At 40.9% G+C, this 72,089-nt stretch overlaps 1 protein-coding gene and 1 long non-coding RNA gene across 3 annotated transcripts; one reads left to right on the top strand and one right to left on the bottom strand.

Annotated features, from left to right (window-relative positions):
• The first annotated feature begins 16,852 nt into the window (after nt 1–16,852).
• On the top strand, nt 16,853–21,731 carry LOC113875098. Its single transcript, XR_003506156.1, has 3 exons — nt 16,853–17,509; nt 18,029–18,125; nt 21,428–21,731. It is a non-coding gene; the product is annotated as an uncharacterized LOC113875098 (long non-coding RNA).
• TMEM192 (transmembrane protein 192) lies at nt 19,876–50,474 on the bottom strand. Of its 2 annotated transcripts, XM_027513529.1 has the most exons (6): nt 50,367–50,473; nt 41,513–41,659; nt 36,661–36,925; nt 30,081–30,215; nt 22,673–22,775; nt 19,876–22,356 (listed from the first exon to the last, which is right to left on the bottom strand). In XM_027513529.1, the coding sequence occupies exons 1-6, from the start codon at nt 50,373–50,375 to the stop codon at nt 22,218–22,220; spliced, it is 798 nt and encodes a 265-aa protein (XP_027369330.1). In that variant the 5' UTR covers nt 50,376–50,473; the 3' UTR covers nt 19,876–22,217. The 2 variants fall into 2 exon arrangements, with proteins under 2 accessions (XP_027369330.1, XP_027369331.1); XM_027513530.1 differs by lacking the exon at nt 30,081–30,215 and having other exon boundaries at nt 50,367–50,474.
• Between the last annotated feature and the right edge of the window lie 21,615 nt (nt 50,475–72,089).

The raw sequence follows: 72,089 nt of genomic DNA, 5'->3' as shown, positions 1-72,089 counted from the left end.
ACAGCTGTCAGAGTGCCAGGAATTGATTTGTGGGTACATCAAACTCGAGTTAAGAGATGGCACCCTGACCAAGACTAAGTGATGTCATTTTATGTCTTTACTTTCTATACTCTGTACTTTTCAAATGGGCCTGATAATCTAGGTGAGCCTACTTCTGCTGACTCCAAAAGTCCTGAGTTGTTGGGGTCCTTTAATGGACTGGAACCTGGTGGTCTGGAGTCAACCGATAAGAAAGTAAAGGAGAGAGAAAGAGGCTAATATTCCTTGGTTTACGCAGAAAGCCAATAAAGCCCCTGCACGAGGCTTGCTCTGTTTATGAAGGCCACAGGTGCCCTCTCAATGGGGTGAAGTCACAGAGCACCTTCTCGAGAGGGTCTTAGAAGCCCGGGCAGGAAAGTGAACCCAGAGGACCTCTGCACTCCAAAGAAATAGCCTGAGAGAGAGAGAAAGAAAGCAAGACACGGGGACTAAAGCTCTGATGGAGCAAAGGTGTTTTATTCAACATTGTGTAAATATTTATACTGTCTTACAAGATAGCTATTTTCAGCAGAGATAAAATCAAAACTTAAAGGTTATCAAGGAAACATGAGGTCATCCATATAAAAGAGAGAGGGTTGTAAATAATGACTTTTACCATATGGTTCATAAAAAGGAAGAGGGTACTTATCACCATATAGAAAAACTAACGAAGGAAATGCCTGGATTCCTCAGCCCCCAGGAGAGGCTTGCCTCTTCTCTTAATTCCTGAATATTCAGGAATTAAGGAACAGAATTCCTGACAGATCCAAAACAGCACACAGGAAGCCTCCTGTTAAATGCTTCCAGACACTGAGTCTCCCATTTGATCCTTAAGACAATGCCTTCCTGTCATGGGCTCACTCCTTCGCTGCATTCTACAATCAGTCTAACTGCTGGTCTGCAAAGCGCTCCCCTCTTCATCAGTGGAAGGCTTCCCGTGGTCGATATCTCCACTTCAAGGAAAAGACTTTCTCCAAGTCTGCAAATACTTTTGACAACAATGATATGTGGTGCCTCTTCTTCATCTGATGACATCTAACAACCCTAAAATAGACTGGTGCAACACTTTGTACTTTAACTACGGACATAACATGACTTTTAATTTTGATTATACTGAAAGGTTGTTGTTGAATCATGCAAAGACACCAGTATTCTTAGCCCCGGAGGAGAATTCAATCCGGGGCCAGAGACAAGGCTTGATCGCTCAGAGCTTTTGTGTAATAAAGTTATATTAAAGTATAAAGGAGATAGAGAAAGCTTCTGACATAGGCATCAGAAGGGGGCAGAAAGAGCACCCCCCTGCTAGTCTTCAGCTGGATGTTATATAGTCACTAGCAGTCTATTAATGAAAGAAAGGGATATCTTAAAATTCAGAATGGCACCAGGCCCCTCACCCATAATATGCATTTTGGGATAATCTTGGCACCAAATGGTTTATCCTGGGCCATAAAATGATTAACTTGAATCTTGAAGAAGGGCAGACCACCATACAAATAGTTTCATTTACATAGATTAGGGGAACAATATCTGAGTATAACATACTGGTTTGTCAAGTAGGTTCTGAGCCAAGAGCCAGAACCGACTTGAAGACAGAGTTTGGGGTAAACACATAGTACATTAGCATAGCTTAAGACAAACATTTCCATAAGAAAAAGGCATTGGTTATCTCTACCAGTAATGCTGAAGAAGCTGAAGTTGAATGGTTCTATGAAGACCTACAAGACCTTTTAGAACTAATACCCAAAAAAGATGTCCTTTTCATTATAGGGGACTGGAATGCAAAAGTAGGAAGTCAAGAAACACCTGGAGTAACAGGCAAATTTGGCCTTGGAATACAGAATGAAGCAGGGCAAAGACTAATAGAGTTTGGCCAAGAAAATGCACTGGTCATAACAAACACCCTCTTCCAACAACACAAGAGAAGACTGTATACATGCACATCACCAGATGGTCAACACCGAAATCAGATTTATTATATTCTTTGCAGCCAAAGATGGAGAAGCTCTATACAGTCAGCAAAAAAAAGACCAGGAGCTGACTGTGACTCAGACCATGAACTCCTTATGGCCAAATTCAGACTGAAATTGAAGAAAGTAGGGAAAACCACTAGACCATTCAGGTATGACCTAAATCAAATCCCTTATAATTATACAGTGGAAGTGAGAAATAGATTTAAGGGCCTAGATCTGATAGACAGAGTGCCTGATGAACTATGGAATGAGGTTCATGACATTGTACAGGAGACAGGGATCAAGACCATTCCCATAGAAAAGAAATGCAAAAAAGCAAAATGGCTGTCTGGGGAGGCCTTACAAATAGCTGTGAAAAAAAGAGAAGCGAAAACCAAAGGAGCAAAGGAAAGATATAAACATCTGAATGCAGAATTCCAAAGAATAGCAAGAAGAGATAAGAAAGCCTTCTTCAGCTATCAATGCAAAGAAATAGAGGAAAACAACAGAATGGGAAAGACTAGGGATCTCTTAAAGAAAATCAGAGATAGCAAGGGAACATTTCATGCAAAGATGAGCTCGATAACAGACAGAAATGGTATGGACCTAACTAACAGAAGCAGAAGATATTAAGAAGAGATGGCAAGAATACAGAGAAGAACTGTACAAAAAAGATCTTCACGACCCAGATCATCACGATGCTGTGATCACTGACGTAGAGCCAGACATCCTGGAATGTGAAGTCAAGTGGGCCTTAGAAAGCATCACTACGAACAAAGCTAGTGGAGGTGATGGAATTCCAGTTGAGCTATTCCAAATCCTGAAAGATGATGCTGTGAAAGTGCTACACTCAATATGCCAGCAAATTTGGAAAACTCAGCAGTGGCCATAGGACTGGAAAAGGTCAGTTTTCATTCCAATCCCAAAGAAAGGCAATGCCAAACAATGCTCAAACTACCACACAATTGCACTCATCTCACACGCAAGTAAAGTAATGCTCAAAATTCTCCAAGCCAGGCTTCAGCAATATATGAACCGTGAACTTCCTGATGTTCAAGCTGGTTTTAGAAAAGGCAGAGGAACCAGAGATCAAATTGCCAACATCCGCTGGATCATAGAAAAAGCAAGAGTTCCAGAAAAACATCTATTTCTGCTTTATTGACTATGCCAAAGCCTTTGACTGTGTGGATCACAATAAACAGTGGAAAATTCTGAAAGAGATGGGAATACCAGACCACCTGATTTGCCTCTTGAGAAATTTGTATGCAGGTGAGGAAGCAACAGTTAGAACTGGACATGGAACAACAGACTGGTTCCAAATAGGAAAAGGAGCTCGTCAAGGCTGTATATTGTCACCCTGTTTATTTAACTTCTATGCAGAGTACATCATGAGAAATGCTGGACTGGAAGAAACACAAGCTGGAATCAAGATTGCTGGGAGAAATATCAATAACCTCAGATATGCAGATGACACCACCCTTATGGCAGAAAGTGAAGAGGAACTCAAAAGTCTCTTGATGAAAGTGAAAGTATAGAGTGAAAAAGTTGGCTTAAAGCTCAACATTCAGAAAACGAAGATCATGGCATCTGGTCCCACCACTTCATGGGAAATAGATGGGGAAACAGGGGAAACAGTGTCAGACTTTATATTTCTGGGCTCCAAAATCACTGCAGCTGGTGACTGCAGCCATGAAATTAAAAGACGCTTACTCCTTGGAAGGAAAGTTATGACCAACCTAGATAGCATATTCAAAAGCACAGACATTACTTTGCCAACAAAGATCCATCTAGTCAAGGCTATGGTTTTTCCTGTGGTCATGTATGGATGTGAGAATTGGACTGTGAAGAAGGCTGAGCGCCAAAGAATTGATGCTTTTGAACTGTGGTGTTGGAGAAGACTCTTGAGAGTCCCTTGGACTGCAAGGAGATCCAACCAGTCCATTCTGAAGGAGACCGGCCCTGGGATTTCTTTGGAAGGAATGATGCTAAAGCTGAAAATCCAGTACTTTGGCCACCTCATGAGAAGAGTTGACTCATTGGAAAAGACTCTGATTTTGGGAGGGATTGGGGGCAGGAGGAGAAGGGGACGACAGAGGATGAGAAGGGTGGATGGCATCACTGACTCAGTGGACGTGAGTCTGAGTGAACTCCAGGATTTGGTGATGGACAGGGAGGCCTGGCGTGCTGCGATTCATGTGGTCGCCAAGAGTCGGACACGACTGAGCGACTGATCTGATCTGATCTGATCTGATCTCTAAGTTTGAGAAGTTAACTTCAGGCAAAACCAGGTGTCATTATGGCAACACAGTATTTTAAGAGAAACCTCCTTTTAAATTTGTATAGAGAAGGAAAAATTATCGCTAGTTTGTTTCCTCCTGCCGCTTAAGAGGGTTAAAAATGTCTTGACACTTGCAGGCTATTTCCTCTGTTTGGAGACCCCTGGCCTTCCTGCTTGTTACCCTCTCAGTATATTGTCTCGGTTTAATGACTATTTCGCTCTACATAAGGCAAATAGGTCTAGATCTAATGGTTTTTTACCTGACGTTTATCAAATATGGGATGAGGTTATATGGCTAACTCCCGCAAAAGGACATCTAATATCTAGTGCCCCTATATGCTGGGGACATCCCCCAAAGTTAGCCAACAACTTAATTACCATGATTGAAAACAATTGGGATTTTTGCCTTAGGAAATATGCAACGTAATCATTCCTGTGTTTTCCAACCCCAGTTCAGGTCCTCCCTTTCTGGCCAGGAACTAATTGGGACTGGATATCTCAGTCACACTGGCTTGCTCCAAACAGTACTTATTAGATATGTAGCTCTTACCTATGGACATGGCTTCCCCCTGGTTGGATAGAGAGATGCACCCTGGGTCTAGCATTTACTCACAGCTTTATATTTTCAGAGCTTCCAGAAAAGCCTGCTAATTTACCACACCTTAAAACTTGGTGGGCAAGTTCTATATTTCACTGGTATGATTATTTGGCTGCAGTGTTTGTTCTGTCTTTGGGAAATACAGATATTATGCTACAAGTAGATGCTTTAACTAATTTTACTCAACAGGTATTACAAAGAGTCTCAAAAAGCTATTTCAGCTCTTAATGCTGAAAAAGCATAAATTAAAAAGGTGGTTTTACAAAACAGATTGGCTTTAGATATTCTGACAGCTGCGCAAGGAGGAACTTGTGCCATTATTCATACCTAATGCTGTACATATATATCTGATATGAGCACTAATGTTACTCATTTTACTAAACACATGAACAAAATGATTGGGGTCATGGATACTCCTGAAGCCTCAATTGCCTCACTTTGGGAGACGTTAAATAGTTCCCCATGGTGGAAAACTATCTTAATTACAATAATTCTGATTGTTTTGTTTTTGCTGTTTGCTCCCTGCATCTGTAACTGTGTAACTGGATTTGTTTCTAGTTGCATAAAAACTTTTAAGTTACAAATCGTTACTCAAACCCCTGCTACTGCTGCAGCTTCTTCCAACTACTATTTGGGGCCCCTGGATCAGAAATCCTCGTATAAGGGTTAGGAGAATATGTTGCCTCACCAATTTAGGGACAATGCCCCTTGTCAGCTCGGAAGCAGTTATGGAACGAGAACGATGCCCCTTTTCCCTAGGCAACATATTCTCTTAAAAGAAAAGGGGGTAATAAGAGGATAATAGGCAGGAAGGCCAGGGGTCTCCAAATGGAGGAAATAGGCTGCAAGTGTCAGACATTTTTAATCTCTCTTAAGCGGCAGGAAGAAACAAACTAGAGATATTTTTTCCTTCTCTTTACAAATTTAAAAGGAGGTTTCTCTTAAAATACTGTGTTGCCATAATGACACCTGGTTTCACCTGAAGTTAACTATTCTCAAACCTTGAGTTAACCTATGCATTTTTCTTATGGAAATGTTTGTCTTAAGCTGTGTTAATGTACTATGCATTTACCCCAAACTCTGTCTTCAAATCGGTTCCGCCTAATGGCTCAGAACCTACTTGACAAACCAGTATGTTATACTCAGATATTGTTTCCCTAATATATGTAAACGAAACTAATTGTATGATAATCTGCCCTTCTACAAGATTCAAGTCAATTGTTTTATGGCCCGGGATGAATCATCTGCTGCCAAGATTTTCCCAGAATGCATCTTATAGATGGTGCCATCCTGAGTTTTAAGACATTCCTTTCTTTCATTAACAGACTGCTAGTGACTATACAACATTCAGCTGAAGACTAGCAGAAGGGTACTCTTTCTCCCCCTTCTGATGCCTATGTCAGAAGCTTTCTCTATCTCCTTTATATTTTAATATAACTTTATTACACAAAAGTTCTGAGCGATCAAGCCTCGTCTCTGGCCCCGGATTGAATTCTTCTCCTCCAGAGGCCAAGAATTCTGGCGTCTTTTCATTCAGCAACAACCTTTCACCTTTCTGTGGCAGTCATTCTTTTTCTGTTAGAGAATTATGCTCTTAGTTTGTGTAAGGGAAATTATCCACCCCGCCCCAACCCCATATGTCTTCTCTCCTCTTACACATCAAACAATTCTGCGATGTCAGCTGGGAATCCCACAATTTGTGATTCTGAAACCATTTACCTGGAGATATAACATCAGCTCCCACAGGTTTAGGGTTTCAATCGCACAAAGCTGCTGCCCCCAATCCCATTCCGACACACTTGGGGAACCATCACAAGTCTAGGTTGACACTTGTGCTTCCCAAAACACACTCTTTAGTTTCCTTTAATTTCCTAGAGCAGTTCATAGAGCACAGGAAAACACTTTATTTACTATTAATACATTTCCAGTTTACTCTAATAGGAATAACTTGGGAACAGACAGATGGAAAGAATGCATAGGCATGATGCGTGGAAAGGGGCACAGAGCTCCCTTCTACCCATTTCTGGGCACAGCACCCCCTCCAACCTCCATGTGCTCCCCAGAAACACCTGGGCCCCATCTTTTGAGGTTTTATGGAGACACAAATGAGTAAATCATTGGCCACTGGTGACTGCTGCTGCTACTGCTGCTAAGTCAATTCGGTCGTGTCCAACTCTGTGCAGCCCATCAGGGTCCCCGTCCCTGGGATTCTCCAGGCAAGAACACTGGAATGGGTTGCCATTTCCTTCTCCAATGCATGAAAGTGAAAAGTGAAAGTGAAGTCGCTCAGTCATGTCCGACTCTTAGCAACCCCATGGACTGGAGCCTACTAGGCTCCTCTGTCCATGGGATTTTCCAGGCAAGAGTACTGGAGTGGGGTGCCATTGCCTTCTCCGACTGGTGACTGAGTCAACCACAATCCTCTCTGTCTCCCTGAAGGCTAGTAAAGAAGGGACTGTAAGTTCCAGTCCTCTGATCACTTGGTTGCTTTCTGAAGCATCAAAACCCAATCCTTAGGGTCTTTCCAAGAGTCACCTTTGGAACATCAGCTCAACTGCAGTTGAAAGGGGTTGTTATCCTTCCACTTCAATACCTTTGGATCTATTCAAGAAATGATGACAACAGACCAAATATTATAACAAGATGTTCCCATTGGTCTTGTCAAAATAGGAAATTTCAAGGGTTTTAGACGTGAGAGGGTCAATTTCTAGGTAGGTTGATAAGAAGTCTGGGGTCCCCAAGGAGGAAACAGGGGTCTGGGGCTGTCAAAGAGGAGAAAAGGACAAACTGTTTCTACATTCCTTAGTCTTAGTCACATAAAACATTTTTTTTTTCTTTCTCTAAGCCCAGAGCTGATGATTACACAACAAAACAACTCAGCTTAAACTCTGCACTAAGGATTATATTATATTATATTATATTATATTATATTATATTAACTTATATGCAGAGTACATCATGAGAAACTCTGGACTGGAAGAAGCACAAGCTGGAATTAAGATTGCCAGGAGAAATACCAATAACCTCAGATATGCAGATAACGTCACCCTTATGGCAGAAAGTGAAGAGGAACTAAAAAGCCTCTTGATGAACGTGAAAGAAGAGAGTGAAAATGTTGGCTTAAAGCTCAACATTCAGAAAACGAAGATCATGGCATCTGGGCCCATCACTTCATGGGAAATAGATGGAGAAACACTGGAAACAGTGTCAGACTATTTTTTTGGGCTCCAAAATCACTGCAGATGGTGACTGCAGCCATGAAATTAAAAGACGCTTACTCCTTGAAAGGAAGGTTATGACCAACTTGGATAGCATATTCAAAATCAGAGACATTACTTTGCCAACAAAGGTCCGTCTAGTCAAGGCTATGGTTTTTCCAGTGGTCATGTATGGATGTGAGAGTTGGACTGTGAAGATAGCTGAACGCCAAAGAATTGATGCTTTTGAACTGGGGTGTTGGAGAAGACTCTTGAGAGTCCCTTGGACTGCAAGGAGGTCCAACCAGTCTATTCTAAAGGAGATCAGTTCTGGGTGTTCATTGGAAGGACTGATACCAAAGCTGAAACTCCTATACTTTGGCCACATCATGCGAAGAGTTGACTCATTGGAAAAGACTCTGATGCTGGGAGGGATTGGGGGCAGGAGGAGAAGGGGACGACAGAGGATAAGACGGCTAGATGGCATCACCAACTCGATGGACATGAGTTTGAGTCGACTCCGGGAGTTGGTGATGGACAGGGAGGCCTGGCGTGCTGCAATTCATGGGGTTGCAAAGCGTGGGACATGGACACAACTGAGCGACTGAACTGAACTGAAGGATTATATAACAACAATGTATCCTGCTTAATGATATGCTTTTCCTTCTTGAGAACCTTCTAACTAATCCTGTTATCTTAAAATGTATATTATGGGAGTGGGTCTGGTAAGATCTTTCTATTGCTAGTTCTAATCCTGTCATTCTAAAATGTAAATTGTGGGAGTGGGTCTAGTAAGACCTTTCAGACAGTTTTTTGATTTATTGTAATAACTAATTAAAATGCATATGAAAAGTATATAAAAGTATAAAAGCACCCTCTGTCCCCCTTCTGATGTCTGTGTCAGAAGCTTTCTCTGTCCCTTTTTATACTTTAATAAAACTCTGCTACACAAAAGCTCTTGAGTGATCAAGACTGGCTCCTGGTCCCAAGGCAAAGTCTTCAGAGGTCACAAATCCAGCTTCGTTCACAGTGAGCTGTCAGATGTTCTGTGCCAAATATATACTCCTTAATAACAACTCAAATTCTTAGCCTGTGACTTTAATTGTAGATAATTTTTACCCAGTTTCTTATTTGTCCTAAATCTTTTGTCATGATTGCTTTACAACAGTTTTTTCCCAAGGGAAAATTTTAATTTCTATGCAGTTAAATATATCAGGCTTTTCACTTATGGCTTCTATGCCAATCCTAAAAGTCTTAGACTTCACCTCTCTGAAATGATTGTAAAAATACAACCATTGTTTATTTCTAATATTTTAATAGTTTCATTTTAAAACATTAATCTTTGAATTAGCTGGATTTAGAAGCTATGAATTTTAAGATAGAGATAATAACCTAAGCTTTTTCTTTGGTGCCTTACCCAGTGGTTTTAATATCATTTAGTGATTGAGCTAACTTTTCTGTGGTGATTTTAAGTGTCACTTTTATATACTAAAGGACTTCCCTGGTGGCTTAGACAGTAAAGCGTCTGTCTACAATGAGGGAGACCCGGGTTCGATCCCTGGGTTGGGAAGATCCCCTGGAGAAGGAAATGGCAATCCACTCCAGGACTATTGCCTGGAAAATCCCTTGGACAGAGGAGCCTAGTAGTCTACAGTCCATGGGTCGCAAAGAGTCGGACACGACTGAGTGACTTCACTTTCACTTTTCTTTTCTTTATATACTAAATTCCCATACACACTTTGGGCTATTTCTTTATTTCCTATTCCCTTTCTTTGATATGATTGTTAATGGAAAATATTTAACTGTTGCTGTTATTATAATAATGAGTCCAGTTTTCTATAGCATTAGTCCTCTCATAGATTGCCTGGACAAAAGTAGACACGTTTATGGTGTCAAGACTCTGAGGACATGCCATGCCTTTTCAAGTCTTCTTTTGTAACTTTTAGTAATGTTCTTAAGTTTTCTTCAAAAGGATTTGGATTATTTAATCTTTTTTCATTGTTATTACAGATGAGGCCTGTTCTTGAATTATATGTTCTAACTGGTACTTATCTGTATAAAGCAATGAATTTTTATGTATTAAGTTTCCAGCCATCTTACTGCATGCTCCTATTTCTATTGTTTTCCAGGAATTCCAAAAGCATATTTATATACTCACATGTGGCAAAAACATTATAAAATTATTTTTGTGGTTGTCCAGCCATGGTAATTCTTTTCTGTCTCATCAAAGTGAATATTGATTAGAAATTATTATGGGGGAAAAAAAGACAACCATTCAAAGAGAGGGTGTGAACTAGGCAAGATGCATGAACCAAGTACCTATTATGGTCCTGTGAAAATGTCCTTCCTTAATTTATTTTTATCTATATTTTTTAATAACAGTTTTTCTAGTAGGATTTTTGGAGTTTTCCTGGTATTCAATCCTATTATTCAATCCTAAAAGATGATGTTAAACTGCTGCACTAAGATCAGATCAGTCGCTCAGTCATGTCCGACTCTTTGCGACCACATGAATCGCAGCACGCCAGGCCTCCCTGTCCATCACCAACTCCCAGAGTTCACTGAGACTCACATCCATCGAGTCAGTGATGCCATCCAGCCATCTCATCCTCTGTCGTCCCCTTCTCCTCCTGCCCCCAATCCCTCCCAGCATCAGAGTCTTTTCCAGTGAGTCAACTCTTCACATGAGGTGGCCAAAGTACTGGAGTTTCAGCTTTAGCATCATTCCTTCCAAAGAAATCCCAGGGCTGATCTCCTTCAGAATGGACTGGTTGGATCTCCTTGCAGTCCAAGGGACTCTCAAGAGTCTTCTCCAACACCACAGTTAAAAGCATCAATTCTTCGGCACTCAGCCTTCTTCACAGTCCAACTCTCACATCCATACATGACCACTGGAAAAACCATAGCCTTGACTAGACGAAACTTTGTTGGCAAAGTAATGTCTCTGCTTTTGAATATACTATCTAGGTTGGTCATAACTTCCTTCGAAGGAGTAAGCACTCAATATGCCAGCAAATTTGGAAAACTCAGCAGTGGCCACAGAACTAAAAAAGGTCAGTTTTCACTCCAAAACCAAAGAAAGGCAATGCCAAAGAATGTTCAAACTACTGCACAATTGCACGCATCTAAAACGCCAGCAAAGTAATGCTCAAAATTCTCCAAGTTAGGTTTCAACAGTGCGTGAACCAAGAACTTCCAGATGTTCAAGCTGGATTAAGAAAAGACAGTGGAACCAGAGATCAAATTGCCAACATCCACTGGATCATAGAAAAAGCAAGAGAGTTCCAGAAAACCATCTACTTCTGCTTCATTGACTAGGCCAAAGCCTTTGACTGTGTGGATCACAACAAACTGTGGAAAATTCGTAAAGAGATGGGAATACAAGACCACCTAACCTGCCTCCTGAGAAATCTATATGCTGGTCAAGAAGCAACAGTTAGAACTGGACATGGAACAATGGACTGGTTCCAATTTGGGAAAGGAGTACATCAGCACTGTATATTGTCATCTTGTGTTGGGGGCCAGAGTGAGGCACTCGGCCCGTGGCAAAGGTCATGAGGAAGGAGGCTCGACATACGCAAAGGCGGGATCAAGCCTCAGGGGTCCCCCTGGAAATCCTCGAGCATCTACCCCCATAACCAGAGCCTGCCTGCTTTACTACTTTGTGTTCCCACCTACACCTCTGACTTTACGGGGGGCTGTCCCCCACCACCTCTTTCGGAGAAGGAGTTAACCTAGAGCTCCAGTTAATAAAAACTCCTGGGCGTGACAACAGTGTTTTAACCTACAAATTCCTCTGAAGGTTCTCTAGCCTGCCTGACAGGCTTGTCCAGCCACATGTGATTGCTCACAGCCTCCCAACCATGAGAGGTACAAGATGCTTTAAACCTTCTAAAAACAGGTTCCTTAGAAAAGTTAGAAAACTATTAGTATAAGTATGATGGGCTGATTAGAAATTGTATTGGTGAAGGGTTTTTCATTTGTTGAGCCAATGTTTGTTGCTAAGTCTCCACATCCCCTGCCCTTACACACATTAATGAATATATAGAAGAAATAAGTATTAACCTTTGATATTAATCATGTTAGATCTTAGGCTAAGTAAATTCTTTCCTTAACTAAAACCCACTACACCCTCACCCTATAGGAATGTAACTTTATTTAGGTGGCATCTGTTTTAAGAATAATCACCCCTGGAGAAATAAGTGTCCTGGTTGACTGACTGCTGTCACAAGGAGAGGGTCATAAATTGTCAGCAGGCCCCCTGGCCAGAAGATGATGTAACACCCCTAAGACCTCTGTATACATTTGTATGAAGCACCTGACTTTGATAAAAGTCAGGACTGCTGACCCCACGTGACTTTTGTATAACATCTCAGTGTATAAAAGTAGATCATGGGAAATAAAGAATTGGGATCAGTTTCTCAAAAGACTGGTCTCCCCATGTTGCTCTCTCTCTGTCACTCTGGCTGAGTCTCCATCTGGAGCGTGGAACCCACCATGCTTACTACTTATGCCTGGGCTTCTAAGATCCGACCGGGGAGGCCTCAGTGTCTCCTCTCCTTTGGAAGAACGGAAGGACGCCTGCGGCCTATGTAAGTGGTGCAAGCTTCTTGTCTTGAAGTTTTATTGGTCTCCCGCATAAACCAAGCTACTCAGCCTCTTTTCTCCACTGAATTTTCCTACTGAGCTATCCTCATTCTATTACTTTTTACATCTCTAATTAATACCTAATTGAAGCTATTGTATCCCGATCCTCACCAACGCCGTCCCTGCTTCAAATTCCCTGGATCAGCCAGGGCTGGACCCCGGCAATCTTGCTTATTTAACTTACATTCAGAGTACATCATGCAAAATGCCAGACTGGATGAATGCAAGCTAGATTCAAGACTGCAGGGAGAAATATCAACAACCTTAGATATGCAGATGACACCACCCTTATGGTAGAAAGTGAAGAGGAACTAAAGAGCCTCTTGATGAAGATGAAAGAGGAGAGTGAAAAAATTAAAACTCAACATTCAAAAAACTAAGATCATGGTGTCCAGTCCCATCATTTCATGGCAAATAGATGGGGAAACAGTGGAAACAGTGAGAGACTTTATTTGGGGGGGCTCCAAAATCACTGCAGATGGTGACTGCAGCCATACAAGCAAAAGATGCTTGCTCCTTGGAAGAAAAGCTATGACCAACCTAGACAGCATATTAAGAAGCAGAGACATTACTTTGCTAATGAAGATCCATCTAGTCAAAGCTATGGTTTTTCCAGTAGTCATGCATGGATGTGAGAATTGAACCATAAGTAAAACTGAGCACCAAAGAATTGATGCTTTTGAACTGTGGTGTTTGAGAAGGCTCTTGAGAGTCCCTTGGACTACAAGGAGATAAAACCAGTCCATCCTAAAGGAAATCAGTCCTGAATATTCATTGGAAGAACTGATGCTGAAGCTGAAACTCCAATACTTTGGCCATCTGATGTGAGGAACTGACTCATTGGAAAAGACTGTGACACTTCGAAAGATTGAAGGCAGAAGAAAAGGGGACAATGGAGGATGAGGTGGTTGGATGGCATCACCGACTCAATGGACATGAATTTGAGCAAGATCCAGGAGTTTGTGATGGACAGGAAAGACTGGCATGCTGCAGTTGATGCGGCCGCAAAGAGTCAGACACGACTGAGCAACTGAACTGAACTGAATCATATAATCTGGAAGTAATGGTAATTTTCATTATTTTTTCCATCTATAAAGACCCATATACTTTTTTTCATCTGAATATTTTGCTGGAACCTCCAGAATGATAATGTGTGGACATTTTTGTCTTAATTCTAATGTTAATGGGAACATCTGATGTTTTCTACTACCCTTGTCTGTTTTCTGTTGCCTTCTTTTCAAAATGAAAATGTTAAATGAGCATATTTGACTCTTACATTGTACATATTTTCCCCACATATTCTAAATTTTATATATGGCACCAGACATCTTCTATATCAGTGTATATGTGTACATATATATATATGTATATGTGTGTATATATATATACATATATAACATTATGTGTATATATACTTAATCCCCTGAAACTATTTCAGTGTATTGTGAAATTTTTCACTCTTATAACAATTACTGCCATGATTTTACATGTCTTTGTGCATTTTGTGAATAATGTAGCAAAATGGTTGTTTTTTTTTTTTTTTTACTTTTAAATCTTTGTTACATGTTAAATTAATATGTTACATTCCAGTCAGGGGAGAGAAAAATAATCAAGTAAATTACATAATATGGAAGGTGGGAAGTGCAATGGGAGAAAAACAAACAAGATGTAGGGGAAGAAAAATCTTCTCTCCTTCCCTCTTTGTTTCTTTGACTGGTTTAATAATATAATGGCTATAAAGCCATTAGATGAACAGGAGAAAAAAATTTAATTTTGTACACATGGGAGCCCCATAAAAACATGACTTGTAAAGAAGTGACCAAGCAGTTAGCTACTCTTTTTAAAGAAACATTTACATTTATAAATAAAATCTCTATTTGTAAGGGTATCTCCGTCTCTGTGCCAGGATGAGGCAGATAGTTCTACATCTTATAATCTGACCAATGGAGAACGCAAAGACCTAAATCTACATAACAATCATACTCTCATTAACTGTGCCTTTTCTGTAGCCTCCAATAACTGGCTACCTCACCCTTCAACATGTTCTTTGGTCCTTTGCTAGAGGTATTTAAGGTGGTGGCTTGGGGCTTCCCTTGTGGCTCAGCTGGTAAAGCATCTGTCTGCATGCGGAGACCTGGGTTCGATCTCTGGATTGGGAAGATCCCCTGGAGAAGGGAGAGGCTACCCACGCCAGTATTCTGGCCTGGAGAATTTCATGGAGTCCATGGGGTTGCAAAGAGTCTGACATGACTGAGTGACTTTCACTCTGTGTCACTCTTGGGCTGTTTTGGGATATTATTCAGTATTCCTGAGTATCTCCCATGTACACAGAAGGTATACATGCTGATAAAGTTTGGGTTATTTTGGTCTCCTGTTTACTATCTTTTATTACAGTGGGTTCCCAGGAAAGAACCTAATAGGGCAGAGGGAAAATTATTTTTTCTTCCCCTAAACAAGGTTTGTTTATTTAGAGCCTTCTTGGGTCTAAATTCCATCTGGTGATAAATATGACTTCTGCTCTCCTGGTGTTACCAGATCAATCCTGGGTTTGCTTGCCCACCATGCTGCAAAGCCAATCTAATGACACCAGGTTGTAGTGAAGAAAGTATAGCATTTATTTCAGGTCCAAGTAAGAAGAATGGGCAGCTCATGCTCAAAAGACCTCCAGATGGCTTTCAGGGAAGGGTGTTTAAAGGTAACAATTGGGATGAGGGTTGCAGGGTACATGGCTTTCTTCTGATTGTTTAGTAGTCAGGTAACCAGGTGGTTTCAAGACTCTTAATTATCAGCCTTCTGGTTCCAACCAGCCTTGGGCTACATACTCATCCTTAGCTTGTAGTTATCATTCTACATGTGGGTGCGGTCTTAGTTCCTAAACAAAAACTCGAAGATATGCATCAGATTGCTATGTATGTCACTTGGGGAGGAACCAGGACTCTTTTTATCTATGCACTATTATTTCTTGGGGCTTCCCTGGTGGCTCAAACAGCCAATAATCTGCCTGCAATGCAGGACACCCTGGTTTGATCCCTGGGTCAGGAAGATCCTCTGGAGAAGGAAATGGCAACCCTCTCCAGTACTGCCTGGGAAATCCCATGGACAGAGGAAGCTGTTGGGCTACAATGCATGGGTCACAGAGTCGGACACAACTGAGTGACTAACACTGATGATGATGATTGTTTCTTGACTGCTTTTCATGTCTGTATTCCCTCTCTCCACTAACAGTAACTTCTTGTGCCTGCTCTTTGGAACTCAGGGAAGGCCTAGGAGACTAAAGCCTTTTTTTCTATACAAACAAGAAACAGGGGACACAGTGGGTCTTTTGAATCCAGGAGGGCCATACAGGATCCTACTCTTTCACTGCTGAGGGGATGGTACCTTTCACATGGCAGTTTTATCTCCTGCTTTCACAGGGACAAAGGAGAATAAGAGCTTATTTCTTTTTTTTTTTTTTAAGTGACTCTTTTATGAGTGGTGGGTTCTCTTGTGGGTTCTTTTCTGCAGGGGTTCTTTTTTTGCTGGGCCATGCGGCATGTGGGATCTTAGTTCCCCAACCAGGGTTCAAACCCATGCCCCCTGTAGTGGAAGGCAGAGTATAAACTACTCAACTGACCACCTGGTCAGTCCCAAGAGTTTACTTTTTTGTAAGTGGTTGTTTCTCAATAACTTTAGTTTAAAATAACCAATATGCCAAACTGACAATTTCGAGGAGACATATATTCGGAACCCCTACAACATAAGGGAGATGGGCTGAGTGTGAGCGGGAGGCCTCAATAAACAAGAGACATGTGAACACAGACTTGAAGGAGGTAAAGTTCCATAGGAGTTGATCTTTCCAGACAGAGGGAACTGGGGCGCAAAGTCCTTAGTTGGGGATGTGTCTCACAGTCCAGAAACAACATGACCAGAGCAGAGAAAGTGAAGGAAAAGCTGAGGTGGGTGGGAGCTGATTTTCTAGAGCCCTGGATGTCACTGCCAGGGACTTGGATTTTTATTGAACATTTAGGACTCCCCTGGTGGTTCAGCAGTAAAGAATCGGCCTGCAATTCAGGATACCTGGGTTGGATCTGTGGGTCAGGAAGATCCCCTGGAGAAGGGCATGGCAACCCACTCTAGTATTCTTGCCTGGAGAATCCCCTGGACAGAGGAGCCTTGCAGGCTACAGTCGATAGGGTCACAAAAAGTCAGACAGGAATGAAGCAACTAAGCAGCAGGGAAACATCAGAGTTGCATGGTATATGTGTACTTTAGCATGACCTCTTTGGCTCTTACACTAAATGTTGATGTTTGGGGTGGGGGAACAGCATTGGTTAGAAGCTGAAACACCATGTAAAGAGACTATTTCAACAATCCATGTGAAGGTGATGGATTCTGGCTCTATTTTAAAGGAAAAGCAAGGTTTGCTGATAGATTCTGTGTGCATGTGAGAGGAAGAGGAGCTACCCTGGTGGAGATAAAGAAGGCTGTGTTGGAAGGCTTAGTTTTGCAAAATGCCTTTCAGGCATTGCAGTCAGGATCTAGAGGAACAGCTGGGTATATGCATCTGGAGGTCAGGGAGGACACATCTGGAAGTGGCCAGCTTGTACACTTTGCTATAGCCATGAAGTCAGCAAGAACAAGAACTGATGGAGACGAAAGAGGACCAGGAGACACTAACATCAAGAAAAGTAGCCTGCAAAGGAGATAGGACAGGAGACCAGTGAAAAGGAAAATTAGGAGGTTGCAGTGTCCTGGAAGCCAGAGTAAAGAAAATCAAGTGAGGAGAGAGTGGGGAACTGAGAGGACCACGGCAGGCAGGCCGAGGAGGTATACTCAGTCCCAGGTAAGAGATACCCTACCTTTTGTCTTGATAAGAAGTTCCAGTAGAGTAGCTGGGTAAAAAAGCTGGGTCAGAACAGAAAGAATGGGAGGGGACAATTTAGAGACATGTTTACTATAGTCTTCTTTAGGAAACCTAGGAAATGTCTTGAGATTTTTGTGATTTGTGGTTGTCGTATATTTGAGGTTTGTTTCCTCAAGAATTCAAGAGGCTGCCAGATGGGAGTTTTGTATTCAAGGCTCACAAGAGCATTTCAGATCAGGCTGTAAGACCACTAAATACTGGTGTCTTCTGTAAAAAGTATGAAGCAGACATAAAGTTCATTTTCTCTGCCATTCAGTTTTCTGAATGTTTATAGGATACTGAAGCTAAATTCTTTCCATAAGTCATACTAACATTAAAATCTCCATGAGGCCTGATTTACAGAAAAAGAATTGTATTCCTCAAACCAGATACTGGCTTGTTTGTCTATGCATTCACTTTTACCCTCCCTCTATCTTACTCCTCCCAACCCCACCCCAGAATGTAGGTTCCATGACAACAGAAACCATCTCTGTCTGACTGACCCCTGTTGCGAACACCTACAACACATCCTGGTGCGCATTAGCTCCCACAGAATGTAAGTATGAAATGAAATGAAATGCCTGTGTACAGACATTACAGAATCACAAGTCCGTGTGCCCAATACACAGTAAGACCCATCAATACTAAAACATTAGAGTTTGGAACACAGAAAGGTTTATCACACATTCATACAGGGAAATTGGTGGCTCATGTCCTAAGAATCCCAAAATTACTGAAAGCTTTTAGAAAGCCCCTTTAAAAACAAAAGGTGAGGGAATGTTGTGGTGAGTTGTTGCAAACTTCTTGGTGTCAGAATCTTTGTGGTCAGGTCATGGTTCGGTAACGATTTTCCTGTTTATCTCTACCAAATGAATGTTATTCGTTTATTATTAACAGAACAATGTTACTCTGTCCTGACAAGAAAGGGCAAAGTCCCAAGGTACAACTTTCACCCTCCAGGTCCCAGTCCTGGCTAAGAGGAGGCAAAGCTCAGCTACAGCTCCTCAGGGCCAGGTTCCCCACACTCTGCCCACCTGTCACCCCTGAGGGAGCCGGGCATCCAACCCAACTGGCCCTCAGTCTCCTCAGGCTGCCCAAGTAGGTGAGACCAGGTCTCACAGACTGTGACCCAGACAAACAGACACTGCTATTAGGTCACAGACGGGTTCACTGCTGCCTCAAGGCCTGGGCCTCGGCGTGGAGGGGCTGAGTGAGGGCTCTGGAGCCCTGCAGGACAGAGTGTCCAGCCTGGTCCCTGGGCCCGCCAGCTCACCCATTGGCCCAAGGCTGAGTAAGCTGGAGGGCCTCCAGGAAAAGGCCTGAATCTGCCTCTTACCTCACTCTCCACCTTATGACCACCACACCACTGACCCTGGCTGAATCACTTCCCTAAGGTCCCTTATTGACAGTTCCTTGTGGACAGGGCCCCTGCTGACCAGTAGCTGGGCAGGGCAACTAACAGCCCCTCATTGATGCTTGCTTGTGGGCAGGGCCTACTGAGGTAGCAACCAACAGCTGAGCGAGATCTGTTGCCTTGTAACAGGGTATGGAATAATAAGGCACAGCAATGGCTGCCTGCTAAGGGCTGTGCTCATCCTGCTGTTACATGGAGACATTTTTGGTTGTCACAACTAGAGGTTGCTACAGGCATCCCAGTAGTCATACTGCTAAACATCCTATGTGCACAAAACAGTCCCTGAAACAAAGATTATACAACTTAAAATGTCCATAGCACCAAGGATGGAGAACCCTGTCTTAGAGAATAAAGGAAAAAGAATTAACTCAATTCATATAAGACCTCTGTTTGAATCTCTGGATGAAGACAAAGGCCTCCAGCAGAAGCCTCTGTGTGTGTGTATTCATATATATTTGGCCTTGCTGTGCAGCTTGTGGGATCTTCATTCCCTGATCAGGGATTAAACCTGGGCCCTCAGTAGTGAAAGCACAGAGCCCTAATCATTGGACCTCCAGGGAATTCCCAAGTCTGAGTATATTAAAATTCCCTCAAGATACTCCTAGCTTTCACCCAATATACTTTAGGGGTCTATTTGTGTCAGTCCCACCAAGGCTGCAGGGACAGAATCCAGCCTGTAGTTGAAGAGTACATGGCAAAAGTACCCCAAACAAAGTAGAAAATATTCCCAACAAATATAAACTGAAGACTATCCTGATATAGAAAGGAAGATCGTGTTTGTTATGAAAAAGAATATCCTAGGAGAATAATAAGCAAAAGACTTATACATGTACATCACAAAAGATTTGTAAAAGGACAAAGAATGAAAAAAAAAAAGTCAGCCTCATTAATATTCAAAGAAATGCAGTAAGTCATGATGCTACTGTCATCTGAAATACAATTTTCAAATTAACAATATAGAAATACATCACAGATATAAACATACACACGCATGATAAAATGTTACTCCACCTGCCTTTGTTCATTCAGCACCATGTACTCTGCCACCCATTTTCCCATTCCACCCTGACAGTCTGATCCTCCTGAAACTAAAACCAAGTGCCACTTCCTTGCTTAGAACTCTTCAGTGGGACCCATTCCAGTGCAGGCCCCTTGGCCTACAGGGTCAGGATCGCCAGAATCTCGGTTATTCCTCCTCCCAGTCCTGCCTCACACTTTGGGCTCAAGTTATACACAGCACGTATGGTCATCAGTAGCTGTCGTACTTCTTGTTTGCTCATGAATTTCCCTGGAATTCCTAAAGCTTTGTCCTCCCCACTCCCTGCCAGAGAACCCTCTGACTTGGAGCCCCTATGGTATCTTGGGGTTTCTGCCATCATCTCACATAGCACAGAACCTGGAAATCCTAGTCCTCTTCTTAGAGTGTAAGTTTTAAACTAGGACTGTCTCACTAATTTTTGTATCCATGGTGCTAGCACAGTGTCCCTGGTGCATAGAATGATTAATATTTAAACTGTTTTGTTCATTCTTTTTAAAATTTCTTTTATTGTTTGAAATGTTCAGCATTCTGTTTAGAAAAGCATGTTGGTGATTATACAGATATCCCATCAGAACTTGAGTTCTAACTTTTAAACTATACTTTTCTCTGTAAACCAAAGTTCATCTCATAACCTTAGAAACTGATGACAGATACAAATTGAATTTTAAAAATAAATGAGCATTAATCACCTACCATCAGTGCTTTCCTTAAGGAAAACAGCTAAAGGCAAAAGCTCTCCAGGGCACAGAGACAAATTTCCACAGAACGCAATGGCTTTGAGACATACTAAAAGGAAGGGAAAAAGAGAAAAAGGGAAGAAGAGAAAATCAGGAAACCTGGATACAATTTTAACTTTAAAAATACAATTTTGGCTTTAGTTTGTGAATGCTGTCATTTTGGGGGACTCAATGGGGTTGACTGCAGGTGACAAGCAATCAATCACCTGTCCTCAGCAGAAAATCCTGAGAGTGCTCTGAAAGCACTGTATCTGAAGGAAACAGACATTTGCCGTTTCATAAGTATGGTATGATCCACCGAAGACATTCCTTGTCAAACAGTTATGTATTAGCTCAAAGATTTTTAAATCAAATATTCATTATTCAGCTAAATACAAAAAAGATTTTTAGCAGCATACTAATGACAAATATCTCCTCTCTCATGTTAACCATTCAACCAAGAGGTTTGCTGAGGCAGCATGGAAAGGTGCCAAAAGCAAACTGACAAATGAAAAAGGCAAAGTAGGAAAAATGGAGCAAAAAAAATGCCATTTACACATAAAAATGCTTCATTTTATCTGAAGAATTAGATATGTTTAATATCTGTATATAAACAGTTGATACATTTTTTCCCATCATAATTTTTAAGTATAATCCAAGACTAAAAAAAAGTTCTTTTTTTCTTTCAGACAAACTTAAAGCCACAGAAGACTCCTTTTAAATCAGTGAACTTATTGATTCAATGACAATTGGTCAATATTGAAACAGCAATCTCTCGAAGAAGGGTCAGAGTAAAGAAAGAGAAAGCCTAAAGTCTTCTCCATTTCAGCTGCTGCCAATCGCAGGCCCTGCTGCTGCCACACGCAGCAGTGCTTGGCCTAACACCGGTCCAAGTAAACTTCAAATCTTACTTCTGGAGGAAGGAAAACTGTAAGGTTTGGAAGGTAAATAACCTAGTGGAAAATTCTTTATAAAAACTATAAGGGCCAAGGATATCCAATACCACAGAAGCATATAAAATACATAGGCTCCATGGAAAAAACCAGTAACCATAAGAAATGATGACTTCTCTCACCTGTACAAAAGTGGGAAAAACTCATTTGATCAAAACCCCATTTTAAGTAGGTTGTCATGTCAGACTTTCTTTACAAAAAGACAAATTATCACCAGGTTTCAAAGAGTATGGAAGAAGTGTTGGCCAAGGAGATGTTTAAACTACACTTTGACCTAGGATAAACCAAGTGGTTAAATAATTTCAAAATGTGCAAAAGATATATTTTCCATGAGTTATCAAGGCTCTTCAAAGTGCCTTTCAAATGATCCATGAGTCCTACTTATTAAACAGTCACACAGGTGAGAATCAGATTCAGGTTTCCAACAGAAACTGTAGAATGTTACTTGGCAAAGCTGCAATCTCCTGTGACACCTTGTCAGGGAGTTGATCAGTCTTAAGTGACTCTGGTTCCTCTGGAATTGCTGTCAAATCCCACTTGGCTGTGAGCCGAGGTCAGAGGACGAGAAGGCCAGCAGCCGCTGACTGAGGAGTGCGTTGTGCCGCTTCAAGTACACTATGATGTCTCCCTGCTTCTCCACAAGTTCCTCCAGGCTCGAGAGAGGCCTGCATAGAACCAAGGTGGCCATGGTTACACATGTTCACCAACAGTCTCTTTGCTAACGGAGCCCTACTACTTTTCAGTAAAACATATTACATTTGTTATTTTTCTTAGACATCATAAGCCAAAGCAATATCCTCAAATGAGATTCTTTCTTTAGATGTAGTTTCACCACAGCTGAGAGGAAAGAAACAAATCAAACACAGTTGTAAACATATTCTAACACATGCAGAGTCCTAAACTCCAAGCATCAGAATGGTCTCTAGATTTTTAGATGAAAAAACTTAGTTCCCTTTCTCTACTCCTTCACTCTGCACATACCTGAATCCAGTCTCCGAGGTAATATTGTTGGAGTAAGCATAGATTTTTTCTTCCTCAAGTACATCAGGCTGTGGCTTGGCTTTATTAAATTTTTGAATTTTCACTAAAATAAGAAAGTCATTGTCAGGTTATCCAATCACAAAAAATTTTCTAATTCCATTTATTCAAATTACATTAGGAATTGCCTATTCTTTTCAAATAAAATGTAAAAAAAAAAAAGTACTTCATAAAGTGAATAAACAAAAATAGGAAAAATTGACTAAAAGGGAATGGAAATGCTGATGCAGACAGGCAGGAGTAGAATCAGGAAACAGCCATCAGTGGTCACTGCCAGGAAGTGAAGACACCTATATAGAGGAGCCAAAGTTTGATGACTTGGAGGCCAGTGATGAACTTGAAGTCCTAATCCCAACATGACTGTCCTTGGAGACAGTACCTTTGGTGAAGTAATCAAGGTAAAAACAAATGGCATTGTTGATCTGATACATGAAGAGACACCAGGGATGCACTTACACAGAGCCAAGGCCACATGAGAACACAGTGGGAGGGCAGCCACCTACATCCCAAGGGAGAGGCCTCAGGAAAGTCATCCTTGCCCCCACTAATCTCAGATGTCCAGTCTCCAGAACTGAATAACTAAGTTTGTGTGTCTTAGTCATCCAGTTCTGGAAGCCCCAGAAGACTAATGCCACTGGCAGAGGTCAGGTGCAAAGACAAGGCTGCTGCTCCAACCTCAGATCTGCCTACACACCTGCATGTCTGAATAACAGCCACTGTCCAGGCACCTACTCCAATTGTGTAACAACCCTGGGACATGGCTGGAATGAGTACTCCCACCAGAGATGGTACAAGGAGACAGAGGCTGAGGCAGGTCTCTGTGATAGGCAGTGACTGCCCTTGAGAATTATTTCTGCAGCTCAAAATGGGTGGAGTATTCAGCATGTGGGAGAGGAAGTGAGTTAGGCCCTGGCACAATTTTTATGTATTTATTTTTTAATTTTATTTTATTTTTAAACTTTACATAATTGTATTAGTTTTGCCAAATATCAAAATGAATCCGCCACAGGTATACATGTGTTCCCCATCCTGAACCCTCCTCCCTCCTCCCTCCCCATACCATCCCTCTGGGTCGTCCCAGTGCACTAGGCCCAAGCATCCAGTATCGTGCATCGAACCTGGACTGGCAACTCGTTTCTTACATGATATTTTACATGTTTCAATGTCATTCTCCCAAATCTTCCCACCCTCTCCCTCTCCCACAGAGTCCATAAGACTGTTCTATACATCAGTGTCTCTTTTGCTGTCTCGTACACCGGGTTATTGTTACCATCTTTCTAAATTCCATATATATGCATTAGTATACTGTATTTATGTTTTCCCTTCTGGCTTACTTCACTCTGTATAATAGGCTCCAGTTTCATCCACCTCATTAGAACTGATTCAAATGTATTCTTTTTAATGGCTGAGTAATACTCCATTGTGTATATGTACCACAGCTTTCTTATCCGTTCATCTGCTGATGGACATCTAGGTTGCTTCCATGTCTTGGCTATTATAAACAGTGCTGCGATGAACATTGGGGTACACGTGTCTCTTTCCCTTCTGGTTTCCTCAGTGTGTATGCCCAGCAGTGGGATTGCTGGATCATAAGGCAGTTCTATTTCCAGTTTTTTAAGGAATCTCCACACTGTTCTCCATAGTGGCTGTACTAGTTTGCATTCCCACCAACAGTGTGAGAGGGTTCCCTTATCTCCACACCCTCTCCAGCATTTATTATTTGTAGACTTTTGGATCACAGCCATTCTGACTGGTGTGAAATGGTACCTCATAGTGGTTTTGATTGGCATTTCTCTGATAATGAGTGATGTTGAGCATCTTTTCATGTGTTTGTTAGCCATCTGTATGTCTTCTTTGGAGAAATGTCTATTTAGTTCTTTGGCCCATTTTTTGATTGGGTCGTTTATTTTTCTGGAGTTGAGCTGTAGGAGTTGCTTGTGTATTTTTGAGATTAGTTGTTTGTCAGTTGCTTCATTTGCTATTATTTTCTCCCATTCTGAAGGCTGTCTTTTCACCTTGCTAATAGTTTTCTTTGATGTGCAGAAGCTTTTAAGGTTAATTAGGTCCCATTTGTTTATTTTTGATTTTATTTCCAATATTCTGGGAGGTGGGTCATACAGGATCCTGTTGTGATGTATGTCAGAGAGTGTTTTGCCTACGTTCTCCTCTAGGAGTTTTATAGTTTCTGGTCTTACGTTTAGATCTTTAATCCATTTTGAGTTTATTTTTGTGTATGGTGTTAGAAAGTGGTCTAGTTTCATTCTTTTACAAGTGGTTGACCAGATTTCCCAGCACCACTTGTTAAAGAGATTGTCTTTAATCCATTGTATATTCTTGCCTCCTTTGTCAAAGATAAGGTGTCCATATGTGTGTGGATTTATCTCTGGGCTTTCTATTTTATTCCATTGATCTATATTTCTGTCTTTGCTGGCACAATTTTTAAAAACTCCACAGGATTCTTTCCTTTCCTGTAATAACCCTTGAGATATAATTTACATACGATGCAGTTCACATGTAATTCCTTTAATGTGTACAATTCAATGGTTCAATACATTCAAAGAGTTGTGCAACTATCTCCACAATCAATTTTAGAACATCTTACCACCCCAAAAAGAAGCTTGGGTTCCTTGAGCAGTCATTCTTCATGTAGCCCAGCCTCTAGGACTAGACAACACTTACACATTCTCTTTCTCTATAGATGTGCCTGTTCTGGTCATTTCAAGTATTATAGAATCATATAACATTTATGGCTGTTTTTTCCTGTGGGCATAATGCTTTCAAGGTTCATTCACACTGTACGTGTCAGTGCTTCATTCCATGTACTCCTTTTTTTTGAGCCTGAACACTATCCTCTGTATAGACAGACTATCTTTTGTTGGTCTAGTCATCACTTTATGCTTTTGGGTTGTTTCTATTCTGTGTGTGTGTGTGTGTGTGTGTGTTAGTTGCTCAGTGGTATCTGACTCTTTGCGACCCCAGGGGCTGTAGCCTGCCAGGTTCTTCTGTCCATCAAATACTCCAGGCAAGAATACTGGAGTAGGTTGTCATTCCCTTCTCCAAAGGATCTTCCCAATCCATACTATAAATAATGCCACTTGGAACACAAAGTGTAGAAGTAGGCAGATACCCAGAAGTGCATGTACTGAGTCATATGTTCAATCTGTCATGGAACCACCAGGACCCACAGATGATTTTCATGTGACTCTCAGCTGAGAACAAGGCAAAAGAAGTTTAAGCAATGAAGTTAAAGAGAAATGTGGGAAGGTTAGGAGATATGCAGAGGGTTCACCAGAAAGGACCAGAAGGAAGTGAGATGCCAAAAGAATGAAGTGAGGGAATGTAACAAGAAGCCCTTGACTTTCAGGAGACGGTCAAGAGAATTAAGAAATGAGAAGCCTCTCACACAAAAACAGACACATAGATCAATGCAGCAGGATAGAGAGCCCAGAAATAAACCTACACACTTATGGTCAATTAATCTATGACAAAGGAGGCAAGCAAATACAATGGAGAAAAGAAAGTTTGAACTTCAATAAGAGGGGCTGGGAAAACTGGACAGCTACATGTAAAAAATAAAATTAGAACACTCTCTAACACCATATGCAAAAATAAACTTAAATGGATTAAAGATCTAAATGTAAGGCTGGAGACTATAAAACTCCTAGAGGAAAACATAGGTAATATACCCTGACATAAATCGCAGAGATTTTTTTTGGATCTATCTCTTACAGTAAAGCAAAAATAAACAAATGGAACATAATTAAACTTAAAAGCTTTTGCACAGCAAAGGAAATGATAAATAAAACAAAAAGAAAACCTAAAGAATGGGAGAAAATATTTCCAAACCAAACCATGACACCAACAGGGATTAATTTCCAAAATATAAAAATAGTTCATACAGTTCAATATATATATATATATATATATATATAAAACCCCAAACAAAAATGGGCAAAACTCCTAGATAGACATGTCTCCAAGAAGACATAAAAATGATCAAGACATGAAAAGATACTTAGCATCACTAATTAGAGAAATGAAAATCAAAACTATAATGAAGTATTGCCTCACACCAATCAGAACAGCCATCATCAAAAAGTCTACAAATAATAAATGCTGGAGAGGGTGTGGAGAAAAGGGAACCCTCCCACACTGTTGGTGGGAATGTAAATTGGTGCAGCCACTATGGGAAACAGTATGCTGCTGCTGCTGCTGCTAAATCGCTTCAGTCTTGTCTGACCCTGTGCGACCCCAGAGACAGCAGCCCACCTGGCTCCCCCGTCCCTGGGATTCTCCAGGCACAAACACCGTAGTGGGTTGCCATTTCCTTCTCCAACGCATGAAAGTGAAAAGTGAAAGTGAAGTCGCTCAGTCGTGTCTGACTTCTAGCGACCCCATGAACTGCAGCCCACCAGGCTCCTCCGTCCATGGGATTTTCCAGACAAGAGTACTGGAGTGGGGTGCCATTGCCTTCTCCAATGGGAAACAGTATGGAAGTTTATTAAAAAACTAAAAACAGTTACCATATGATCCAACAATCCCATTCCTGAGCATATATCTGGAAGAAAAACATGGTTTGAAAGGGTACATCCACCTCAATGTTCATTGCAGCACTGTTTACAATAGACGAGATATGGAAGCAACCTACATGTTCACTGATGGAGGAATGGAGAAAGATGTGATACATATATACAATGGAATACTGCTGCTGCTGCTGCTAAGTCGCATCAGTCGTGTCCAACTCTGTGCGACCCCATAGATGGCAGCCCACCAGGCTCCTCCATCCCTGGGATTCTCCAGGCAAGAATACTGGAGTGGGTTGCCATTTCCTTCTCCAGTGGAATACTAGTCAGTCATTAAACAGAATGAAATAATGCCATTTGCGGCAACATGGATGGATCTACTGATTATCATACTGAGTGAAATAAGTCAGAGAAAGACAAATATATGATATCACTTATATATGGAAACTAAAATATGATGCAAATGAACTTATTTACAAAACAGAAATAGACTCACAGACACAGAAAACAAACTAGGATTTCCGAAGGGGAAATGAGGTGCAGAGGGAGGGATAAATTAGGAGTTTGGAATTAACAGATATACACTACATACATAAAATAGATAAACAATGAAGACTTACTATATGGCATAAGGAACTATATGCAATATCTTATAATAACTTATAATGGAAGAGAATCTTAAAAAGAATATATGTATCTGAATCACTTTGCTGTACACCTGAAACTAACACCACATTGTGAATCACCTACACCTCAATGAAAAAAAAAGATATGAATAGCCCCTTGGCTTCCAATGCCATAAGCACAGCACCCTCATCCAAGAGCAGATAGGGACTGAGCATTGGGCTCCACCATGAAGGCTGGGAGTGTTCAGCAATAAAGATGAGGCCACCAAGGGGGCAGGCAGGATCCCAGGAAGCCAGGGTCCCAGGGGAAGTAAAGAATACATCTCGAGGAGGGAGCAAACCACCATGTCCAGTGCCACTCTGGAGATGAAGGATGAGACCTGACTGTCCCAGGAGGTTTGCTTCTGAATCGGAGTTATGTTCATATGGCATTTCCTTATAATGTTGTCTTCCACATAATAACTCCTAGATAAATGAAGAAACTTGGAACAAGTTTAAGTTTCTTGAATTTGGGAACAGAAATAACACTTAACAGGGTATTAAAATAAAAGTTAAGAGGCAGAAATAAAACACTTAGCTCGACAATATAAAAATGTCCAACAATCAGACTCATCTTTGCAGGGTTTTTTTTTTCTGAAGATGTTCCACTTTTTAAATTGAAGTACAGTTGATTTACAATGTTGTGATAGTTTCTGCTGTTTGTGGTTTTTAAAATAAGCTGCATGCAGTCAGCATTTTACAGATCGCAGGCCAGGCGACACCATGAGTGCAATCTACATAGAACAAGAAATCTTCCACTCTTTCTTTCTGCTACAATAAGCCCAGGAGAGCTCTCACTAAACTGCAGGACATGGGACATGGGCCTGCTGCCCTTATACTCCTTTCCTCCTGAGCTGAAGCCAGAACATCAGGGCTGCTAGAAGACTGGTAACGGAGTAGCATTTTTTGAAGCTTGGATTGTTTTTAAACAAATGGTGAGCTAATCAAATCACAAAGCTTGTAAGTTTCACGTTCCTAATTTTTTTCTACAGAGGCAGTCCAGTGCTCAATGAAAAAGTCCATCTGTATTTCTAGAGATTAACTACTTTACTACAGACAAGTCAGTCCACTTTAGGTTAGAATTAGTGTATCAAAGAATCACGTCATTAAGAGTTACTACCCACATTACCAAAACTAGGTATCTTTTAAATCTTTTTAATATAGGGAGGAAAAATGCATGTATTAGGAGATTAACCTTAAATATTTTGTGATACACTTCAATGTATCATAACAAAAGCAATATTTGCCCTAGAAGTCTCAATCAGAGGCACAAAATAGTAAAATGGAACACAAGTTTTGGTCGATGTGACTTTTCCTTCATAACTGAAGAAATTATCTCTTTCAAATGGGACAGATAGGGGTATTTTATTGTCACAAAACAACTGTTGATCAACACTACCAAATTAGCTGTATTACAGATTTTGGTGCATGTCAATATTGCAACAGGCATGAAATCTTGATTTCTTCCAGCTTTGGATTTTTTTTCTCTTCAAGAATCCTTCCACCTATTTTCCATGTTAACATACTTGAAGCTTATTTAATTTTACCACTCAGACTTTTGAGAGACAGCTATACAGAGCAATCCTCAGACAATTCTAAATTTAGAAAGAAGTAGGTTTTTAAATGGTTTATCAAAAACAAGTTTGGTTTAAATGCAGTTTTCATGTACTAACTTATTTACTTTCATTTTTTATTACGATTTTCACCCCACCAGCACGTGGGATCTTAATTTCTGGATGAGGGATAGAACCCATGCCTCTGCAGTGGGAGTTACAGAGTCTTGACCAACATGACCACCAGACAAGTCCTACATTTTGTTATTTTCTAATTTAAAGCCAGACTTACACCTCAGTTGCCTTTGAGGATGCAGAATTTATGGATTTTTTTTTATCATTTTTTTTTTAATGAAAAGCCTTCATTCTATTTAATAAGAATTTGTTGATGACACAAATTTAGAAATATGACTCACTGGTATGTACCTAGTGGTTTGAAATCAGAGGAGTTTGGATGTGGTCAGCAATGAGAGACATGGGTACTCAATAGGGTCTCAGCCACGTAGAAAAGCTTTCCTGCCAGAAAGGTAAACGGGCTGAGCTTCAGGTGGGGATGCGACCTGCAGTTAAAGACCTTTCTCAGTATTAACAGGCTCCTTGTCATGCTCACCTGTGTACACAAGCAGGCATGTCAGGGAACAGATCAGCTCCAGGGCCAGGGTGGCCAAAATGAGGTCCAGGTACCACGTGCTGGGCTCAGGGAAGGAGTGCTGCAGGCAGAGCAGGAGGAGGAGTGCCGTGCTGCCTGTGGGGAGATGTGCACAGGTCGGGGCACAGCCGGGGTCCAAGCGCCCCGGCCACCACCACAGCAGGGGCACCACAAGGGCATGCAACCCCAGTTATTCAGCAAGAAGGAAGTTAGAGGATGGAAATCAAACACAAATAACAACACTGCCAAAAGTAAATGATGCCCATAACACAAATAGAGAAGAATCTGGACTTTCTTAAAACTCAAGGAGTAAGTTTCTACAAAGACCCAGTGGCCTGTTCTGGTCATGCACCACAGTCAAGGGCAGGGTGAGGGTCCAGAAAAACCCAGGACACGCTGCTGACCTTGGACAGATGATCCACCACCTCTACTTACTGTGACATATGGGATGACGGTACCTTCCTCACAGAGCTGCTGTGAGGAGTAAATGAGTTTGTGTGTGAAAAACACTTAGAATGATGCCTAGCCTGTAAGTATTCAATAAATATGAGCTGTTTCCCCCTGCTCAGATATCCATTAATTATTTTTGAAGATCATTTTAACTTCATCCTATACTTTTATTTTGAAGACTGTCAAAGAAAAGTTTGGGCTTCCCAGGTGGCTCAGTGGTAAAGAATCTGCCTGCCAATTCAGGAGCTGGAGGAGTTGTAGGTTTGATCTTCAAGTTGGGAAGATCCCCTGGTAAAGGAACTGGCAACCCACTCCAGTATTCTTGTCTGGAGGATTCTGTGGACAGAGGAGCCTGGAAGGCTTCAGTCCATGGGGTCACAAAGAGTTGGATGTGACTGAGCATGCACATGCATCAAATAAAAGTTTAGGGGCAGAAATCATTCCTAGTGTTTTATCTTAGAATTTCCTAAAACTAACACACTTATCTAAATCTGATCATGGCTGGGGAGATGCTTATTTGACCTACCTTCTATTTCTTGGTACAATGGGATGATTTTGAGCCATGATTTTAAATAACCTATCAGAAGTCCCTCTACACAAAGCAACAGTCTAGCACAAATCCCTAAGGTCTTTCCTTACACTCACAAATGTCAGTGTCCTAGCGTGTTGACCAAGAGCTCAATTTATAAATTAGCTTTATATACAAGGAAAATTTAACTTTACAGCTTTAGGAAGAGGAAAAAACTAGGGGAAAACCTTTGCAGGGAAAGTGAACACAGTTTCCAAAGGATTTTTGATATCCTGAGAAGGCCTGTGTCAGCAAGGTGGCAGGACATGGGGTGAACTTGCAGGCAGCAGCAGAGACTGCTGAAGTAAGACATTCTCCTGATAACAAACACTGTAGACACAAGAGCACCAAACCCATGTTTCAGTGAAGGGTTAAGTTTTCAAATCAATGAAAAAAACAACTAAATGTGCAACTTGCTATGTAGCTAGTAATATTTGAAAGAGTTCAAGATTAAGGAAGGAGAAGAGATAAATCAGATAAATACTTTCAGCTTACTGGAAGGAAACCAAAGCCCTTTCTCCCATCTCCACAAAATAAAGTAAAATCAATTTATTTTTCTCTCTGCAGAGAAAAACAAGTGTCAAGATGAAGCTAAACAATACCCAGAAATACTATCATAGGCAAAAAAAAAGAATGGTTACACCCTTCATATTAACTGGAAGTTCTATATCCTCATAGATTTATGTTCTTTTTATTCAAATTAGAAAAATATATATATTTAAAGAAAATAGAAACAAAGTAAACATCTACCCCAATCTCTCAGATTTTCTGGGTCCTTATATAAGCAACTTAAAAGTGAAGCCTTCTGTGATTGTTTAGAAATAGGTTGTGATTAAGGGTCACACATGTAGCAATAATTTCAAAGTCAGAAGAAAGGCAAAAGATAACTAGAACATGGAAGCAACCTAGATGTCCATCGGCAGATGAATGGATAAGAAAGTTGTGGTACATATACACAATGGAATATTACTCAGCTTTTAAAAAGAAGGCATTTCAATCAGTTCTAATGAGGTGGATGAAACTGGAGCCTATTATACAGAGTGAAGTAAGTCAGAAAGAAAAATGCCAATACAGTATATTAATGCATATATATTGAATTTAGAAAGATGGTAACGATGACCCAATATGTGAGACAGCAAAAGAGACACAGATGTAAAGAACAGACTTTTGGACTCTGTGGGAGAAGGCGAGGGTGAGATGATTTGAGAAAATAGTATCGAAACATGAATATTATCATATATGAAATAAATCACCAGTCCAAGTTTAATGCATGAGACAGCTGCTCAGGGCTGATGCACTGGGATGACCAAGAGAGATGGGATGGGGAGGGAGGAGGCAGGGGGGTTCACGATGGGGGACATATGTGCACCCATGGCTGATTCATGTCAATGTATGGCCAAAACCACCACAATATTATAAAGTAATTAGCCTCCAATTAAAATAAATAAATAAATTAAAAAAAAAAAAAGATTAGACAATCTCTTGGTGATTTCAATACTATTTCCAGACCAGCACTTGGAGAAACTGAACATACAGTCAGTATACAGGTCAGTATACAGACAGGATTCCACTTTTGCTTTGTCAGAGACGCAGAGTATAAGTGACATCTTCTAGCCAAAAACAAGCACTGCACATTAGCCATGAAGTGAAAATGAAGGTCACTCAGCCCTGTCCCTGTCCAATTATTTGCGACCCCAGAGACTATACAGTCCATGGAATTTCCAGGGCAGAATACTGGAGTGGGTAGCCTTTCCCTTCTCAAGGGGACCTTCTCCCCCAGGGATCGAACCCAGGTCTCCTGCATTGCAGGCAGAATCTTTACCAGCTGAGCCACAAGGGAAGCCAAAGAATACTAGAATGGGTAGGCTATCTCTTCTCCAGGGGATCTTCCCAACCCAGGAATTGAACCAGGGTATCCTGCATTGCAGGTGGATTCTCTACCAACTGAGCTATCAGGGAAGCCCACACATTAGCAGTAGAAGGCAGAAACAGCTCTTCCTCTGGGGGCAGTAAAGGCCACCCCCTTGGAGATGTGTCAGAACTAGTTATCCCACTACAATGTTTCTTTCTCTGCAATCCCTGGACCCTCCACCCCTACTGAGACCCTTACTGAGCAGATGAACTCGCAGTCTGACTTTCAAGAAAAGGCACTACAGAATAAGAAAAAAAAAAAAAAAAACATTAAATTCTATAGAGCTGTTTTTCTGTGAAAAGATTAATTTCTAATTTGGCTTCAAAATGTTTAAACATTTATTCTGGACTCAAACTGAAACAGAGGGCTTTTTTTAAAAAAAGGTAGAAACCTTGACAATTAGGCAAAAATACATGAGAGTTCAAATTAATTCCATTAAGCTTTTAAAATGTCTGCAGCAATAAAGAAAAGCAGGTAGGCATATGTTCAAAGTCCTCGATGGACTTTCTGATCTTGCATTCATAAACTGTTTCCCACATTTCTGTTTTAAATAATACATCTTATTATAAAACAGTCTCTCTCTTACTGCAAGAAAAGCACTATGCTGTTGTTTAGTCATGAAGTCATGTCTGACTCTTTGTGATGCTATGGAGCCTCTGTCCATGGGCTTTCCCAGGAAAGGATACTGCAGTGGGTAAGAAAAGCACGAAGAAGCTTCATGTAAAATAAAACAACTCTCTCTTATCCTACAAGTATAAACTAGCATCAGCTTTATATCTCCTTGAGATAAATAAGCCTGCTAGTAGCAAGAGGAATGAGGGGAGTCACATTTCACCCAGGCATACCTTGCTCACAATGAAGTGGACAGACAGTGCCACAGTAAAATATGCCTTTTTGTCATAAAGGTTGTTTTAAGCTGATTAGTTTTAAGAAATGGTAGACAAAGATGAAGTTCTGAAAACCAACTAGGAGTTACCTTTTACGAGAGATATTTACATTTATAAGGGAAATCTCCATTTATAAGGTTATATCCCTCTCTATACCAGGATGAGATTCGAGAGCCTTCCTAAGTGAACAAAGGAAAGAAATAGAGGAAAATAATAGAATGGGAAAGACTAGAGATCTCTTAAAGAAAATTAGAAATATCAAGGGAACATTTCATGCAAAGATGGGTACAATAAAGGACAGAAACAGTATGGACCTAAAGGAAGCAGAAGATATTAAGAAGAGGTGGGAAGAATACACAAAAGAACTAAACAAAAAAGATCTTAATAACCCAGACAACCATGCTGGTGTGATCACTCATCAGGAAACAAACATCCTGGAGTGTGAAGTAAAGTGGGGCTTAGAAAACATCACTACAAACAAAGCTACTGAAGGTGATGGAATTCCAGCTGAGCTATTTCAAATCCTAAAAGATGATGCTGTTAAAGTGCTGCACTCAATATGCCAGCAAATTTTGGAAAACTCAGCGGTGGCCACAGGACTGAAAAAGTCAGTTTTCATTCTAATCCCGAAGAAGGGCAATGCCAAAGAATGCTCAAACTACTGCATAATTGCATTCATTTCACATGCTAGCAAGGTCATGTTCAAAATTCTCCAAGCTAGGCTTCAACAGTATGTGAACCAAAACTTCCAGATGTACAAGCTGGATTTAGAAAAGGCAGTGGAACCAGAGATCAAATTGACAACATCTGCTGGATCATAGGAAAAGCAAGAGAATTCCAGAAAAACATCTACTTCTGCTTCATTTTGTACTCTAAAGCCTTTGACTGTGTGGATCACAACAAACTGAGGAAAATTCTGAAAGAGATGAGGATACCAGACCACATTACCTGCCTCCTGAGGAACCTGTATGCAGGTCAAGAAGCAACAGTTGAACCGCACATGGAACAACAGATCGGTTCCAAATTGGGAAAGGAGTATACAAGGCTGTATATTGTCACCCTGCTTATTTAACTTTTATGCAGAGTACATCATATGAAATGCCTGGCTGGATGAAGCACAAGCTGGAATCAAGATTGCAGGGAGAAATATCAGTAACCTCAGATATGCAGATGATACCACTCTTATGGCAGAAAGTAAAGAAGAACTAAAGAGCCTCTCAATGAGAGTGAAAGAGGAGAGTAAAAAAGCTGGCTCAAAACTCAACATTTAAAAAACTAAGATCATGGTGTCTGGTCCCATCACTTCATGGCAAATAGATGGGGAAAAAAATGGAAACAGTGAGAGACTTTATTTTCTTGGGCTCCAAAATCACCACAGACGGTGACTGCAGCCATAAAATTAAAAGATGCTTGGTCCTTGGAAGTAAAGCTATGACAAACCTAGATAGTATATTAAAAAGCAGAGACATCACTTTGCCAACAAATGTCTGTATAGTCAAAGCTATGGTTCTTCCGGTAGTGACATATGGATGTGGGAGTTGGAACATAAAGAATGCTGAGCACTAAAGAATTGATGCTTATGAACTGTGGTGTTTGAGAAGACTCTTGAGAGTCCTTTGGACAGCAAGGAGATCTAACCAGTAAATCCTAAAGTAAATCAACCTTGAATATTCATTGGAAGGACTGATGCTCAAACTGAAGCTCCAATACTTTGGACACCTGATATGAAGAGCTGACTCATCAGAAAAGACCTTGATGCTAGAAAAGATAGTAAGTAGGCAGAGAAGGGGAGGACAGAGGACGAGATGGTTGGATGGCATCACTGACTCATTGGACATGAGTTGGAGCAAGCTCTGGGAGACAGTGAAGTACAGGGAAGCCTAGTGTGCTGCAGTCCATGGGGTTGCAAAGAGTTGGACACGACTGAGGGACTGAACAATAACAAATACCACAATGACTCGAACTCTCTAGAAACTCTAATCATGGGGAAGGCAAGAAATCAATGGAAATCTGCCTAACAACCTTACCATTGCTTATTGCGCTTTTCCTGGTCACCTCTCAGAATACTGCCCCCTGCAATCTTTCCCATCTTCTTTGGTCTTTAGCTGTAGATGTTATTAAAGTGGGTGGCTTAGGCCATTTTTGAGTCACTCAGTTCTCTTGGGTCTCTCTCTTGTATATTGTTGTTTAGTTGCTAACTGTGTCTGACTCTTTTGTGATCCCATGGACTATAGCCCACCAGACCCTTCTATAAATGGGATTACCCAGGCAATCATACTGGAATGGGTTGCCGTTTCCTTCTCCAGGGGATCTTCCCAACCCAAAGATTGATTGCATCTCCTGCATTGGTAAACAAGTTGTTTACCACTGAGACACCAGGGAAGCATCTCCCTTGTATACAGGAGGTATAATGTTATTAAACTTCTGTTTGTTTGGTTTTTTTTTGTCTCCTGTTAACCTGTCTTTTTTTGGTGGAATCTCAGCTAAAAACCTATAAGGGGAGAGGAAATATTTTTCCTCCTCTATATAACAAATACAGATTTCAAAGGGAAATACAAGAAAAATTTCAAGACATTAAGGTGATATGAATTTTAGTGGCCACATCACTCTCACAGAAATAACAGCATATATTTGATTATAAAATCAAATTTAACACTTTATTCTGCTGTCATTTATGCCACTCAAGCAAGCTGCCAAAGAGCTGAATGAGACAACTGAACTTACCAGTGGAGTGTATCATCAGTGGAAGTCTTTTCAGATGTCTTGTTGACCGGTAGATCTTGTTATAGCCTCGGTTTCTTACTTTGCAATGGTGATACTGAATATATCGTTCAAGAAGGAAATACAGAATCCACAAAATAACTTTTCCAAGGATTATGACTGTCTGAACTTTCAATGGGTTGGTATAGTTTCCTGGGCACTTGTCCTCCATTGGATTGGGGTAAGAACAAAGCACACCTGTTAAAAATGCTAAAATAACAAACACAAGCTGGTCGAAAAGAAAACAGTAGGATTAACATTCAATATTTGGATTTAAGAAACAATAATGTCCATGCCCAGCACATACTCTTATACCTATGACTTTCACTGTCCTATATTTTATGAATTTAAAAATGCATTTTTGCTATTTTTATAAACTTTTTAAACAGATAACCTGGAGAAATTTTTGCAGAAAATTTGGGGAACAGACAAAATCGCAAATAAGAAAATAAAAACCACCCTAAATCCCATCTGCTAGAGATGAGCACTTCAATGTTAAATGCAGTTTCCTGTCCACTTCTTTTATTAAAAAGAGTAAAAACAATTAATTCAGCACCTCAAAAGTAACTAATAAACATCATGCATTAAAGTTTATTTCTAATTTCAGTTTTAAGAGAACTAAAATAATTGTCCAATTAGATTGACAAAATTTTAAAGACTGGTATCAAAATATGGGCAAACAGACAGTCTTACAAAATGCTGACTGGTCTGGGAAGTGTTGTTGAAAATAATTTGGAAATATCTTGACTGAGAAATCCTATCTTAAGGACCCGGTAGTCACTCAGAAGTAAAAGCAGAAGTAAAAGATATTTTACTGCAGTTTTCTCTGTATTTGAAAAGAAAAAAATGTAAACTGTCCAAGTATATGTGTGTATCCATAGCAGAATATTTGAATAAATTAAGGTATACCCACTCACATAATAGAATGTTATTCAGCTATAAAAGAATTAATTGAAGTTCTATCTATTAGTTTGGGTGGATATCTATGACATGTTAAGATTTGAAAACACTAAGGTATAAAGTAGTAGTTGAAAGTGTGGTCTCCAGACCAGTTAGAAATGCAAATTCTCAAGCCCCAAATCAACACCTCTTGGGGAGCAGCCAGCAGCCTGTGGTGTAATAAGCCTGTCAGGGGGTCTGATGTATGTTCAAGTTTGAGAAATGTTGTTTAGAAATAAATACTGTAGTACCCTTTTTTTTTTTCTTGGAAATGGGAGACCTTTTACAATGTGGTAATCTTTTTGTATTTATTTGTAGGAACTTAACAAAAGATACCGTAAGAAATACAACAAACTCTGAGATACATTTACTAACTCAGGGAGATAGGGTGAAGCAGAGAAATAGGAAGATTATATCTTTGTATACTGTGTTTTACTTGTTACAATAAGGAAGTATTATTCTGTAATATTTTAAAAAATCAAATTAAAGAAAATGTTAAATGCTGTCATTAGCATCCATCACCAAGCAGGCACCTATCACCAAGCAGGAAATCTTATCATGTAATAAATCTATTTAAAATATATGTGATTTGTCAAGAGCAGTAATATTTGCTATATTATACACATCCTCATAAAGCAAAAGTGGAAAAGTCAACATACTCCCTCTACTGTAATGTACTGTACATTGAACCTAACTGAACCATTTTATACACAGTAGCATATAAAGGCATTAATTTTTCTTGTTCTTTAACACAAGATTATCTTAGTCCTAAAATTAGAGCAATCAGTGCCATAATAGCAAGGCAGGCAATTTTTTTTAAGTGTTGTGTGATGTGTGTGTATGTATGTATCACATACATAAAAAGTATGTAATACAAATTACACAAAAAGGCACCAGGAAAGAAGTGCTTCAGTTGCTGTCTGGAAATTAGGAAGCCATGGCAGAACCAGGCCACTTGCTAGATGTATAGAGGAGCACAGGGTACCTCTGTCCTCAGTGCAGTCAGTTCTCCCGAAACGCACCTCACTGGAGTAGCAGCTGGGCCAGTCCTCAACCACATCCACTCTCCTCACGAACACCCAAGAAGTGGCAAGATTTTGCCCTCTTTTGGTTTTTCACATTTCAGCAAAGAGCAACTGCAGCCCCTAGTGCTTGAGACTGCAGTCATCAAAATGAGGAAGAGACTTAGAACAGAGCCCCCAGTGAGCCTCCAAGACCATTCATACATGTGTCTTGTTTTTATGATGTTGAACTTTACTTATTTCTTTTTATTGAGGAATATAACTGACATAACATTGTGTAAGTTTAAGGTGTGCAATGTGTTGATTTGAAACACTCATATGTTGCAAAATGATGGCCACCATAGCTTTAGCCAATACCTCTGCTGCTGCTGCTGCTGCTGCTAAGTCGCTTCAGTCATGTCCGCCTCTGTGCGACGCCATAGACGGCAGCCCACCAGGCTCCCCCGGCCCTGGGATTCTCCAGGCAAGAACACTGGAGTGGGTTGCCATTTCCTTCTCCAATGCAAGAAAGTGAAGAGTGAAAGTGAAGTCACTCAGTCGTGTCCGACTCTTAATGACCCCGTGGACTGCAGCCCACCAGGCTCCTCCGCCCATGGGATTTTCTAGGCAAGAGTACTGGAGTGGGGTGCCATTGCCTTCTCCGAGCCAATACCTCTATCATATCATATATAATTACCATCTCTTTTTTGTGGTAAGAACAATTATTTAGTCTCCAAGCAACTTTGAAATTTATAATATTATAGTGTTGACTGTAATCTCTATGCTATGCATTAGATCTCCAGGATTTATTTATCTCGTAGTTGACATGTTTAAAAAATCCCCAGACATTTGTAATTTTATCATATAAAACATGGGAAAACATTATACTGATTTCTCTGTTTAACATTATTTCCTAGGTGTAAATAAATTGGTAAATGTCTGTCAACATATAGATTTATCTATATCTTTTTTTGTTGTTTTTATAACTGAAAAAGTAATACATGATATGGTAAAAAAAAATTTTCAAATAGTACAAAAGGTAAACATTAAAACATATTAGGTGTCCCTTCCATTCAGGTGCTCAGTTCAACTAGTATTAAAAGGGTCATGTCTGCTTCTGGAAATACTCTATTACAGAATACAGAATAAATGTTAAATGTTTCCAGTACTAATTCCAAGGGGGTGGGTGAGCAGGAGGCGAGCAAGCCTTTAACACCAGCTTTAACACCAGCTGCATGTACTGCTGCTGCTGCTGCTAAGTTGCTTCAGTCGTGTCCGACTCTGTGCGACCCCAAAGACGGCAGCCCACCAGGCTTCCCCTCCCTGGGATTCTCCAGGCAAGAACACTGGAGTGGGTTGCCATTTCCTTCTCCAATGCATGAAAGTGAAAAGTGAAAGTGAAGTCGCTCAGTCATGTCCGACTCTTAGCGACACCATGGACTGCAGCCTACCAGGCTCCTCCGTCCATGAGATTCTCTAGGCAAAAGTACTGGAGTGCGGTGCCATTACAGTTCAGCTCAATTCTGATACTATCCACCTGTATATCCACTATCCACCTAAAATCACTTCCACTATCCACCAAGGTATCAGATTCCCTCGGATTATAGGCTCAGTCCCACAAGACTACCCCCACTTCAGATGCTAATTGCAAGTCTAGCTTGTAACCAGTGTTTCTTACCTACTGGCTACAAATCAAAGATTCCCAACTCCCTCATGGGCTCAATTAGTTTGCTAAAGGGGCTCACAGAACACAAGAAACCTATTTACTCTCCAGATTACCAATTTATTACAAAGGATATTAAAGGATGCACATCAACAGCCCATTGAAGAGACACACTGGGTGAGGTCCCAAAGGAGCTCCTGTCCTGGTGGAGTTTGGGGCCTGGCAGTATGGCACATCACAAGCGTTCTGGCTCACTAACCTAGAAGCTGTCTGAACCCCTTCCTTTTGAGCTTTTACAGAGGCTTCACTACATAGGCCTGGTTGATTAAATCACTGGCCATCAGTGACTGATTCAACCTCCAGCCCCTCTCCCATCCCCAGAAGTCAGAGGGTGGGACTGTATGTTCCAGCCCTCTGTCCCTGCTTAGTTTCCCTGGCTGTTGCCCCCATCCTTTAGGTGCTTTTCAAAGTCAACTCATCAACATAAACAGAAATGGTGGAATGATGCTTGCTATGAATATCAAGACACCCAGTTCACCTTTATGACACTGAAGTGATCTTAGGAACTGAAGACAAAAAGACCAAAAACTGTAACAAAAGATACTCCCATTGCTCTTATTGCTCAGGAAATTCCCAGGGTTTTGGGGAGCTGAGAGCCAGAAACCATGGATGATGACCCAGTGCACCTGAGAACTCTACTCTGATCACCTGAATGACCAAATATGTTTCTTGTAAGTCACAATATCACCTACATGCCCAAAAGCTCTCTCAACTCCCTTGCAAACATGCAAAAGGAACATTCTGTTCACACCATTGTAAACCTCATTTTTTTCCATTCAACAATGAATCATGAAGAGTAGTTTAAATACACACGCATCTACCCCAGATTTCTAAGTTTCTCTTTTAATATTACATAAGCATTCCTTCATATGGAAAGGACATACAAAACATCTTCTGGGCAGTGGTAGTTTGCAGTTCCTTCATATTGCAGACAACATTGCTATCATAAACAATACCCTTGCATGTGTGCAAATATGTCTACAATAAATACTTTGAAGTAGAAGTATTAGTAAAAAAGTATGCATACTTTAAATGCGGATAGATACAGCCAAACTGCCCTCTGCCCTCTGAAGAGGTTATAAATTTTTTTTAGAAACATCACCACTAGCAAAACATCACCTCCAAATGGATCACTTTCCCCCAGCCAACTTACATGTATCAGCAAGAGAAGATTTGCTATGATGACTGTAGGAAGAGGGTGGAATCTGGGCCTAAAATGAGCATGTAAAGAGTGATGTGGAAGATGCTGGGTGTCCAGAAGAGGGTCATCTTCAATACTCTGGATAAGATCCAAGGAACCCTGGGGTACAGAAAATGGAAGCAAGCAATAAACACCACTTTCTGGATTATGTTTTCAAGAAAAACTACTAACTATAAAGCTTTAAAATTCATTACAAAAATTACAGACAAGACACCATACTCCCTACCTAAAGCCAAATTTGAAAAAATACCATAAACCTCTTAATAACTACTGTAAATAAATTGGTAAAAATAACAACTATTAAAACAAGTAAAGGAAATATTGATTCTTTATCTCCAAATAAGGTAATACATAATGGGATTAAAGCAAATAATTTTCTTCAAGCCCTGAAAACTTACTTATTTTTAAAATACTTTATTCAACAGCTTTATTGACATATAATATATATAATGTAAAATATACTAGCTTAAGTATACAATTCAATAAATGTCTGTATATTTATAGTTAGGCAACTATTACAACAATTTTAGAACACTTGCAACATGCTAATCATGACCATTTATAATCACTCCCCATTTCTGTCCCTAGACCTAAGTAACCGCTAATCTGTCTTTATAGATTGTTTTTTTTTTTTTGACATTTCATGTAAATGAAATCATAAAAAATGTGTTGAGTCCTGCTTCTTAGTACTGAATATGTTTTTGAGTTCATCTGTGTTGTGGCATGTATCAGTAATTAGTTCATTTTTATTGATGAATATGGTATTTCATATATGGATATACCACATTTTGTTTGACCATTATAAATTGATGTCTATTAATAACAATGCTGCCTCATACAACTCAATAGCAAAAAAGCAAAACCAAAAACAATTCAATTAAAACATGGGCAAAGGAACCAAATAGACATTTTTTCAAAGAGGAAATACAGATGGCCAACAGATGCATAAAAAGATGCTTAAGATCCCTGATCACCAGGGAGATGCAAATCAAAACAGCGATAAGCTATTAACTCACACTTGTCAGTATGGCTTTTATCAAAAAGATGAGATAATATGTGCTAGAGAATATATGGAGAAAAAGAAACCCTTGAGCATTGATGGTGGGAATGTAAATTGGTATAGCCACTGTGGAAAACAGTATGGAGGGGCCTCAAAAATCAAAAATAGAACTATTACATGGCCCAGCAAATCTACTTCTGGGTATATATCCAAAGGATACAAAGTCTTATCTTAAAGAAATATCTGTACTCCCATGTTCATCACAGCATTATTCATAACAGCCAAGACATGGAAACAATCTATTTTTATACAACAAATTATTATTTAGTCATAAAAAAGAATGAAGTCCTGTCATTTGCAACAACATGGATGGATCTTGTAGGAATTATATCAAGTAATATAAATCAAATAGAGAAAGACAATTACTGTATGATCTCACTTTTACGTGGAATCTATAAAAACTGAAGATAGATACAAAAAATAGATTGGTGGTAGCCACAGGAAGGAGATGGGAGAGTAGGAGAAATGAGTGAAGGTGGTCAAAATGTAAAAATCTGACAGCAAATAAGTCCTGGGGAAATATAATTTTTGGCCCAGTGACTACAGTTATCTGTAATGTATATATATTTGAGTGTTGCAAAGAGAGTAGATAATTTTTTTCACAATAGTAAAAGATTCTTATCAGTTTCCACATTTAATAGTCATACACAAAAAAAGATATTTACAATTGTAAGTAATAATGGAAACATGATTAACCTAACAGTATAAAATAACTGCATACAATTTGAGGAGTTAACTAGAGTGACGTGGTAACTGCACGTGCATACATGCATATATTTTCATCTACTCAGCCAGTTAATGTCTTCTGGTGTGCATTTAATCCATTTATATTTAAGGTAATTATCAATATGTGTGATCCTATTACCATTTTCTTCATTGTTTTGGGTTAATTCTTTGTAGGTCTTTTCCTTCTCTTGTGTTTCCTGCCAAGAGAAGTTCCTTTAAAATGTGTTGTAAAGTTGGTTTGATGATGCTGAATTCTCTTAACTTTTACTTGTCTGGAAAGCTTTTGATTTCTCCATCAAATCTGAACAAGAGTCTTGCTGGGTAGAGTTTTCTTGGTTGTAGATTCTTCCCTTTCATCATTTTAAATATATCATGCTATTCTCTTCTGTTGAAGGGAATTTCTGTTGAGTTTCTGTTGAGAAATCAGCTAATAATCTTATGGGAATTCCCTTGTATATTGTCATTTTCCCCATTGCTTTTTAATATTTTATCTTTGTTTTTAATTTCTGTCAGTTTGATTACATTGCGTCTTGGTGTATTCCTCCTCAGGTTTATCCTGCCTGGGACTCTCTGCACTTCCTGGATTGGTTGACTATTTCTTTTCCCATATATAGGTAAGTTTTTAACAAAAACCATCTCTTCAAATATTTTCTTGGATCCTTTCTCTCTCTCTTCTCCTTCTGAGACCCCTATAATGTGAATGTTGGTGCACTTAATGTTGTCCCAGAGGACTCTTAGGCTGACTTCAGTTTTTTCTTTTTTTTTTTTTTCTATATTCTGTTTTATAGCAGCGATCTCCACATTATGTCTTCCAGGTCACTTATCTGTTCCTCTGCCTCAGTTATTCTTCTACTGATTCCTTCTAGTGTATTGTTCATCTCTGTTTTGTTTGTTTAGTTCAACTAGGTCTTTCATAAACTTTCTTACATCTGCTTCATTTTTTTCCCAAGATTCTGAATCATCTACACTATCATTATTTTGAATTGTTTTCCTGGACCTAGCTCCACTTTATTTAGTTATTTTTCTGGGGCTTTATCTTGTTCTTTCATCTGGGAGATAATTCTCTGCCTTTTCATTTCAGTTAACTTTTGTGGTTATGGTTTTCATTCAGGAGGCTTCGGGATTGTAGTTCTTCCTGCTTCTTCCTTCTGCCCTCAGGTGAATGAGGCTGATGCCAGGGACTGGTGGTGGGGAAAACTGGGTCTTATTCTTGTGGGCTGGGTAAAACTTTAATCTAATTATCAGCTGATGGGGCAGGTGGGGCTAGTATTTTGGCCTGAGGCAACCCAGCCTTGGAGTCTACAGGCTCTATGGTAGGTCTAATGCCTCTTCCAAGAGGGCTCACTTGCCAAGGAGCACCTCCCAGGACTGCTGCTGCCAGTGACCCTGTCCCCACAGTGAGCCACTGACAACCCACACTTCCACAGGAGACCCTCCAACACTAGCAGGTAGGTCTGGTTCTGTCTTCTATAGGGTCACTGCTCTATTCCCCTGAGTCCTGGTGCATGCAAGAGTTTGCTTGTGCCCTCCAAGAGTGGAGTATCTATTTCTTCCAGTCCTGTGGAAATCCTGTAATCAAATCCTGCTGGCCTGCAAAGTCAGATTCCCTGTGGATTCCTAGTCCCTTTCCCAGATTCCCATATTGGGAAGACTGACATAGAGCTCAGAACCCTCACAACAGAGGGAGAACTCCTTAGGTTTTATTCTTCTCCAATTTGTGGGTCACCCATCCAGAAGGTATGGGATTTGATTTTATCATGATTGTATCCCTTCTATTGTCTCACTGCAGCCTCTCCTTTGTCTTTGAACATGGGGTATCTTTTTTGGTGGGTTCTAGCATTCTCCTGTTAATGGCTGTACAACAGCTAGTTGTGATCTTGGTGTTCTTACAGGAGGAGATGAGCACATGTCCTTCTACTCCACCACCTTGATTTGATCTCCTTATTTAACATTATACATATACACACACACACACACACACACACACACACACTGTTGTTGTTGTTCAGTCACCGAGTCGTGTCCAACTCTTGGCGACCCTGTGGATCGCAATGCGCCAGGCCTCTCTGTCCCTCACTATCTCCCAAAGTTTGCCCAAGTTCATATCCATTAAATCAGTGATGCCTTCCAGCCATCTTATCCTCTGACATCCTCTTCTTCTTCTCCTCTCAATCTTTCCCAGCATCAGGAACTTTTCCAATGAATCGGCTGTTAGCATCAGCTGTTCACATATATACGTATGTACATATATATATATATATATATAGGGCTTCCCATGTGGTTCTAGTGGTAAAGAAACTACCTACCATGCAGGACACAGAAGAGACATGGGTTGGATCCCTGGGTCTGGAAGACCCCCTGCAGGAGGGCACGGCAATCCACTTGCCTGGAGAATCCTATGCACCAGGAGCCTGGTGGTCTGCAGTCCATAGGGTCTCCAAGAGTCCAATACAACTGAAGTGACTTAGCACCAGCACCACACACACACACACACGTGTGCATATATACATATATACATGTGTGTGTGTGTGTGAGGCTTCCCAGGTGGCTCAGTGGTAAAGAATTCACCTGCCAAGCAGGAGATGCAGGTTCAATCCCTGGGTCAGGAAGATCCCCTGGTAAAGGAAACGGCAACCTATTCCAGTATTCTTGCCTGGGAAATTCCAAGGACAGAGGAGCCTGGCAGGCTACAGTCCATGGGTTGTGAAGAGCTAGACATGGCTTAGTGACTTAACTTATATATTTACTTCCAAAGTAAATATATATATAATATATAAATACATATATTATACATTTAATATAATTTAATTGTAGTTATTATTAATAATTGACTGTTGTTAGTTAATATTAATATTTAGTATATATATTAAATATATATAACACTTTATATATTATATAATATATATACATATATTTACTTTGGAAGGGGTAGAGAGGGGGACAAATGGTGTAAGGGTGGGCTCTGGGCACCGAGATTATAAAGATAACACAGAAGTCTGGGACATAACCAGATCTGGGATGGGCTTCTCAATTTCCACTAGCAGGCATTCAACACTGCTACAATTTTTTTTTTTTAATTCAATGCTTAGACAGCTTCCTAATTAGTTTGCCATAACTCAAGGAGCAATTCTGATGATATCTGTTTTCTTCATGACTTCTATTCTTCTAGCTTTCTCAGCAGCTGTCTCACCTCCCTGGGTATTCCCTTAGCTAATGTCCACGCACATCTCCAGGAGCCATTTTTCGAATCTCTGTGCCCCTTCATCCCTCCCCACCTGTCAAACGGCTGTCTTGCAAACATGCTGCTTTCCCTGATGCCTCAATGCTGTTCGCTCTGCCCTTTTCATTTTGACACGGTAGTTTTTATTTCTACAAGTTTGAGTGGGTCTATTTTATATCTCTCATGTGTTTTTAACCTTTGGAACATATAGAAAAGTTATAGTAGTTTTTTTAAATGTCCTTGTTTGCTATTTCATGTCATTTTTTAATCAGTTTTAATTGATTTATTATGTTATATTTCCCTGCCTCTTTGCATGCTTGGTCATTTTTTCCACTTTATTAAGATATAATTAACATGTCACATTGTGTAAATTTGTGTATCATGAGTTGATTTGATACACTTATATACTGCAAAATGATTACCATGATAGCATTACTTAACATCTCCATTATATCACATAATTAGCAATGCCTGGTAATTTTGGATTGGATGCCAGACACTGCAAAAAAATTTAACTCTTTGGATGCTGGATACTTTTGTATTCCTGTAAATATTCTTGAGCTTTTTTCTGGATTCAGTTAAGTCACTGGAAACAATTTGATCTCTTTACTCTTTTAAGGTGCTTCTTAGGTGGGACCATACCATGTTTGGTCTAGTGCTAAATATTCCCTACAAGTGAAGTAAGACCTTTCTGAATGCTCAATACCCTGTGATTATGAGGTTTCCAGTCTAGCTGGAAGAACAAGCACTAATCCTGGCCCTGTGTGAGAGTACTGCTCCTTCTAGTCCTTCTGGGTCATTGTTTTGTTTTTTTTTTTTTTCCCCCTCGGTCATCAGGGCATTACCTCAGAGGCATAGAGAACAGGACTTAGCTGAATAGGGACTCTGCACTCTTTGGAGCTCTCCCTCTGTACAGCACTCTGCTCTCTGGATTCTCTGTCTGGTGAACCCAAGCTGCTTCAGTATCCCCAGATTCAGCTCCACCTACTCAACTCAGGGTCTACTGAAGCCCACCTGGTGCCCCAACCTCTGCCATAGCCCACAAACTCTCTTAAAGCAGTGAGCTGGCAATCACACAGTTCATTTTCCTATCTCTCAGAGATCACTCTACTTCATTGCTTGATGTCTATTATCTCAAAACAATGTCCTTTCATGTATTATATACAGATATTTTGTTCTTCCAGGCAGAAAGAAGCACAAGGTATGAAAGTGGTTGGAATAAGGTATGCTTCACAGGGCAGGACTCTACATTATACTTTGTTCTTTGCACCTTTAGTACCTGATACACAGCAGGTGCTCAGTATGTGCGTAGAGTGAATGAAAGACGGCCCAACTTCTTGAACAGTTGGGATCTAGGAATTTTTTAAAAGATAGCACTGAAACCCTGACTGTAAGACAACAGTCTGCTTTATCTCTCTCTTGGTCCCTTTCATGCACTTTCTCCTCTGGTCTGCATGAGCTTTTTGGAGTGCCCACAAATATCCTCTCATATCTTTTTCAGCATGCAATTCATTTTTCAAGGTCCAACAAAATTTGCATTCTCTATATATAAACTTGTCTTGCCAAGTGTTTTCTACTTTAAAACCAAAAAAGGTATTACATTTCGTGCGCTGCCTTGTATTGTTTCATTTACATGTATGCCTTTTGTTCTCCCTCACTACACTGAAGGGGTCGGGGATAATATGGTTTCTGTCACTTATTCAATGTTCATGAAATACAATGTGTTTGGTGACTATATCAAATACACTGTCCTTTGGATCCTATAAGAAATGTATGAAAACTATACAAACAGCATCCTGTCTCTCTCTGTAACTTGTCATCTGCAAGAGAAAGGTGAAGGGAATAAGACTCTTGATCCAAATAATCTCCATGATTAATAATCACACTGCTACCTGGAAAAGATACCTGTTGTTTGTCGACATCATCTCCTCCCTCTTTTGTCACAATTACTACTTCCCCTTTGGGGACCCAAAGTCTACCTCTGCAATCTCAAGGGGAACATCCTTCAGTGCTCTTCACCTTCCTCTGGTCTAAGGATGGTCATGAAACCAAAGAGGGTTAGGCCAATCTAACTCTCAGAGTAACAAAGCAAACAAAAGGCCATGGTTGAGGTAGATCCATTCCAGAACAGATTCTGAAAGGACATCTGTCACTGGATCCCTTAAGCAGCCCTTGTTTGAATCCTTTCAGAGGATTAGGTGTTCATCTACCCTGTAGCAGTGTTAGTCTCTCAGTCGTGTCCAACTCTTTGTGACCTCGTGAACTATAGCCCACCTCTGTCCATAGGATTTTCCAGGCAAAAATACTGGATTGAATTGCCATTCCCTTCTCCAGAGGATCTTCCTGACCCAGGGATCGAACCAAGGTGTCCTGCTTTGTAGGCAGATTCTTTACCACCCGAGCTACAGGGAAGATCTTTTATCTTTTTATCATCTACCCTATATCCTTTCAAATAAATCCCTTTCTTCCTTAAAGTAGCCAAAATTGGTTTGCCCTTGCAAACAAAGAACCCAAATTAAAAAGTTTTTGCCTCTTAATTCATTTAGGTGTCTGGGCCTAGGACATGGCACATAGTTTTTAGCTTTCTCTTGGGTGGGAGAAATCATATCCACAAATACCAAAGGTAGGCAACTGTTCATACCTAAAGTGACCTAGCTACGTAGCTATTGGTGAAACATTACTCTCCAATTGTTTGGTGAAACAAATTTCTAGGATTGTACTAATCCTAAAGCTAAAAGTTACAGACCCAAGAACCCAGAGGCAGCTTAGCACCAAGTAAGAAGCATTTACTGCACACATTTTTATGTCTCATTTTCCATTTAGATACTCATTTTCTCCACATATTTTCAGTTCATGAATCTCACCCTTTAAAAATTCAAAAACAATCCATTTTCTTTAAATATATGAATCTCAAATCTACTTTCAGGTGTTACAGTTTGCTTTCCACTTTTTCATAGTGGAAAAAACATGGTTTTTAGTCCTATCATTAGAAACTGTTTGGTCTTTATTTAGTCAAGATAATTGAACTATGGTCACTATTTGAACAAAAATCTAAGGTATTGTAGGGCTCGAATTGTATTTCAAGTGTCTTGCGTGATGCATCTCATTCAGTGGCAGGATCACAGTAATATTCCTATTAATTTATTAACTTAAATCAGTGCTTTAATATAACCATCAACTTTGCTTTTTCTCAAGAGCAAGAATTTTGTGTCAATGGGTAATCTAGTTAATTCTGGCCACAAATACATGATTTTCCTAAAAATGTTTTAATACACTCAAGCAAAGACTTTTACAGTTAGGCTGCACTCTGTACACTGAAACTAGTGCAGTGGCTTAATAATCTGGTTTGGATCCATTTGAGTAAGATTTAAAAATCCCTTCACTCCTACCAGGCCTCCATTCAAAACATCACATTGTTTGTCTCCAATGTGGGTTTCCGGGTGATGACAGCGACAGATCTGCCCTCAGAGCCAACGCCGGAGGCCAAGAGGAGGTGGACTCGCTCCTACTCCCGAGGCCATGCGCGCATCGCTGGCCTCCCCAGTGCCGGGACCCGACACGCGAACGCAAGGGCCGGGTGCCCCTCCTGCCTCCTGTGCCGAGAAAATAAGCCCACGGCCAGCAAGGCGCGGACCCCGCCAGCGCCCCTGTGCCTCCTCCCACACACCGCAGCCCGGTGGCCGCGCGCAGAAGGATCCCCTCCGCCAAGGCTGCTCCCAACCCCATCTCTGCCCAGGGCGCCCAGCATCAGAGGAGGGGGATGCGGGCCGGTCGCTCGCCACCTGCCACTGAGCACTCACGTCCTCCATGATGCCGGCCGCCGGAGGCCGCAGCCGGGCCGCCCAGCCTCCGCACCTGCGCCCGCTCCTCCTTCCGGGACACGCCCTGGGACCCACCCTTTGCTTTCAATTGGCCGAAGCGTAGAGGCGGGCCCCTCCTCCTCGCTCCAGGGCCCTGCTTCCGGCGGCCGTCCCAGACCCGCCCCTCGCCCTCGATTGGCAGAGGGGCAGGAGTGATTGGTCCCGCCTCTCTCGTACTATTGGTAGACTCTGAGGGGGCTGACCCGATACCTCGATCCTGAATGGTCGAGGAGAAAGGGGGAGTGATCCTTCCTGCAGTCCATCCCTGGGGGAGGTGCTGCCTCTGGGAACGCTGCGGTGCCTACTGACTGCTAAACCTGTGCTGGTGTCCTAGGTTGGCCAGAGATTTGGGTGCTAATGGATGCGTTCTAAGCCCAAGAATTGAATTATTTTGGGCCGTCAGCTGCTTCTTTGTAAAGCATTATTTTTTCTCAGCTTTTCTTAGTTATTGTTTGCAGCCTAGGTCTGTGCATAGAACCAGCGGTAGAATCCCAGGTTTTCATTGATAGCACAGAACTCCGCCAGCAGAGGAACACAAACAGAATAAAAACTGGTTTCGAGGACACAGTTAATGATTTCACCAGTAGGAAAGGAGGCAATAAGGGGTTTTCTTGGACTTTTTATTCCAAGTGAAATTGAACAAGAATTTTATGGCATTTTTCTGAGAATACACTATCATTTGTTAAAATGTGAAAGTGAAAGTGAAGTCGCTCAGTCGTATCCGACTCTTTGCGACCCCATGGACGGTAGCCTACCAGGCTCGTGGGATTCTCCAGGCAAGAATACTGGAGTGGATTGCCATTTCCTTCTCCAGGGGAAATTCCCAACCCAGGGATCAACCCCGGGTCTCCCGCATTGGAGGCAGACGCTTTAACCTCTGAGCCACCAGGGAAGCCTGGTTAAAGTGTAAAGAAAGTTAAAATTTTTGTCAGTATCAGCCCCCATTCTATTGTGATATTGTAGTAATACACTTTCATACTTTTTAATGCTTATTTGTACATTGTGTATGGTGTAATCTTGTTTATACCATTGTTGAAATAAAATTATTTAAATATCAGCCAAGAAAAAGGTGGAAGAGCAAGCAGATCAAGCTAGTCAATCCTAAAGGAAATCAACCTGAATATTCATTGGAAAGACTGATGCTGAAGCTAAAGCTCCAACAGATTGGTCACCTGCTGTGAAGAGCTGACTCATTAGAAAAGATTCTGATGCTGGAAAAGATTGAGAGCAGGAGGAGAAGGGGACAACAGAAGGTGAGATGGTTGGATGGCATCACTGACTTGATAGCTATGAGTTTAAACAAATTCAGGAATGTAGTGAAGGACAGAGTAGCCTGGCTTTCTGCTGTCCGTGAGGTCACAGACAGTTGAACTTAGCAACTGAGCAACAACAAAATAAAAGATGAACTTTTGATCTTTAAAATCTCAAGGCAACTTTAAATCTTTAAAATTTTCTGAGACTCTATAAATTATATCTCAAGAGCTTTGTCTAGATGTGCACTTCCCCTAAACATTTTATTTTAAAAGTTTTCAAACCTGGGAAACTTTGAAAAACTAGTACAGAGAACATCTGTGCACCTCTCATATTGATTCAACAGTGGTTAACATTATCTCAACAGTTAGTTGCTCTGTGTGAGGACTCATGCTTATGTGTGTGTCACATATTTTTAAATTGAACCATTTGAAAGTAGATTGAGTCCAAAATGAAGATGTTTCTAGATTGTTCATTGCCTAAAAGGAAGGTATTTTCATGTTAACTGCAGGTTTCCCTGGTGGCTCAGATGGTAAAGAATCCAGCTGCAAGAGACCTGGGTTCCATCCCTGGTTGGGAAGATCTCCAGGAGAAGGGAATGGCAACCCACTCCACTATTCTTGCCTGGAGAATTCCATGGACACAGGAGCCTGGCAGGCTCCAGACCAGGGTGTCACAAAGAGTTGATCACAACTGAGCGACTTTCACTTTCCTTCTTAACTACAATAATATGATTATACTTAAGGAAACCCATAGTAATTCCATATTTGCAAATCCATGGCAAAAATTTCCAAATTGTCCTGCAAATGTATGTTTTGCTGCTTCCCTTCACCCAACCATATAGGATCCAATTGTTGGGAAACTGTGTAATTTCCTCGGTTCTGTCTCACCACAGCAAAGGTTTGAACAGTGGACCAGTGTTACAGCTCCATTAGAGCTCAGAGTTTTATTCCACAAACAAAGGATAGTACACCCTCGAGGCGTGAGGGCAGGCCAAAAAGAGAAGCCCCAGCCCATCTTAGCTCCCTCTTTTTAAATGTTTTGTCTCCTCACCCTCTGAGCCTGTGCTATGCAAATTAGGGCTAGCCAGGAAGGGGGTGTGTTTGTTTCGCCTGAGGTTCTCATTTCTGTCTGCGTATTTTTCCTTTGTTCCCTTTGCGTGGGCTTTTCCCTTTCTTTGTCTTTTTGCCACCACCACTTTAGACTCCTTTTTCCTATTCTAACTACCTAAAATTCCCCCCTCAAGAGATGGGAGGCCCAATTCTTTGGGAATAGGGGCACCGAGGTCTCTCTGGCTACTTCCTGCTAAGTTGGGTCGGCAAGGGGGATTGGCCTCCCCTCTTGCTAGTCTCAAACCTCAGAGTCCTTGTAGTGGTATCCGTCTAAGGGTGAGTGATAGATGTTTTCTGCAGTTGGTGTAGATTTATATATCCTTGTTGAACTAGCACTGCATTTTGTAGCTTGTTGACCTGGGCAGAGACAAAATGAGTTAAATAATTTATACTACATGGAACAATTATAAGCAGTATCAATATGGTGCTAACGGGGGTTAGCAGGGACATTAGTCAACTCCAAATCCCCCCTTACCAGAAGAAAGATCCCCAAGGAGAGATTATAGACACCCTGAGGACTCTCCAGCTCATTCTTTGAGATCCTGTAGGATCTGAATACTTTTCTTGAGGATTGTGAGACTTTCTTCAACTTGGCTGGAGGGGTTTAGCCAGAAAAAACACATCTCATTCAAGATGGCCCAAGTATCTCCTTTTGGAACCACCCCATATTATCTTCTTGAAAGCCCTTACTCTTAGCTTTAAGAGTTTCACCTTCAGTATAAGGAATTTCTGGTAAATTAATCTGTGGAACTAGGGTGGCAACCCCTATTAAGTCATTGTTCTGTAATGCTGCTCTTTCAGCTGCCTGATCGGCTGTTTGGTTCCCTTGTGCCACTTCCGTGCTCCCATTTTGGTGTCCTTTATAGTGGGAGACTGAAACCTCAGCGGGCAGATGGACTGCCTCCAAGAGCATAAGGATTTGATCACCATACTTGATTGAGGACACTCTGGTGGTCAAGTGGCCTCTTCCTTTCCAAATAGCAGCATGTGCATGTAGCACCAGAAAGGCATACTTGGAGTCAGTGTAAATGGCTACTCTTTTTCCTTTTCCCAGCTTTAAAGCTCTAGTCAGAGCTATGAGCTCAGCCAATTGGGCTGAAGTACCTTGTGGCAACAGTTAGCCTCTATGGTCTTGAAATTGGAGACTATTGCATATCCGGCTCTTCTTTTTCCATCTAAAGCAAAGCTGCTTCTATCAATGTATCAGACTTCCTCAGGATTAGTCAGAGGATCTTCAGTCAATCCCTTTCAGGGTTTTGTCCAATGGTCCAAAGTTTCTAGGCAACAGTGAAAGGTGAGAGAGCCTTCAGGGGTAGGCAGGAGGGTAGCTGGGTTAAGAGCCTCACAAGGGGATATAGCCAGGCCTGGATTTTCATCAGCACTACTTGATATCTGAGGATCCTTTGATCAAACATCCATAAATGGCCTTTCCCATTCAGGAGTTGTTTCACTTGGTGGCTGGTAAAAATAGTTAGTTTTCCCCCAGGAGAGAGTTTTAAAGCATCTTCTATCAGGACTGCAGTAGCTGCAAGATTTCAAAGGCAGGGAGGCCAGCCTCATTGGTTGGGTCCAGCCTCTTGGATAAGTAAGCTACTGGCTGGGGCTCAGGTCCCAACCTTTGACTTAACACTCCCAAGCCTATTCCATCATTTTTGTGGACATATAGTTGGAATGCTTTCTCTGGGTATGGCAACCTCAAGGTGGGTGCTTGAGTTAAGGCTTGTACACTAAAGTAGCCTCTACCTCCTTTTGAGGAGTTCCCCTCATCAATGGGATTGAATTATCCAGTTCCTTTAAGCTGTCCTATAAGGGCTGGGCAATAGACCATAGTTGGGTATCCAGATTCTACAATATCCAGTTAGCTCACAATTGTTTTAGAGTTGTGAGGGAAGGCAACTGCAGGATTCTTTGTTCTCCGTGGGTGGACAGCCTCCTGGACCCATGCATAATCTGAACTCCCAGGTAAGTAACCCTTGTCTGGACCATCTATGCCTTAGCACAAGAGACTTTATATCCCCTCTTTGCCAAAAAGTTTAGAATTTGAATCACATTTTATTGAGCATTTCCCTCATCTACAGATTAGCAGGTCATCTACATATTGTAATATTTTCCCCTTTGGTCCCAGATCCAGATCCAGGAAATCACAGCTAAGAGCCTGTGCAAACAGGTGGGGACTATCTCTGAACTGCTGATGTAATAATGTTCAGGTTATTTGTTGTTTTTCTCCTGGAGCCTCCCATTGTTTTTGTTCCCTCCTTATTGGAGAGGGAGTAATGGGTTCCTCAGTAATAACCAGAAGCTGTAGAGCTCTAAGGGCTGAAAATCTTTCCATCCCAAGGGTGGTTCCCAGCTTAGTGAGTATATCTCTTCCCAATAAGGGAGTAGGACACCCAGGGACCACCAGAAACTGGTGGGAAAATATTTGTCCATCCCAATAACAAAGAAGTGCTCAGGTGAATCTTTTTGTAATTATTTTTCCTGTAGCACCCAAAATGGTATAGGTTTGGGGGGAGAAGGCTCTGGAGTAGAAGGTCAGGATAGAGTGGGTAGCCCCTGTGTCAGCCAGAAGAATTTTGGGGTCTACCTGCCACATCCAGTTGTACCCTTGGCTCCAGCCCTATGATGATTATCTGTGACAGGCAGGCTGACTTGAGGGGGCCACTTCAGTCCTGTTGAACCATCGTGAGGGAAGGCTTAGCACTTGACCTTGAGACTGTACTGCCCAGTGTCCCAATTGACAGCATTTGTAGCAAATTGTTTTAGGAAGCTTACCATGATTTGGACAATCTTTGGCCCAATGTCCCACCTGTCTACCGATTAGGCATTCATATAGTGCTTTGTCCTTCAAGGACTCGGGGTTTGCCATAGCTCTTCCCTGGAGGGCAGCCAACATCTGGGCATGCCTAGTCTCTCTTTCTCTCCCTTTCCTGGGCCTTGGCCTCCCTCTTATGTTCTGTTATAAAAGGTATTGGTGGCCATCTGGACCATCTTGTCTAAAGTGGCAGCAGGGTTCTCCTACTGTAGCTGTTGAAACTTTATCCGTATATCTGATGCATATTAGGACAGGAATTTGTCCTTTAAAATCACTGTCTCTTGTAAGAGTATCAGTCCAGATTGGTAAACTTTTGGAGGGCCTCCTTTAGCCTTTCCAGAAAGGCAATCTGGTTCTTGTTGGGCTCCTGAGTTGTTGTTGAGACTGGGCACAGCACCACAACTAATATGCTTCCTACTATTTCCATGGGTGGACTTCCTTAGGGGTGAGTCTTTCTGAAGCTTATCCTACCCAGTACTGTTGCAACCTGGGAGCCAGGCATCCCCGGGTCAGGGTGCAGATCGCCAGACAGGTTGAGGCACATCAACCTCTTGGAGATCAAATCCCCGGGCAGGTTAAGGCATGTTGGCCTCTGAGGGTCAACCTCTTGGGACCCCTGGACGAGCAGATCCCCAATGACGACCTCCTGGGGACCAGATCTCTAGGCAGGTCGAGACAGGTCGACCTCTTGGGCCCCCTGGGCTGGAGTTGGGTGTCTCCAACGTCTCCAGCATAACTAGTGCTGGGTAGGATTAAGGGGTTGTAATCTTAACTCATTGTCAGTTTGTCCACCATGATGTAAAGCAATTTAAGCCCATGCCCTGAGACTGGGAACCTGGCAAAACAGCCACAAGGCTAATTCTCTTAACCCTTGTGTGGGAATGTAAGTCCCTGGTTCCCTCCCCTAGTCCTCCATAAGAAAAACATTTCATTGTCATAGATCCACTCTAGGTAATAACAGAAGTAATGATAAACGAGTGGGTTATTGGCTGGGTGGAGTGATGCTGCCTACAGAAGGGGAAGGGTTGTGGTTGTAGGAGTTGAGGCAAAGTGGCCTAAGGACAAAATGACAAGAGGCAACTGACTGATTTTCAATAAAGTGGAGTGGAGATTTGATCCAGGGAGTACATTCACAGCTTTAAGAGAAGGGTGGTAAGGGTTTGGACCCAAATGGCCTGCATGGCTAACTCCCAAAGTGGCAAACATTGTCCCTGGTAGCCCAATTGCCCTTGAAGGGATGCCACCAAAAGATGGACTTCTAGCAGGCATGGCGTGCCTGTCACACACCCCCCCCCCCCCAAGTGCATCCACTGAAAGGTGCTGTTGTCGTCGCACATGTTGTAGTAAACATGGAAGATGAAGGCCTGAATCTCTATAGGGATTGCCTATTATACCATCTTTCCCACATAAATGCCAGCTATTTTCTTTTATTTATTTATTTATTTTATTGAAGGATAATTGCTTTACAGAATTTTGCTGTTTTCTGTCAAACCTCAACATGAATCAGCCATAGGTATACATATAACTAACCCCCCCCCCCACCCCCGCCACCTTTTGGAACTCCGTATTTTCTGATTGTCCTGCCAGAAGATTGTAGAGGCAACATTGTGGTCCCAGACAGGGCTCACAAAAAAAGCATGAGATAGGAGGGAAGGGGGCAAGGCACAACTTTTGAGAAAATGACATAACCCAAGAACATAACATAAACCAATTACATCAAATGTGTCCAAGATGGCAGACAAGTTGACTTCAACTAAGCCTTGATCCTCAATCTGCCAGTTAAAATGACACACCCAGAGGTGCCAGGACAGTTCCAAGGCATTTATCAAGAGACAAAGAGTGGGCAGTTCCCCAATAGTTGGAATGATCCTCCCACTTATTAGCATATGAAATTACCCAGCCCTTAAAAACTAACCACACCACATTTCACAGCCACCACACTAGCCCTCTAGGATGGCTCACACTCTGTGGAGTGTGTTTCTCTCTGAATCTGAACAAATCTACCTCTTACCTATCCCTGTGTCTCTCATTGAATTCTTTCTGCAATGAGACATCAATAACCTGAGTTTCATTAGGCCTTGAAACCAGGCACCATAGGTTTTGGCCAGGCTGGAATCCTGGTCAGACATGACTGAGCAACTAAGCACAACACAGCACAGAGTCCCGGTCACATGGATTCGAGTTCCAGTCTTAGGTAAGTGGTTTCAAGCACAACTTTTGGAAATGGAAAGATGATGACCTGCCCAATACTTTGTAAACAGTGCTATAGATGGAGAGAGGAGCTGAAGGATGGGAGGAAAAGCAGTGGGAAGAACTTGCCAAGGAATCCCCTTCATAACCTGCTGGAAAAACTGCTAGATGCCTGACCTGTGCCCACAGTTTTCATTGGCCTGATCCTTGGGACAAAGGAGATTAAGGAGAGAAGAACTCTCACTTGCTTGGGCAACAGTTACTAGGACACAGCAGATAGTGGAGCCTTCAGGACACACTGGGCAGTAGCCCCTACCAGAGTCCCTCATTTGTGCCCACGATTTGCAGAAGGTTCGAGGAAACAAGAAATGAGAGATTGTAAAAGAATTGATTTTTTTTAGCCATATGTCCTTCCAGCCATAGGGATGAGGACTTCTTACCTTAACTGGAGGTCTTCTGGAATCTGAGACTGAGCCGTGTGAGCTTTCTGCTGAGTTTGTGTTTGCTGTACTGGTTTCCAGCACGCTGGGCTTCTTGTCACTTCCCCTGCACTGGGTTTCTTTTTCTGCAGTTTCCACAGCATGAACTTTTGCCAAGTTGGGCTTCTGCCGTGCTTGGTCTCTGCCTCACTGGAGCCGAGCCAAGGTTACTTCAGCTAGGTTACATCCAGGTCATAGCACCAGATATGTAGGAAGAGTGTGTAATTTCCTCAGTTCTGTCTCATTGCAGCAAAGATTTGAAACAGTGGACCAGTGGCACAGCTTGGTTACAGCTCAGAGTTTTATTCCACAAGCAAAATACACCCTCAAGGTGTGAGTGCAGTTCAGTTCAGTTCAGTTCAGCTGCTCAGTCGTGTCCGACTCTTTGCAACCCCATGAATCCCAGCAGGCCAGGCCTCCCTGTCCATCACCAACTACCAGAGTTCACTCAGACTCACGTCCATCGAGTCATTGATGCCATCCAGCCATCTCATCCTCTGTCGTCCCCTTCTCCTCCTGCCCCAAATCCCTCCCAGCATCAGAGTCTTTTCCAATGAGTCAACTCTTCGCATGAGGTGGCCAAAGTACTGGAGTTTCAGCTTTAGCATCATTCCTTCCAAAGAAACCCCAGGGATGATCTGCTTCAGAATGGGCTGGTTGGATCTCCTTGCAGTCCAAGGGACTCTCAAGAGTCTTCTCCAACACCACAGTTCAAAAGCATCCATTCTTTGGTGCTCAGCTTTCTTCACATTCCAACTCTCACATCCATACATGACTACTGGAAAACCATAGCCTTGACTAGACAGACCTTTGTTGGCAAAGTAATGTCTCTGCTTTTGAATATGCTATCTAGGTTGGTCATAACTTTCCTTCCAAGGAGTAAGCGTCTTTTAATTTCATGGCTGCAGTCACCATCTGGGGTGATTTTGGAGCCCCCAAAAATAAAGTCTGACACTGTTTCCACTGTTTCCCCATCTATTTCCCATGAAGTGATGGGACCAGATGCCATGATCTTCAGGGTGACCACAAAAGAGAGCCAAGACCCCAACCCAGCTTGACTTCCCCATTTTATACATTTGTCTCCTCCCCCCTGAGCCTTCCCTATGCAAATCAAGGCTAGCCAGGAAGGGGGAGTGTTTGTTTCACCTGAGGTTCTCACTCCGGTCTGTGGATTTTTTCTTTGTTCCTTTTGCGTGGGCTTTTCCCCTTTGTTTTTTAGCCACAACCATTTTGGACTCTTTTTTCCTATTCTAACTACTTAACACAATCAAGGTTTACATACAACATTTAGTTATTATGTCAACGTGTACAGTATATTGCTTTCAAGATGGTAGAGTAGAAGGACATGTGCTCATCTTCTCCCAAGAGAACTCCAAAAAGGCAGTTAGCTGCTGAACAACCATCAGCAGGAAAATATTGGATCCCACCAAAAAAAGATACTCCATGCCCAAGGGCAAAGGAGAAGCCCCAACAAGATGGTAGAAGGGGTGAAATCATATTTAGATTCAAACCTCATGCTTGCCAGAGACACTCAGAGGGCACAGCCAAAACCTTGTGCACCAAGACCCAGGGACCCCACAAGAGATTGAACCAGACCTTCCTTTAAGTGTCTGAGTGTCTCCTGCAGAGGCGTGGGTCAGCAGCAGCCTGCCAAGGGGACAGGGGCTCTGGCTGCAGTAGACCTGGGAGGCATAGCATGTGGCATACGTCCTCTTGGAGGAGGTGATCATTAGCCCCACCATACAGCCTCTGAGCAGAATGCCCACAAACTGGAGAACAATTATACAAAGAAGTTCTTGGGATGTATAAAAAGTTCTAGGGCCCACAATAGATTTCCCAGCCCAGAAATCTGGCAAAAAGACTTAGAACCCCAGGGAATTTGACCTTGAAGGCCAGTGGGATTTGATTACAGAACTTCCACAGGACTGTGGAAACAGACTTTTGAAGGGCACAAACAAAATCTTGTGAGCACCAGGACCCAGGAAAAAGAAGCAGTGACCTTACAAAAGACTGAGCCAGACTTTCCTGAGAGTGTCCAGGAGTCTCCGGCAGAGGCGTGGGTGACAGTGGCCTGCCACAGGGTCAGGACACTGAATACAACAGTCCTGGGAGCTGCACATGTTGGTATAAGTCCTTTTGAAAGAGGTCACCATTACCACAATTACCCCTATCATAATTTTGCCTCATGATAAACTACAGAGAAGGAACACAACACCTCCCCTTCAGCAGAAAACTTGGGTTAAAGATTTACTGAGCATGGCCCCACCCGTCAGAGTGAGACCCAGTTTGCCCCACAGCCAGTCTCTCCCATCAGGAAGCTTTCTCAAGCCTCCTATCCTTATCCATCAGAAGGCAGACAGAGCGAAAACCACAATCACAGAAAGCTAACCAAACTGAGCCTGAGCAAGCTTCAGGAGATGGTTAAGGACAGGGAAGCCTGGCGTGCTGCAGTCCATGGGATCACAAAGAGTCAGACCTGATTGAGCAACTGAACAACAACAACCAAACTGAACACATGGATCACAACCTTGTGTAACTCAATGAAACTATGAGCCATGCCACGCAGGGCCACCCAAGATGGATGGGTCATGGTGGAAAATTCTGATGAAACTTGGCCCACTGGAGAAGAGAATGGCAAACCCCTTCAGTATTGTTGACTTGAGAACCCCATGAACAGTATGAAAAGGCAAAAAGGTATGAAACTGGGTAATGAGCCTGCCAGGTTGTTAGGTGTTCATTATGTAACTGGGGAAGAGCAGAGAATTAGCTCCAGAAAGAATGAAGAGGCTGAGCCAAAGTGGAAATGACGGCCAGTTGTGGATGTGTCTGGTGGTGACAGTAAATGGGGAAACAGTGGAAACAGTACAGACTTTTATTTTCTTGGGCTCCAAAATCACTGTGGATGGTGACTGCAGCCATGAAACTAAAAGACGCTTACTCCTTGGAAGAAAAGAAATTACAAACCTAGACAGGATATTATAAAACAGAGACATTACTTTGCCGACAAAAGTCCATATAGTCAAAGCTATGGTTCTTCCAGTAGTCACGTATGGATGTGAGAGTTGGATCATAAAGAAAGCTGAGTGCCAAAGAACTGACGCTTTTCAAATCAACCCTCTAGGGTTCAATCAACGAATATTCATTGGAAGGACCTGAGATGATGATAGTGTACCTGGTAGGCTAAAGGACTTTCTTACACTTTAAGGTAGAAATCATCTGTGATTACACAGAGATTACATGGAAAAGAGGGCTTCCCAGGTGGCACTAAAGGTAAAGAACCTGCCTGCTAATGCAGGAGACAAATCCCAGGTTGGGAAGATTTCCTGGAGACAGGCACGGCAATGCACTACAGTATTCTTTCCTGGAGAATCCCATGGACAGAAGGGCCTGATGGGCTACCGTCCATAGGGTTGCAGAGTGGGACACAACTGAAGCAACTTACCACACATGCAATAGGAACCTTTGTATTCGACAGAAGTCAAACTTTAATGACAAGTTAGTCATTAAAATGATTTGCCTGTAAGCTCAATTATACATAATGGTCCATCCATGGGAATCCTACCTCCCAGATAATGAGCATTTAGCTTTGTTTTACTCATAGGAAACATCCAGACCAGACCCACCTGTGAAAACTGCAGGAAAGAAGAAATTAACATGTTCCCTTTGAAGGCTGATTGCAACCAGGAAATGTTTGACTTTACTCCCTCTCATTTTGGTATCAAAGAAGCCTGAATTCTAACTCAGAGAAAATGGTTCCTTGGGACATTAGTCCACCATCTTCTTGGTCTGCTGGCTTTCTGAATAAAGTTGGTATTCCTTGCCCCAACAACTTTTCTCTCAATTTATTGTCCTGTTGTGCAGTGAGCAGTACACACTTGAATTTGGTAATACCATCAACTTTTTATTTGAAAAAAAAAGAGGTTCAGCTCCAATGGTAGAGCTAATGGTGACCTCCTCCAAGAGGACTTAGGCCAACAAGCCATGTCTCCCCAAACTGCTGTTGCCAGTAACCCTGTTCCTGCAGCCAGCCACTGCTGACCCACGCCTCTGCAGGAGACCTTCAAACACTCATAGGCAGGTCTGGCTCAGTCTCCTGGGGGGAGGTCACTTTTCCTTTGTCCTGGTCCTGCTTTTATTTGTGCCCTCCAGGAGACTCTGGCGAGTATGAGGTTTGATTTTAACATGATTGTGTGCCCCTCCTACTGCCTTGTTGAGGTCTTTCCTTTGTCCTTGGATGTGGGGTATCTTTTTTCTTGGTGGATTTCAATATTCTCCTATTGATGGTTGTTCAGTAGCTAGTTGCGATTTTGGTGTTCTTGCAGGAGAAGATCAGCACATGTCCTTCTACTCTTCCATCTTAACTCCCTACAGGTGCAAACAATAGGTGCCTAATTAATATTTATTATTGATTTTAAAGTGAGATCTCTTTATTCACTCTCATTCTCTTTAGCTATTGATACTAGAGATTGTTTTGGGCTTCCCTGGTAGCTCAGACAATAAAGAATTTGCCTGCAATGCAGAAGACCCCAGTTTGATCCCTGGGTCCAGAAGACTCCCTGAGAAGGGAATGGCTACCCGCTTTAGTATTCTTGCATGGAAAATTCCATGGGAAGAGGAGCCTGGCAGGTGAGCTACAGTCCATGGGGTCGCAAAGTGTTAGACACGACTAAGCAGCTAACACCTTCATTGATAGTTTTTTAAAATGTATTTATTTTTGTCTGCATTTGGTTTTTATTGCTGTGTATGGGCTTTGTTTAGTTGTGGATAGAAAGGGCTACTCTCTAGTTACTGTGTTCTGGCTTCTCATTGTGGTGGCTTATTTTGTTGTGGAGCATAGGTTCTAGGGCTCACAGGCTTCAGTGGTTGTGGCACATGGGCTCAGTACTTGTGGCTCCTGGGCTTAAGAACACAGGCTCAATACTTGTGGTGCATGGGCTTAGTTGCTCCACAGCATGTGGACTCATTCCCAATCAGAGAATGATCTGCGTTAGCAGGTGGATTCTTTAACACTGAGGCACCAGGAAAGCCAATACTGATTTCTAACTTGGCTTTAAATCAAATTTCAAATTTGACCTTTTTACAAATCTCTTGTTTCCCTGTACCTTTATCAGGAATCCATATATTCCAAATTCAAGCTTTGAAATAAAGCTTTGTAGCTAAATCTCTCTTAGATCCCCAGAGATGTGTCACTGAATTTTTTTTTCTTTCAATCAACAATCAGAAAAAGTAAGTTAATAGTTATTTTAGTGTGTCAGATTATTTTTGGCTTATAAACTTTTCTAGAAAGAAATTTAAGGATATTGTAAGTAAATGGAAATATTCTGCAGTTTCTATTTATTTGTTCCATAAATGTCTTTCAGAGCACTGTGTACCACAAATAGAATCCAACTGTAACAAAACTTTGCAAATTTGTGTGAAAGTGTTCTATTCGAGGTCCTCAGGACCTGTGAAATTTCAGACTTTATCCAGCACTTTCTCCCAAGTTATTGGTTTGTGTTATCCAGGAGTTCTTGTGTCTGACATTTTAAAACACACTTGTTTTTGAAGACAGAAAAATTTTATATTGGTTTCGCTGACTAATTCAGAGTGGGAGAACAAATTTGCTAAAACTTCCAAAAATAATTTGTCCTTGGATAGACACCAAAATGTGAAGATTTAAACCAAAAGCAAAATTTCTCTGAAAGTTTAGAAAAACCATTTACAGAAATTCAGGATGAAATGAATTTTGTACACTTCATGGAAATCATGGCTGCTGCTGCTGCTAAGTCGCTTCAGTCGTGTCCGACTCTGCGTGACCCCATAGATGGCAGCCCACCAGGCTCCCCTGTCCCTGGGATTCTCCAGGCAAGAACACTGGAGTGGGTTGCCATTTCCTTCTCCAAATCATGGCTTTTAGGCTTAGGAATTTAGAGCTGGTCTCATCTGATCTCTGCTCCTGCCTGATTCAACGCTAAAGCTAAATCCCAGGCCCTGAAATCCAGCCAGGTTAGTTCTTAGTATTTCCATGGAGGATTTCCTTATTTCAGAAATAACCAGAAGATGGGGCTTTCAGCTTTCAGCAGTGATATCTCATTTAATTACATTCTAGGCTTTAAGAAGGAAAATTTTTCTTTTAAAATACAATTCACAATTTTGTGTGCTAAGGTTTAAAAGACATTTGAAAGTATCTTCCAACAACTTATAAAATAATTATTTTGATTTTCCAATATTTAGAAAAGTTTGTAGTTTCAGTCTCTGAAGTTGTTTGTACAAAGATGACATAAAACAGGACATGTGATGATTTGCTGTTAACAGCATTCTTGTTAATATAAGCTAGAGATGAATTTATTCTTTAAAATAAATGAAAATTAAGTTACTTAGAGTGTAATAAAGGAGAAAGAAGACACAAAGGAATAAAATGTACATTTATACATGGACATGTGCATATCCTGCCTCTCTCTAAGAAGGATCCTATGTACAGCATTTATGTGGGCGTGACAATTTAAAAAACCTTTACACATTTTTAACCAACATTTCTATTTTGGTCTTGACAACAATCCTCAGAGATGGGCTTGTAAAATACTATTGCTTGCATTTTACAGTTCAGAAAACTGGTAAGAGTGTTCAAATGACTTTCCCAAGATCACAGGGAAACTAGAGTTTGAGTGTATATTCAGCACTCCCTCACTCATTCATTTATTCATTCATCAATAAATATTTGCTAAAGTCCATCAGTGTGGGACACTGATAGGCAATATGGGAAACTAAAATAAAATCAGCTATGTTACCTTGTTTCTATTCTTTGTTGTTGTTGTTTAGCCACTCAGCCATATCTGACTCTTTGCAACCCCATGAACTGCAGCACTCCAGGATTCACTGTCTAACCATCTCCCAGAGCTTGCTTAAACTCATGTCTATTGAGTCAGTGATCCCATCCAACCATCTCATTGTATGTTTTCCCCTTCTCTTCCTGCCTTCAATCTTTCCCAGCATCAGGGTCTTTTCCAAGGAGTCAGTTCTTCACATCAGTTGGCCAAATATTGGAGCTTCAGCTTCAGTATCAATCCTTCCAATGAATATTCTTTGCAATCCAAGGGACTCACAGGAGTCTTCACAGTTCAAATGCATCAATTTTTTGGCACTCAGCCTTTCTTATGGTCCAACTCTCACATTCATACATGACTACTGGAAAAACCACAGCTTTGACTATACTGACCATTGTTGTTAGCAAAGTAATGTCTTTGCTTTTTAGTGTGCTGTCTAGGTTTGTCATGGCTCTTCTTCCAAGGAGGAAGCATCTTTTAATTTCATGGCTGCAGTCACCATCCACGATGATTTTGGAGCCCAAGAAAATAAAGTCTCTCACTGTTGTAATTTTTTCCTCATCTATTTGCCATGAAGTGATGGGACTGGATGCCATGATCTTAGACTTTTGAATGTTGAGTTTTAATCCAGCTGTTTCACTCTCCTCTTTCACCCTCACCAAGAGGCTCTTTAGTTTCTCTTTGATTTCTGCCATAAGGGTAATGTCATCGGCATATCTGAGGTTACTGATATTTCTCCTGGCAATCTGATTCCAGCTTGTGCTTCTTCCAGCCTGATATTTTGCATGATATACTCTGTATATAAGTTAAATAAGCAGGGTGACAAAATACAGCCTTGATGTTCTATTCCTTGTCTGCTGGCTAATCATTATAAAGTCTGCTCTAAGATTTATCCTTAGACTCCTGTTTTAGGCTTAATCTCTACGTGCACTGAGTACACTATACTCACAAATGTCCATAACTCTTCCAATTATTTTCTCACATGATGTTCTAGTTTCCAGCATAAGCCCAATTGTCTGGTCTCCTTTCAACCCTTTCCCATTTTCAGCTTTCTATTCTCAGCTGACAGTTGAAAATGATTCCTGGATGTTCTGATACGTGTGTTTGAAATGGAGCAGGAGAAAATACAGAAACTTTGGGGGAACTTATAAATATTTCATAATGGTTGAGGTAGCAACTGAGTTGGATTTCACAGAGAAAAGTAGAAAGAGAGGGATATTTGAATTAAAGGGAAAGAGCAAAGAACCCAAATTAGAAACCATAGTATCACACACTGGGCTAGCAGTAGTTCCCTAATCTGGCTCCAATTCTGTTCTGAAGGATAGGTAGTTTTCTGTCATGAGACTCATGCTATAGAATAAGCCTTTTAAACCTTCTGGGAGTAAAAATGCCCTAGTCATTTTTTAACTTGAACTTTATATTTCTTTTATAAGTACCTCCCAGTTGATGGATTATTTAATGAATGATGTTGGGAAAACCAGATAGTCATTTAGAAGAAAATGAAACTGATCACTCCCACATTCCTTAAGACAGAATAAGTTCCTAAACTTCTAAAGATTTAAACATATAAGATAAATCGACAAGTGCTCTAGAACAAAGAATGATTTTTAACATATATTTATATTAGTTTTATTTTATGCTAAGTTGTGTAAAGAAAGACTTTCCCCAAACCCAGAAGCATAACCCCAAATCCAGAAGCACCAAAGGAAAAAAATGTAATGAATTTGAATACATAAGAGGTTTGAGATTACTGCATAAGAAAAAAAAAGACAACATAAAGTTAAAATATAAATGCCACATAATTGGAAATAACCTAAATACCCATTATTTGTGAAATGGTTAAATAAACTATGGTATCTATAATTAAAATGCTATCCAACCATTTTTAAAATGAGTTAGATCTATACAAACTGGACTGAAAAAAGAAGCAGCTCTATAACATGTTGCTATTGTTGTTGTTCAGTTGCCCAGTCATGTCCAACTCTTTGCAATCCCATGGACTACAGCATATCAGGCCTCCCTGTCCCACATCATCTGAAGTTTGCCCAAGTTCATGAATATTGTATCAGTGATACCATCCAGTCATCTCATGCTCTGATACCCTCTTTTCCTTCTTCCCTCAATCTTTCTCAGAATCACAGACTTTTCCAATGAGTTGGCTCTTCATATAACATGACCAAAATACTGGAACTTCAGCTTTAGCATCAGCCTTTCCAACAAGTATTCAGGGTTGATTTCCCTTAAGATTGACTGTTTGATCTCCTTACTATTCCAAGGGATTTTCAGGAGTCTTCTCCAGCACCACAGTTTGAAGGCATCAATTCTTTGGTGTTCTGCCTTCTTTATGGTCCAACTCTCCCAACCATATGTGGCCACTGGGAAGATCATAGATTGGGGTATATGGACCTTTTTTGGCAGAGTAGTGTCTCTGCTTTTCAACACACTATCTAAGTTTGTTATAGCCTTCCTCCCAAGAAGCAATCATATTCTGATTTCATGGCTGCAGGCACGTGATCCACTGGAGGAGGGAATGGCAAACCACCCCAGTATACTTGCCATGAGAACCTCATGAACTGTATGAAAGGACAAAAATATATGACACTGAAAGATAAGTCCTCCAGGTCAGAAATTGTCCAATATGTTACTGGAGAAGAGCAGAAGACAACTACTAATAGCCCCAGGAAGAATTAAGTGACCAGACCAAAGCAGAATGACGCTCAGTTATGGATGTCTCTGATGATGAAAGTAAAATCTGATGCAGCAAAAAACAGTATTGCATAGGAACCTGGAATGTTAGGTCCATGAATGAAGGTAAATTGGACATAGTCAAGCAGGAGATGGTAAGAATAAACATCGACATCTTAGCAGTCAGTGAACTAAAATGGACAGGATGGGAGAATTTAATTCAGATGACCATTATATCTATTACTGTGGGCAAGAATCCCATAGAAGAAATGGAGTAGCCCTCATAATCAACAAAAGAGTCAGAAATGCAGTACTTGGGTGTAACCTCAAGGATAACAGAATGGTTTTGGTTCGTTTCCAAAGTAAGACATTCAACATCACGGTAATTCAAGCATATGCCCCTACCACTGAAGCCAAAGAAACTGAAGTTTCTTTGAATTTTCTTCACAGTTCTGTGAAGACTTGGAAGACCTCACCTAGAAAAACTAACACCAAAAAAAGATGTTCTATTCATCATTGAGAATTGGAATGCAAAAGTAAGAAGTCAAGAGATACCTAGAATAACAGGCAAGTTTGGCCTTGGAGAACAAAATGAAGCAAAGGCTGACTGAATTCTGCCCACAGAATGCACTGATCATAACTAATACCCTTTTTCAACAACAAAAGAGATGACTTTATATGTGGACATCACCAAATGGTCAACATCAAAATCAAATTGACTACATTCCTTGTAGCTGAAGATGGAGGATTTGTATACAGGCAGCAAAAAAAGACCTGGAGCTGACTGTGGTTCAGATCATCAGCTCCTCATTGCAAAATCCAGGCTTAAACTAAAGAAAATGGGGGGAACTACTAGGCCAGCCAGGCACCACTTATATCAAATCCCCAGTAAATATGCAGTGGAGGTAATGAATAGATTCAAGGGATTAGATCTAGTTAACAGTGTGCTTGAAGAACTATGGACCGAGGTCAGTAATATTGTACAGGAGGCAGTGAACAAAACCACCCCAAAGAAAAAGAAAAGCGAGAAGGCAAAGTAGTTGCCTGAGGAGGCATTACAAGTAGCTGAAGAAAGAAGAGAAGCAAAAAGCAAGGGATAAAGGGAAAGGTATATCCAACTAAATGCAGAGTTCCAAAGAATAGCATGGAGAGACAAGAAGGTCTTCTTCAATGAGCAGTTCATAAAGCTAGAAGAAAATAACAGAAGGGAAAATACTAGAGATCTCTTCAGGAAAATCGGAAATATCAAGGGAATATTTCACCCAAAGATGGGCACATTAAAGGACAGAAACAGTAGGAAACTAGTACACACTGAAGAGATCAAGAAGAGATGGAAAGAATATGTGGAAGAACTGTATAAAAAATATCTTAATGAACGGAGTTACTACAGTGTGGTCAGCCACCCAGAACCAGACATTTTGGAGTGTGAAGTCAAGTGGGCCTTAGGAAGCCCTGTTGCTAATAGAGCTAGTGGATGCAATGGAATTTCAGTAGAGCTATTCAAAACCCTAAAGGATGATGCTATCAAGGTGTTACATTTAATATGTCAGCAAAGCTGGGAGACCCAGCAGTGGCCACAGGACTGAAAAAGGTCAATCCTCATCCCAATTCCCAAGAAGGATATTAATAAAGAATGTGCTAGCCATCAGACAATTGCACTTATCTCCCATGCTAGTAAAGTCATGCTTAAAATCTTGCATCCAAACTTCAGCATTATGCGAACCAAGAACTTCCAGGTGTCCAAGCTAGGTTTAGAAAATGAAGAGAAACCAGAGATCAAATTGACAACATTGGCAGGATCATATGAAAAGCAAGAGAATTCCAGAAAAATATCCACCTCTGTTTATCAACTATGCTAAAGCCTTTGACTGTGTGTCATGAAAGCAGATAGCAAAATAATAGTCTGTTATAAATTTTTTCATTAAAAAAAGAGTACATATGTAGTGCAAAAAACAAATATTTTGATGTGTAAATATATGTTATGAACAGATGCAGAACAGGAGAAATTAGGCAAGAAAAAGAAATAAAAGACATTCAAATAAAAGCAAAAAGAAGTAAAACTATCTCTATTCATAGAAGTCATGATATTACATCTAGAAAACCTTAGGGAATGCATAAATACACCACTTGAGCTAATAAACAGATTTAGCTAAGTCTCAGGATTCACAACTACTCACAAAATGATTTGCAGTTCTAAACATTAGCAACAAACGAGTGTTTGTTCTGGAGTCAGAATAAAAGAAATTCCAAAAATAATTACACTTACAATAGCATCAAAAGAATAAAATACCTAGGAATAAATTTAACCAATAAAGTGCAAGACTTGTGCACTGAAAACTGAAGAACATTGCTGAAAAAAATTAAAGAAGACCTAAATAAGTGGGAAGACATCTTATGTTCATTGACTGCAAGACAATATTGCTAAGATGACAATACTATCCAAAGTGATGAACAGTTTCAATGCAATCACTATGAAAATCCTAACAGTATTTTTTCAGAAATGGAAACCCTCATCCTAAAAATTGTATGGAAATTTAGGTGACCCAGAATAGCCAAAATAATCTTGAAAGAGAAGACTCATCTTTTTCCTGATTTCAAAACTTGCTACAAAGCTATAGTAAGCAAAATAGTATGATACCAGAGAGTTGGTGTAGGAGACAGAGAAGAAGTGCAGAGATCATGGGGTGGGCAGTATCATGCAGACAAGAGATGATGACAGAGGTGTACCGGGGTAACGTTCAGGAAGGGGATGGAGTCAGGAATGATGTAGGGTATATAAGCCAGGCTTTAGACCAGTAAAATAGAACTGAAATCCAAGCAATAACTCACACATTAATAATCAATTGATTTTCAACAAAGATTCCAAGATCGTTCAATGAAAGAAAGAAAAAACTAAATAAAACGGATTAAAATCTAAATTTAAGAACTAAAACTGTAAAACTATTAGAAGAAATGTAGAGTATGGGGAAGGAAAAGGGAGGAGGGTTCAGGATGGGGAACACATGTATACCTGTGGCAGATTCATTTTGATATATGGCAAAACCAATACAATATTGTAAAGTTAAATAAAATAAAATATTTTAAAAAAGGGAAAAAAAAGAAGAAATGTAGAGTCAAACCTACATGACCTTGAATCTGGCAGTTTTTAAAAATATGATATCAAAAACACAGAGAACAAAAGAATGAAAAGATAAACTGGACTTGATTAAAACAAAAACCTTTGTTCATCAAAAGATGCTATCAAGAAAGTGAAAAGAGAATGAAAAATATTTGATGCTCACATATGTAATAAGGGTTTAATATTCAGAATATATAAAGAACTCCTACAACTCAACAGATCCTTGGGTTGGGAAGATCCCTTAGAGAAGGAAATGGCAACCCACTCCAGTATTCTTGCCTGGAGAATTCCATGGATAGAGGAACCTGGGGGACTACAGTCCATGGAGTCACAAAGAGTCAGACATGACTGAGTGACTTCACTTTCACTTTCACAGCTCAAAAACATTAAAAAAAATGTATAAAGAATTTCAAAAGACATTTCTCCACAGAAAACATACAAATAGAAAACAGGCACATGAAAAAGTGCTCAGCATCATTAGTCATCAGAGAAATGCAAATCAAAAAACCCCAATGAAATGCCACATCATATCTGTTATAGTCAGAAAAAGAAAACAGCAAATAACAATGTGGGAAAATTGGAATCCTAAACATTGCTTGTGGAAATATAAAATAATGTAGCTGAAATCAGTTTGGCAGTTCCTCAAAAAGTTAAACAAAATTACTATAAGACACACCAATTCCTCTTGTAGGTACACAACCAAGAGGATTGAAAGCAGGCACTGAGTGAAGGCAGACAATGTCCACTGCAGAATTGTTCACAACAGTCAAAACGTGGAACACTCCTTTTTCTTTTTGTTTTTGTTTTTTTGCTGTTGTTGTTTTGCACGTCTCCATGTTTATTGTGGAATTACAGATAGGAAATATAAACATTATTAAATAGGATGAGTAGCATTCTGGTTAAAGGCAAAAATGGTTATGTGTGTGTGTGTGTGTGTATATATATATATATATATATATATATATATATATATACTGTAGTATATACAAGGCTGTATATTGTCACCCTGCTTATTTAACTTATATGCAGAGAACATCATGTGAAATGTTGGGTTGGATGAAGCCCAAGCTAGAGTCAAGATTGCCAGGAGAAATATCAATAACCTCAGATATGCAGATGACACCACCCTTATGGCAGAAAGTGAAGAGGAACTAAAGAGCCTCTTGAAGAAAGTGAAAGAGGAGAGTGAAAAAGCTAGCTTAAAACTCAACAT

This window comes from Bos indicus x Bos taurus, chromosome 17 (assembly GCF_003369695.1).
Source record: "Bos indicus x Bos taurus breed Angus x Brahman F1 hybrid chromosome 17, Bos_hybrid_MaternalHap_v2.0, whole genome shotgun sequence".
In the NCBI taxonomy this organism is placed as follows: Eukaryota; Metazoa; Chordata; class Mammalia; order Artiodactyla; family Bovidae; genus Bos; species Bos indicus x Bos taurus.
This window is presented reverse-complemented; position numbering and strand designations above follow the sequence as displayed.

Excerpts from the sequence above, each read along its gene's own strand:
- TMEM192 (XM_027513529.1), bottom strand. Across the intron at positions 30,216-36,660 it reads ACTGATGATACACTCCACTG|GCAGCACGGCACTCCTCCTC; the intron begins GTAAGTTCAGTT and ends ATCTCCCCACAG. Across the intron at positions 22,357-22,672 it reads ACCTCGGAGACTGGATTCAG|GCCTCTCTCGAGCCTGGAGG; the intron begins GTATGTGCAGAG and ends GGTTCTATGCAG.